This window comes from Gavia stellata, chromosome 13 (genome assembly GCF_030936135.1).
Source record: "Gavia stellata isolate bGavSte3 chromosome 13, bGavSte3.hap2, whole genome shotgun sequence".
NCBI classification, from domain to species: domain Eukaryota; kingdom Metazoa; phylum Chordata; class Aves; order Gaviiformes; family Gaviidae; genus Gavia; species Gavia stellata.
In genome coordinates, this window is record NC_082606.1 from 3,264,836 (window position 1) to 3,332,874 (window position 68,039).

Sequence of the window (68,039 nt, forward strand, 5' to 3'; positions counted from 1 at the left end):
GCAGGGAGAGTTTTGCACGTCCTCGCTCTCCTCCTCCCCAAAGCTGTGCGTAAAAGAAGGTCCCATGGCCTCCAGACAGGTCCTTAATTTCCCTCCCCAAAGGTGGAGCTAGGTGCTTGGCCAAGCACACTATAAGCTCTTATAAACTCTCTTGGAAGAGCACATTTACAGTTTGTTTCTTCCTTTTCCCCATAAAAGCAAAAAGAAATCACACAGGCCACCGCTACCCTATCAGTCAAACCAGTTTTTCCTTTATTAGGTCCAACTTCACATCACATACATTGTGTGACTCAATAAAGGAAGAAGTTATTTCAAATAAGGTAATATTTTAACATTTCTGTCTCCAGGCGACTGCGTACAATCAGGTAGCATCAGTAAAACGCTCGAGTAATGCACCTGGAACAGAAAAGACCAGAAAAGCCATTAAAAGAGCAGCCCAGTATCTCCACAAAGTTTCCACGGGGTCTCAAATGTGTTATTTTCATTGCTTGCTTTTACACTCAAAGCCCAATTTAACCACGCGCAGCTTCCAAATGCAATTACCGCATTCCCAACTTCATATCCCCGGGCAGGGAATTCAAGATCCAGAATTAAGTACTATTTGCAGCCTGACACCCGATAGCTCCAGCCTAAGCATGGTATTAAAAAAAGAAAAAGGCTGGAATATGGCACTGGCCATCTCCTGAAGGAACCGAGTTAAGAGATTGCCTTTACCTAACTTCACTTCCACAAGGATTTTTATTTAGGGTTTCATTTTAGGCTGGGATTATAGCACGTTAGGTCTTGCCTATACTTAATGACAGATCCTCATTAACTAGAGAAGCTGCTGCTTAATAACAACGCCTTCACACACCGCAGTTCATGCAAGAGCTCGGTATTTGTGATGTAGATCTAAACATCTTCGTTATAGCTGTTTTCAAGTTTAGAAAGTACTCAGAAGTTCAGCTCAAAGAAGACAGTAAAACAAGCGGCTTTCTGAGACCTGAGGCCACTGCAGTCAGGACAAAACAGTACACGCATTGCTCCTGGAGTTATCTACTGGGGCTCACGAGTGTTCTGCGCACAGAGCCGTTAAGCCCTGGCTATGCTACAGCTGATTGTTTAGTCTGTGAGCAAGGGCCCTACAAATTAGCATTTAATTCCAGAAAAAAAGATGCTATTTTAAGTGTAATGTGAAGAAACTTCCGTGTTGTTGGGTGACTACCGTCAATGGGGTCCATTTTCTAACGTAAGCGAGTAACTAGTGTCTCCCAGTTTTCTAAATTGGCTACACTGCGACAATAAAATGGAAGTTCGTGCATTTCCAGAGGAAATGATGCAGCTATTTGCTAAAAATGCTTCTGGGGGAAAAGCTGGAGGAGCAAAGGTCGACATGCCGCCAACAAAACGCTGCAATACTCGTCGTCCTGGCAACTGCTATCTTGGAATTTCTGAGAGGTTGGGTATGGTTGCCAACCACCCTATCCCTTCTCAAGCAACTGCACTGTTCTTTTTTTCAGCCTTCTTTGAAAAGGGTTACTACCTTTTCTAGGAGACCTGTAGTTACACAGATATTGTTACAGAGAATCATGTTACAAGCCTGAACTTGACAGCCTTTCACAGACCCACGAAGGCAGGGAAGAGGACTCCGTCTTTGCCAGGAGAGTTTTAGGGTACAGGAGTCCCATGCCAAGAGTCTCAGCAGTGACCGCATCCCTTACCGATAAGATTTATGCTTTGTCCAGGCCCAGTTCCTCTGGAGTGGAGATTCCCAGTTCACTCAAAGTTGGTCTAAGTTCCTGGATAACGTAAGGATAGATTTCCTTGTGAGGTCCTGCCTTGTCCTAAGGAAAAAGGAATGGCGTTATTTCAACAGCAAGCTGTTGGCAAGGTCCACCATACACCAGCCAGGTATGAATGAAAATAATATCCAGTCAGTAAACCAGGAAAAATAAAAAATCAGCTTTTGGGCAGACCTGGGAGAAAATTTAAGGCAGCAGGACATAGCGGTTTCCCTTTGCACCATTAACAGTAAGCCAAGAAAAAACCCTTCTGCCGCTGGGCTCTCAGCAACGCAAACACAGCAGTTACACCCTAGGCTGCCATCCCACTCACCTTTACAACTTCCAAGATGCGGACAGCACTGGCAAAGTCATTTAACCGTCTGCATGCCCTCAGAGCTGCATCGATGATTTTTGGTTCCGGAACCAGGTCATAACCCACAAGCGTGTTTATGCCTGTGAATATAAGGAAACACCAAGAGGAACTTGGCATCAGCTCATCACGCTACCAAAAGGAACCTGCCGAGCATTACTTTGCTCCACCTCATGAAAGAATTAAGTATTACCATTCCACCAGTCGCCGTTAGAAGATGATTACAGTTTTCACTGCTACTTTGGGGACACACGCACACAGCCAACCGTTTTCTTTTGCTCTCCTCCCTCTCACTGTTGCTCACTACTGTAGATTTTAAGATTTTAAGTGGATTTCATGACATCCCAGTGGGCTAGTTTCATCCATGCTCTCAAAAGGAATCACTGCCTGTACCATGGCACATCAGTTATGGAATCATCAAGAAACCCAAATTACTTCATTCCTACAAGTGTAATGAAACTAGAATTCGAGCTGCTGTCTACTCCCTTGCTTTCCTTTCCAAGGGAAGAGCCCAACACCTAGTCATCCAGGTGATGCTGGAATGATCCCTCTGGCTCTTATGCAAACACATTTTTAAGCCCTGATTGGGGTAGTTTAATAGGAGCTGGCAACTCCACAGCAAATAACAACAGGAGACAACCAGACAAAGACTACAGTGAGTTATGGCCAAGCCATTAAGTCAAAGTCCAAAGAAAAATGTGTGTGGTTATACACTAAGCAACAGTTCAGCTCAAATACACTTTCCACAGAGCAAACATTTCTCGCCCTCCCTCCCAGGTGTTAAAATACATATTCTGGGGCACTAAAATTTACAAAGCCTCGACTCCCACCGCCTTGTATCCCCAACTCTCTCTCATTCCGCATGCCGCGGTTCCTTCCAATCCGCTCATTTGGTTGGTGAGGTGCTGTCACTCCCCGCAACAGGCTCGGAGCTGAGCAAACAGCAGCACACCAACCACAGGCACACGCGCAGCAGCCAGCTGACTCGGAACAGATAAAGAAAGGCTCGCGTAGTGCCTTGCCCTGACTGGTTATTTACAGGATTGCTCTCCTACATCAAATTCCCAATTTTCACGGTTTGAAAGAACAGTGGGTTCTTGCCCGTATCACTTCTATAAATTGAACTATTTTTGCTGTCCAACGGAAAAGTAAAAATCAGTTGTTATTTCTGGTCACAAAACTAGTACAAAGCAGTTATATTCACTGCACGTTACTCTTCCCTCTTCATTCAACGTACCTTTCCTGAGCTCCCAGGCGTCAATATCTGGCTTGTTGAAATACGTCACCCAGCGAGCATCAAATTCTTCATCTGATTCTTGTGAGCCATGAGAGTAGCAGCGGGCATGCAGTACAGCTGGATGCAAAAAGAAAGGAAGGGACTTTGAGCAAACAGAAAATAACTGTACTTTAGTCATGACGAAGAGACCAAAAGCCATAACATATATATTTAACTCAATACAGTCAGTCTGTATCAGTCGTCAGCCTGCATAAGCACCGGATTAAGATAGCTTATTAGATACCAGTTGGTTGTTTTGTGGCAAAGTGTGTATCTTCTGTTCTACATCAGACTTCTAAAGTGTTCCCAGATCCTTTGGTCAGAACAGGATTGTTTAAAGAGAGGGGCAAATGCAAGAGAAAAACAATTCTGTATAACCAGTCCTTAAGACAAGTTTTTTGGGATCCCTGTTTCTGTAAGAAACAGGAATTCTTCCCTCTTTCCAGAGCCAAGCAAGCCAGAGAAACATAACATACGTGTACTTCATCAACAGGCACTCCAAAGTATCACAATTGTTCTGTTCCCCACATTCGACCCTTCTCAAAACCACAGGACTTGTCCGTGCAGTGAGTTTAGCCATGTGAAATCAGTTTTTCAGTGTCATTCCTTCCAGAAATAAAACCCTATACCCTATTAGTTATACCATTATCCACTTAAGATGAACACGCTGGTTTATTCTGGAGTAACTTCCCACTCCTGAAATTGCTCCATAACTGATTTTGTAATCCAGGAAAAGCAGATTTCCCAACCAACAGACTGACTTTGACGGATGACTCAATAGCAACGAGCTGCAGGTCTTTGATTCCACCATGAGTTCCGAGCAGATGAAGGCTTGTTTTAAACTGGTTTTAGGAATCTGTGCAAAATGACCTGAGCCCAACTATAAAGGCTCTCAAGAGCACAAGGGACAAGAGCTATTACAGGCTATGGAAGAGTTGAAGGAGAAAACAAAATTACTGCTGTCTCTGTATCTATCCAAGATAAAACTCCTGGATCTCAGGGTTGTAATTGCATTAATATCTGATAATTAATAAAGCACGACAGTGGATTGTACTCCAGTGGGCAAATAAGGCTGATATGATATATTGCTTTTTGTTGTTGGTCTCTTCTTTAATCCACAAAGGTTGGAAGAGTTCTCCAGAAGGATCTAAAACCTAGGGTACAGCCAGCTCCACCCGCATCAGAGCTCTGCTGGGTCCTCCCTGCAAAGTCTGAGCGCTCTGCAAGCTGCCTTACCCACAGCGCACAAGCCTGGCTAGGGACGGCTCCCTTTCCCCGCTGGTAATTTCACTCCACTAATATTTGCAGAGAGGTCGTACACCAGATATGACCTTGGCAGTCTGAAGCTCTGCTTCAGAGGAAGTCAGATAGAGCTAGTCACTTCTTTCTTAACCTAGCATGAACTATGCACGCCGACCCACTACGAAGTTTTATTTAGAAGAAACCCCCAAACTGGGTCGCATTTTTGCAACCTTCCCAGATATACTTTGACGATCACAGCGAGTAGCATGCTGCAAAGCAGCACCCTAATTCTACGTAAAATATGACGGAACAAACCACAACAATTTCAAGGAATATCTTTAGTCTCATTAAATGACAGCCCGATAGGAATGCAATCCAGAATTTAACGTGGTCCAACATTTCAGCTGCAATTCTGGTGCATGCAATGCTTCCCAAACCACGAAAATGTCTTCCCTTGTCTACATAATTAGGTAAGGGAAGAGTAAATGACAGGCCAAGCCAGAATCATAACGCCGTTCTGTAGGGAGATTCCCCACCCTCTCCCCAGCTCCAAAACAGATCTTTGACCCTGCTTTCTCCAACAAATCACACGTGCACCTGAGCTCAGGGCAAGAGCACTCCTCTATAAATGCTCCTGCACCCAGGCAGGGAGTGAGAGGACGCTGCTGAAAAGCCCTCAGGCGCTGGCTGTTTGGGGGAGAATACTTTTTTTTTTTCTAAACACAAAGCAAATCCTACAGAGGAACAGCAAATCTCAGTTTGAGAAAGGCCTGGATTGAAGTTCTCGAAAGCCATCTTTAAGACGAAAAACTAAAGTCTCTTTCCGCTGAGCGCTCAACAAAGCCATTAGCTTTATTCTTAAACAAAGGGACGACTAGGTTAGACTAAAAGGATCCTGAAGAAAAATAAAAAAGACCCCAAGAATTTAAACTCTGGATTTCCAGGATGCATTTTTCAATCGCTGCTACGGTTCTTTACCACCCTTTGTTTTCCAAACTAAGGCTTATCTCTATATATTGGAGACCAGACTCCGAGAGCCACTCTGGCAAAGCAGAAGCGCCGCAGGAGCCAGCCGGGTGCCTCGCATTTCCACGGGGTCCATCAAGGTCACCGTCACACACACGCCGCCTGTGTGACAGTCACACCACACCAACGCATCCGCGTGGAGATTCCCAACTCAAGGAAGAGGCAAAGGGCATGTATGTTTGCAGAAGCACGTTTTCAAGAGAACTTAACAAGCTTCAAGAAGTCCGAGAAGCCTAAAATCATCTAATACCACACAAATACGTGTTAAATCTTTCCCGAATGCCAGAGCTTGTCAGATTTCCCTGTTAATGAGTACAGAAAGAAAAACATGCATCAACAAGAGCATTAATTTACCAAAAAAGGCCAGAACGGCAACGAGAAGCCCAGGGTTGCATGTGCTTTACGTGCAGAGCATTTTGCAGTCTTATATACTGTAAACCTAAACCCACGGGCTGACGGGGGACGAACCCAAGGCCTTAGATTTGCCGAAACACAAACCCCCGAGGCCACCAGCAAAGGCGAATCGGGTCAGAAGTGTTAAGCGGGGCGTTTGTAATACAAGACCTTGGAAAAGAAGAACATGGAGGCTGCTTGTTAGCAAAGGCGTGGAGAAGCGAGGGCCGAGAGCAGCCGGGGTTCGGCAGGAGTACAAAGGAACTGCGAGCAAAGAATTTGAATGGGTATAAGAAAGAAAAAAAAGGGTTGTTAAGAAGTAGCCAAGAAATCCCAGCGTGGGAACAGAACCACCACTTATTACTTTGCATTTTTAAAAAATGCAGCGATCCACTCCCTACAGCAACTGTTTAATTCACATGTGCTACAGGAGAGGCAGGCGCATGTCTCGGGGCCTTTTAAAGACGATCACTCTCCGTTAATCAGCTATTAATTGAGATGCACCGGCACCGTCTTCTCCGTAGTCTCGGTATTTCTGCTCCGGTTCTGCATTCACGCCGCGCTCTCTGCAGCCGCTTTTCTTCCTTTTCCTATGAACTGGGGTGTTAAAAGGCAGAGCAAGAGAGCGGAGAGCAGGAGCGGGAGCAGGGCTGGCCCGCCCCGGTCGCCCCGGGGAGGCTCGGTGCCCGCCGGGGCCGGGGCTGAGCTGCCCGGCTGCGGAGGTCACCGCCGACCTCCGTCAATGTCACCTTCGCGGGAGGCCCGGGGAGGGCGCCGCCGGCCCCGCCCGCTACAGCCCCGGGAAGGGGACCGGCGCCCCCCCAGGAGGCGGCGGGGCCGGTAACAGCGGGGGGGGGGGGGGTGGTCACCGGGAGCGGGGCAGCGGCGGGGCCCGGCGGAGGCGGCGCGCACTAGGCCGCAGGCGCGGCCTGCCCTCGAGTGACGCCGGCGGGTCGTTACAAGGACACGGCGCCACCGGCCGGGCCCCGCCGCCGAGCGCCCGCCGGGGCCAGGCCCCTCGGGGCCGAGCCGGACCGGGGTGGGGTCGGGGCAGGCGGCGGCGGGAAAGGACGCGGGCGGCCGCTCACCTGCGGGGCCGGCGGGCCGGCGGACGGCGGCGCGGAGGCCGGAGACGGCGCAGCGGCGGAGGAGGGCGGCAGCGGCCAGCATGGCGGCGGGGAGGCAGCACCGGGCAGCGGGGGCGCGCGCCGCTCGCTCCTGGCACCGGACCGCGCGCGCTGCGGGCGGGGAGGGAGAGGGGGAGGAGAGGCCGGTGGCGGCTACGGCGGCGCCGCAGGGACACACCGCGCCGCCGCGTGACGGCGGGAAGGCCGCAAGGGGCGGGGCTTAGCGCGTCGCCTCCGGGGCGGTGCCGGCCGCCATTTTGTGGTGGGGACGGGGCGGGTGGCGTCCGGCCCTCGGCCTCTCCCGCTTCATAAAAGGCCGTGGCGGCGGCTCTGGGTGGGCGTTAGTGTTGGTTTGGTGGCTGTTCTGTTGCCCGTGTGTGGCTTGGCCCCAGTGTGGGCTCCCGTGCATGTCCCCTCACGGACTGGGGCCACAGCGAAGCGAGGGGGCCCTGTCCCTGACGACTGTGCGCTGCCGACTCTGGGAAGGGAGTGTTGGACAACTCCTCAGTGAGCATGGGGGAACTGGGAACTGGCTCTGGCTATGCTATCCCGCAGCTCCAAGGCTTTCTCTGGCTTTGCCCCCGTGCCAGCCCTGGCAGGGCAGCCGTTGTCACATCCTTGTCCCCAAACTCACAGCCCCTGGCTGCAGGGTGCTGCCCTCAGCCCCCATAGACCCAGCCACCAGCTCTCAGGGCTCCGTGGGGTTCACAAAGTCACCCCAAAAATTGTTCTTAGTGTGCACCTGGGGCTGTGCACAAGATTATCGTGGTAATTTTGCTCGCCGTGTCCCCTTAGGACCCTGCGGAGCCAGATGTCATCGTGCTGTTTTAAATGCTTCATGTTTTGGGTTGCAGTCATTTTTTTTAACCATTTTCTCATGCAGGAACTCCTTGGTCCACAGCCAACAAAGCAAGGAGTGCAAAATCCCCAGGCTCCTGTTGCCTCCAAGATTGGAAATTGCCTGCATATGAAATCAATTAAAAATAATTTTGCACATTAACAAAATAATAAGGAGAAATGACTGATTTTTTTTTTTTCCTTTCTTTCCCCTTGCCAGGAGCAATGCGAGACGCAGCAGCGGGGCAGAGTTGGGGAGGAGAAGGGCTGTTAGTTTTCAGCTGCGGGGATGTGAAAGACTTCAGGATCCGATCAGAGCGTTCACAGAGGGTTTTATTTATTAGCATGATTTGTAGTACATTTGGGGTAGGAGCCCATACACAGGTGCTCCCCTCGCATGCGGGGAGGAAGGTTGAACCTGTTCGGTGTCGGCACCGTGGCTGCGCCTGAGAGAGGAGGCTGGGTGGGATGGAGCCCAAAGCTTTCCCAGCCCCAAACCCAGCAGAAATAATCGTAAAAAAAATAACAATTGGAGATTAATATTCAACTACACTGTGGCAGAGAAGTGAAGTGAATCAATCTGTGGCAGGGCAGATAAGCACGAGCCTCCGGCCCGGAGGAGCAGCTGCCTGCTGAGGGAGATAACAAGGTCATCACCAAACAAAACAGCCCCCTGCTTCTTCCTCCTCCTCACTCCCCTTGTCTCCTTTCATTCCCGCTCCCAGCCAAGGAAAGCGCTTGCCAAGCAAGACCTTGACAAAAGGGGGATGCTCGCCATCCCCAGAGAGCGGGAGCGAGGTGGGGAGATAACACGGCTGCAGCCGGAGCATCCCTCCCGGATGGCTTTGGGGAAGGGTACGCTCATTAATACCGAGTGAATTCATCCTGCAGTGCCCCCGGGGGTGCCTGGGCTGGGTGGAGGGGAACCGGGTGGATTGGGGCTTGCTTGGCCTCCTATAACCTGTCCCCTGCCCTCGCCACATCACCCCGGTCCCCGCTGTGCCTGCCAGGGGGGCTGGCACGGGGGCTTTGCCAGGCTCTGCCGTGCCGGCGGGGACCAGGCTGCTGCCAGAGCACGTAGGAGAAACTGGCCCCGATCCCGTCCCCGGCTTGGGACAGGGGTTGGCCAGGATCCCCTTGGCTTGGCTTGGCGGCAGTGACAGTCCCACCCTCGCTGTGCCATGGTCCGTAGCCAAGATGATCCCCCCATTTTCCCATAGACATACTTCAACTATTTCTAAAGAGCTTTTATTATCCATTCATTTAATTTTACCTCTGGAAGAAGCGGCGATTTCACTCTGAAGGGCTTTCCCGGGGAGCCAGCCTGTGGTGAGGGCTCTGCAGCCAAGCCCGCAACCCCAAAACCTCCCCATCCTGTGCCGGGCACCACATCCAGCCACGACGACAACCCACCTAACGCTCCCACTGCCCCCAGATCCCGACGTCAGGGCTTCACCCTGGCTCCAGACCCTACAAACACCTCCGGGAGAGCAAAGACCTGAATATTTGATGCGGGAAGAAGAAGGGCTGTTTTATTTTCTTCTGCTGTCCCGCGGGCGGGCAGGCAGCGCAGCGCTCGGCTCTGTGGGCACGGGGAAGGAGCGACCCGTCTGCTTGTTTGTGTATTTTATTTGGGATGAATCACAGCGCCGCGGGGCGCTGAGCCTGGCATTAATAAACCTGACAGCTCCTCGCCGGGCGTAATTGTGGTGGGTTTGATAAGGTATTATTCCAAAGGTCTTGGGACAAAACCATCTCTCCCGATGACTGAGACAATCGCAATGGGGAGCGATGACGTGCAGCCGCCTTTCCCCGGTCCGGGCACCCCTCAGTGAAAGGCAATGGGTGCTCTGGCTCCGTGGGAGTCTGCAGAAATGTGGCTGGTGGTGGCATTGCCTCTGGGTGGCCAAATGCAGGGTCAGAAGCTCCCCCCAACAGTCCCCCCACGCTTCAGGCCATAACCAAGGGCTGGCAGGTTTAACCCTTTAATCCTCACCCCAAATCTGGGGACATGGGTACCCCCCCAGCAGCAATCCCCCATGCACAGGGGTCACCTGGAGCAGTCGGCAGCATGTCAGGGGGAGCCTGCAGCACACCGGTGACCCCAGAGCAAGCACGGCATTGCCTCTATCCACAACAAAGCAGCTAAAAACCCCGGAGTTTCTCCAGCGTACAATCTCCTGCCTATATAGAGGGCATATTCCTGCCTATAGACCCACCATACGGCTGATCGGGGCAGGAGGTGGTGGGGTCAGTGGTGGTGGTCCGGCTGGCGGTCCGTGGTCCCCGAGCCCCTTGGGCTGTCGGGTACCTGTACCTGCAGCTTCTTGGTCAGCAGCTCCTCGCGGGGAGGTGGCAGGGGCCGCTTCAGCCCCTTGGCGGAGGAGCTGGACGTGTCTTCTCCTGCTTCGCCAAGCTGCGTCCCCAGCCCGTGCTGGGGCTCCGGGGGCTGGTAGCCTGTCTGGTTGGGATCCAGGGGGTCTCGGGAGAGGAGGATGCAGATGGAGGGGACGTTTTTGTGGACGGTCAGGTTCTGTGCCGGGCCGTCAGGCAGCGGCTCCTGGTTCTCCCAGACCTCCAGCAAGGTTTTGTAGCGCACCTTGGTGACCTGGTGAAGACCTCCCAGCTTCCGCTTCATGATCTCCACGCAGGTGATGGTCTTGGTGACCGCCCTGCCGCAACCGCTGAAGACAATCTGCCGGCTGCCCTTCAGCTCCATCTGGGCCATGGCGAAGTTCATCAGGTTCCTGATCTTGCTGCCCTCCTTCACCTTCATCTCCACCACGTCTGGGGGCAGGTCAGGGAAGGGCAAGGGGCTCTCCTCCTCTGAGGTCCTCACCTTTCGGAAGTTCTCCATCCTGGACTGGGTGACGGGCTTGGCTCCCCCTCCTTCAGCAGCCATCCTTCGCCTCTTCCCGACGGATCCGCTTGGGCTCCTAGCCCCCCGGGACCATAGCAAGGCTGGCTCCGCTGCCCTCCAGCCCAGCCCGCAGGAGGGCTGAGTTTAACCCTGTGTCCCCAGGACCACCAGCCCCTTCCCCTCTCCTCGCTTCGGGCTGGCTGCGGAGGAGCTGGCAGCGGGCTTGGCAGCAGTGCCAGAGGCTGTCCCCCGGGGGGGCCCGGGCTGCAGGATCCCCTAGGTGCCCCCGGTTGCTCCCTGTGGGGACAACAACCGGCTCTGGCTCTCGGTGATGCTTGGGCTCCTCCGCTCCCACTGCAGCACTTGCTTCTGCTGCTCTTTGCTTCATTCTGGACTTCAGCAGCCCCCAGAGCTGTTCTGTGTAATTAGCAGATCCTCCCCCTCTCCCTCCCCTTCCTCCCCTCCTTCTCCTCCTCCCCTGGCTCAGCCTCCCATCCCAGCACCCAGCTCCTGCCCAGCACCGAGAGCCGGGAAAGGCGAAGGGGAGGGCAGGGAGCCCAGGTCCCTGTCTGGGAGCATGCAGGCAGGGAAGCAGCAGGCAGGGAAGGGAAGGGGAAGAGGGGAAGGTGGAAGGCAGAGGGAGAAGCTCACTCTTGCCTTCATGATGTTCCCAGAGTCCTGCCCCCTTAAAGAGAACCTGGTCCCTTCTCTCAGCTCTTGCTCTGCTCAAGGACGCTAAGTGCTAACTGCGAATGTCGGCAGAGTGCGGGCAGCCGGCCTGCCTGCCTGTCCTGCACCATTCCCAGAGGGATGAGGAGTCCCAGCCACGCAGCGCCCAGGGATGGCGCAGAGATGCGGGAGGTACTTTGGGAAAGCTGGCAGCCTGAGCTCAATCCTTAATAGCCATCAGAGAAGCTACTTCAGCCCTGGGAGACGCAGGCAGGAGAAATCCTGGCAGATGGCATTACGGCCGTGCCCGGCCGCCTGTCGACTGGCTGTGGGGCTGGGGCATGCACTGAGCGTGCCGGGGCTCTGCTGTCCCCGAGACCCTGCAGCCTCAGCCCTGGCTCTCCCTGCAGGAAAACCTCTCCGTCCCAAAAGCCCCGAGGAGCAGATGTCACGGCAGAGCCAGTTTTCACGGGTGATTTCTCTCCCTCCTCCTCCTTCCCCCTCTCTCCCTCTCCCCGCTGCTCTCCCAGACCCTGTCCCTTGCTCATCTCCATGTCCCCAACATGGAGCTGCCCACCGTAGGGTCACCATCGTATTTACTGCCGGAGCCCCTGGCAATACATCCCACGAGATACCTATCGCAGGCCAGAGGATCTCCCCGTTCTGCTCCCAATCCCTTCCCCAGGCAGAAGTGATGTCCCTGCCCCAGGCTGGCCCTCTGCCTGCCCCTGTCACCTGCCTGTCCCCTGCCTGTCCCCAGCACCCCCAGCCTCCCGCCCCGCAGGCTGGGGGATCGTTGCACAGTGGAAAGACATGCCGAGTATTGACTTGCAGTCAAATCTTATCGGCCTCTGGAGGCCCCTGGATTGTTTTCACTCCGAGCAGGGCTTGAAAAAATACATAAATAAATCAATCGATCCGATGCCCGCGGAGGTGAAGGCTGTGGCAAGGCAGGATGCGGCCATCCCCTCCCAGCCAGGGCAAAGCCCTGCCTCCCTGTGGTCCCCAAAGCAGCTTTCTGTGGGTACCGCTGCCCTAAATGGGGGGTGGGTATGGGACACCCCCTGATCTGACCCCCAGACTGGGGTCCAGGGTGGGTCTGCGGGTGCCAAGGGAGGACAGCCCCATGTGGGATGGGATGCTCCATCTAAGAGCGGTGTCCCGCTGTGCTGGAAAACCCAAGGGGATGGAGACCATCCTTTCCTGATCCAGCTAACACCCCATGAGGCCCCTTTGGCACAGAGGGGGAAACTGAGGCAGGGCACACAATGCTCCCAGGCTCACCCCCAGCACCCGGCGGCAGATTCAGGCTTTGAGCATCCCCCAAGTCCTGCCCGGCGCTCTGCGCTAGCGAGCATGCCTAGTCGCTACGCTTCCACCATGAATCCCTCACTCGTATGAGACAAAACAACATAATTTTTCCACCTTTCCACTTGATGATGCTTTGTGGCATCCTTGCAGAAAGCGCTTGGCTCCTTCCTTGGGCGGGCAGGGATGGATTAAGTCTCTCAGGGAAACTGCTGCCTTCAAAAGATGCTAAAACCCTAGGAAAATAATCGGGAGGGATTTTAGCAACCATTCGCAGAGCGTGTGTGGTCAAGGGAGCTGAGAAATCCCTCTGAGTCGTTATTCAGGTGTGGAAACAGCCGTCGGCAGCACGGGAGGGTTATGTAGCCACCAAGGGCCAGCAGCACCGGGGCTCCAGGCGAGCCAGGGCTGCTCGGTGCCGAGCCCACAGCCGGATGAATCCCTGGCGCTGGGTGAACCATCCAACCCTTCTTTCCTGACCCAGGACCAGCTTCTGCCTCCCGTGGCCCATTTTTCGTGGCGTCGGGGCGCCTTCCCCACCCATCGGATGATGGAAGCAGCAGCAGTTTCTCCTTCTCCATCCCCCGCCGCCACCTCTAATTGCTGCTTAACAAACTCTGCTTATTGCAGCCCCCGAAATGGAGGCAGACGAGGTGCAATCATAGCCAAGCCTTTCCGCATCCCTCAAAGGGCTGCGGAGGATGTGCTCCCCCCAAGGCAAAGGCTGCAGTGGGGGGGCATTAATGACAGGGTCTTGCTTCCCCCCTCCCCAGTGCTTAAAATGTAAATGAAATTCATTATTAGCAACTCCATTGCTAATTACCATCTGAAGCCATTCATTAGCCTGTCAGCTTATTTGTTAGAGGACAACAGAGTGGATCGGTTATTCCAAGCGAAGGAATAGCTGAAATGAGCTCAGCCGCAGCCAACAGTGGGGTAGGAGAGGGAGGGGAGCAGGGTTGGGGGGGGACACAAAGGCACAGACAGCCCCAGCCGTGGGAGGATCAGCAGAAAACCACTGGGAGAGAGGATGGGGAGTCATTTAAAATGGAGAAGAGGCAGATGGTAAAGGCAGCAATGGAGAAAAAAATACAGATAAAGCAATTACACCCTGCGTATCATCTGTCTCTCCTCCCTGAACATCCCCTCTTGTCACACTGGGACCCAGGGACTGGTTCCTTCCTCCCTTTCCCCATTGCACTTTCCACATCCCAGCGTCACGGGCTGCCAGGACCCTCCAGAGCTGGGGGTCCCATCCCAGGGGGGGGTCCCCATCCCTGCAGGACCCTCTTGCCTGGCTCCAACCCCACAGGAAGTGTGAGCTTGGAAGGGCCATTTGGCAGAGGAGCCGAGAGGGGAGGGCTGGCAGTGGCAGGGATGGAGAGGGCTGCAGGGGACAGCTAGAGCTGACAGTGGACCCGGCCAAGCCTGGGAAAAGGGGGAAAAAAAACCCAGAAACACATTCCTAATAGAGAGCAGGGCAGCTGGAGAGGAGCAGTAACCCAAGCCCCTGTCCTCTGCCTGCCCTCTCTATATTTTCTTTCATCCGAGGTGACCCTGCATGGGAGCAGGTCGGAAAGTCGAAGCACCCGATACAAGGAAAGTCTCGGCGCCACCGTCCATCTCTGCGTCACATCAGCCCAGCTCAGGTCTCAGGTGCTCATCACGTTGCACTCTGCAGCAGGGCGATGCCTGGGTTGATTGCAGCCCCGGGGAGGGGGACACAGACAGACCCCCGGGGTGCCACAGCTGCAGGGACCCCCTGCCCCAATCCTAACCAGGGTCTGGGAGCTGCTGCTTCCCAGGAGCAGCCCCCAGAGGATGCGACCCCAGGCTCCCCAGGGTGCAGGGGCTGTCTCAAGATGCCAGAGGAACCCTAGGAGCATCCTGGGGTGGCACCAGCTCCCCACTAACTGAGCTAGCAATAGAAGCCTCCTGCCCTTCCATAAGCAGAAAACAGCAGAGCTCAAAAATAATCCTCATCTTGAGGGGGCAGGCAGTAAAAGAAAGGGGGGAAAAAACCTTTTACAGGACAAGCACCCTTGCAAAGCTCCAGCACAATAAGCAGGGAGACATTGTAAGGGCCCTGAGGGCATTAAAAAACCCTAATGGTCCTGACCAGCCCCACCTGGGACCCCCACCCACATCCTGCCCATGGCCCAGGAACTCTATTTAAGCTCAGCCCAGGGGTCTTAGTCCTAATCTGATTTGTGTTATGGCTGGTCTCTAGGTCAGCTGTAGCCACCCTTATTCCTGGTCTCTGCTAGTCTGGACTCTGACCTGTGGATTGACTTCATGGCTTGGCTTTGAACCTGCCTGCTTGCTGTGACCTTGCTGGTTCTTCTAGACCCTCAGTTGAACCTGACCAGCCTGCCCTGCTCAGGTAGTGTGGGATGGGCACTGGGCAGTGAGGCTCTTACCCTGCCCCTGTGTTATCCCCTTGGCTCCTCAGGCATCCCCCGTGAGCAAGGGGAGCACGCATCCATTTGATTTCCGAATATCTCTTGTTGTAAAGCCTGCAGGCAGATGGAAACGTGGTGGTGCCAAGGGCAAGGAACGGCTCTGCAGTTGGCCATCACCAAAGTCTCAATGAGATGGGAAGGTGCTGCGGGACCCAAGGCAGACAAAGAAGCAGGTAGGGAGCAAATCTAGATGAGAGAAAGCTCAAGAGACAAGAAATACAGGACACAAAGCAGTTCCCATGGTCCTGGGCCCAAGGGTGGGATCTCAAAGCTGATCTGTGGTGAAATTCAGACTGAGCTGGGTCTGCCAGGAAATCCTCCCCAGGGAGCAGGGTGAGGTTTGTGGCCAGCCCCAAATCCCCGGGGTGCTCAGTGCCTGCGTGCAGGGCGGTGCAGGCAGAGCCAGCGCAGCACTCCAAGTCTCAGAGCACCACCGTGAGGTCTCACACGTGGGTGAGCAGCGGCGCTTGGCAAGAGTGGGGATCCACAACCACGTCCCCTTCTCCCCTTGCTGTTCGTGTTCCTCTCCTGCTGCCGTGCAGGGGATGGAGCTGGTTGCACGGCGCTCCTGCTCTCTGCAGGGAACAGCAGCTCAGGGTCCAAGGCCCAGAAGGTGCTTAGAGTGGACAGCTGGGTCCTCAGATATGGGGTCTTCTGTGGCACGCTTATTTTCCTGCTTCCCTCTATTTTACCATCTGTGAAATAGGTGTCTTCCCCATTTCTGCCAGGTTTCCTTCCTAGTATCCCCACAGAGCGATGCTGTTCATCTGCTGAGGGTGTTTGGTGGCCAGGGCTCGCTGGTTTAAAGAGATTTAGTTGTGTCCCTGCCCTGCTCTTCACGTCTTCCCATGGTGGGACGTTGTCCTTGCTGACCCCCGTGCCCCATAAAGCAAGCTAGTGTGCTGACGCTCGAGGTTGGACACCAGGAAGGGAGGACGACTTAGTTGTCAAATAAAGCCGGTTTCATGATGCTGCACCGACATGCTTGCAAGCACCGAGGCAGGAGGTCCAGGTGGTCTGCACAGGGCTCTTTGCGATGATGCTGAGGACAAGGGACACTGCCTACAGAGTCCTCATGTTGCTTGGAGTCCTCGGGCTGATTTGGGATTTATGTCCCCTTTAGGAGCTTTTTGTCCCCGTCCTAGCCCACCTGTGAGTCTCTCTTCCTCTGCCCTTTGCCTCCCAACCTCAACGTCGCTGGCAAAAGCAATCAGCTTATCCTCTGCCCTTTGTGCAAGCCATTAATTAATTACTGCATGGAGCAGCACTGGGTGTGAGGCAGGCCACCATGGGAACCTAGGCAGGGTGATGGGGACGGTGACTTCAGACCTGCCTGGGACAGTGGGGAAACTTCCTGCTCTTGAAAAAAGACCCTGCCCTGCCAGGGTCTGTCCCCCGCAGAACCCCTGCCCCACAGAGGGTCGTCCCTGCCCCATAGAGAGTCTCTTCCTATCCACGTGGAGCTTACCATACCAATGCCCTGTGGAGGGTCTGCCCTGCCCTGTAAAGACCCCACCACCCTATAGAGCCCTCTCCAACCCTATAGAGCCCTCTCCAACCCTATAGAGCCCTCTCCAACCCTATAGAGCCCTCTCCAACCCTATAGAGCCCTCTCCAACCCTATAGGGGCCCCGCCCCGTTTCGGCGGCCCCGCCCCTCCCCGCTGGCGGCAGCAGGACCCTGGACAGCGGCAGCGACCGCTCTCGCGAGATCTCGGGGCTGCCCATAGCCAGGCCGGCGGCGGCGCCGTAGTCTCGCGAGAACGCGGCCGCTGCGGCAGGAGCAGCGCCAGGCGGGCGGGCGGCCGCCGCCACCCGCCGCGGGACGGGTCGGGTCACGCCACGCCACGCGGGTGAGTCCCAGGGCCGTGGGGACGGGAGGGGGGGGGGCTGCCTCGGGGGGGGGAGCGGACGGGTGCTCCCCCCGAGGGGAGGGCGGGGGGGGCGACCGGCCTCTGCACCCCACCCCCTGGCTGCACCCCACTGCGGGGTGGTGCGCGGCGTGGAGGCGCCCACGGAGCCGCCCGCACCCGCGTGGGTGCCGTTCGCTGCCGCCGGGGACCGAGCGTGAGGCTAAGCCGCCGTTCTCCCTTCGCCAGGCCGCTGCTGGGAGGCCCGGGGGGGGGGGGGGGGGGGTGCGGGGGGGCACGCGGTCCTTCACCCGTGGAAACCCACGGGCAGCAATCCACGCCGGGGCCGAGCCCTGCTTGCCCTCCCCGAGCATCGCACCGCGGGGCTGGCACCCCAGGCACCCGTTGGGGATGGTGCGGTTTCTCCTTAGTGTTATCACCCGTGGGTGGCATTGCAAAAGCTCCCCCCCACCACCACCAATTTTGCAAGCCCCCCCCTGCCAATTTGCAAAAGCTCCCCCCCAATTTGCAAAGCTCCCCCTCAATTTGCAACCCCCCTTCCCCAATTTTGCACAAGTCCCTGGTTTTTGTAAAGCTCTTGCAGCACCAGGGTGGGCGTCGGGTCGGGGGGCACGCCCGGCCGCGTGTTCCCGCTCACGGCACATGTGCGTGGGGGCTGCGTCGCCGAGCCGCTGCTGGGGAGACGTCAGCCGCGCTGGCAGCTCGTATTTATAGCGCCAGAGGGATGGAGTCGGACGTCGGCGAGCCGTGGGGGTTTGCTTTGCCTGGCTGGCGTCTTTGGTGCTGGGTGATGGTTGTAGAGGGGGGGCTGCCCTGGCGGAGACCCCCAAATCGCCCGTAGAGCCAGAAGCACCGAATGCCGGGACCCCGTGTCACGAGGAAGGGGTTCACCGCCACCCGAGACAGCCTGGGAAAGGGCAAAACCTGCAGGCAGCACCCGGCAGAGCCGTGCAGGCAGGTGGGGATCCGCAGAGTGGCCGTCTTCATGCTCATATTTAAAACCTCAGCTCTTAATTTTTGCTTTAATTGTACTTAATTTTCGTTGCTGGGACAGGTCTGAGCATGGCATGGTCTGGGACTGTCCTGGCATACTGAGCTCCCACCTCTCCCACCTGCAAGATACCACACAAGGTGCCAAACAACATGAGTAATCATTAAGCCAGCACTCAAGTGACTCATTAGTGACAATCACCACTGATTTTTTTTTTTTTCCAGCTGATATTTAAAGCTGATTTCCCTGTTCCCTTTCGGCCTGGTTTCTGGCTTGGGCTTGCAGAGATGGGAGCTGTGATGCCATCAGCAGGCAGCCAGGTAGTTCCCTGTGCTGGAACTCTTTGCAAAAAGAAAAATTAAAGAAAATAAATAATGGTTTTGGGCCAGGTGATGAACTTGAGGATTTCAAACTGCCCACAGCTGCCTCTGGTGGGTCTGCATCCCTCCCATCCAGGCTGGCCCATCTCTCGGGGCTGGATATAGGTCAGTCAGGAGTGGGAGGTTAAGCCTGCGCCCTGCCCCACATTGCTGGATCTTCTCTTAATCTTCCGCCGTAACCGGTGCGTAAGCTTCGGGCCGTAGGAGCTGGGATTTATTCTGCTGCCAGCCAGGTGCCGGCGGTAAGCCTGGACATGTGAATACTGTAGAGTGTCTGTGTAAATAAAGCAAACCGCCCTGTTACAGTGCTGTCCTTGAGCTATTTTGGAGCAGTGGGAAGGCGAAGGCTCTTCAGGGAGGTACCTGACCACTTCACATCACTTTTTTTCTCTTGTTTTCCTCCAGCTTTGATAAAGCTCCCAGGTTTTTCCCCTATTATTCTTCTGGAACGGAGAGGCTGAGCGTGTGCCAGCATGGCAGGTATGGGGGGGTGTCTCTGGCGGGACTGCCCCTTGCCTCCGAAAGGGCCTGGGGCTGGGATGTCACCTCGTTAGGTCCTGGTGGGGGTCCAGGTGTCCACGCTCACAGGATCCATTTGTGGGCTGTTGGTGGCTGTGAAGGGAAATCCTTAATTCCTCCATCAATTCTTAGGCCTGAATGAGGCTAATTAGGAAGCCTCTTGATTTACATTCAGCTCTGTGCAGTGCCCAATGCTCACAAAACTTTTTATTGCAGAAAAAGTGAACAACTTCCCTCCCCTGCCGAGGTTCATCCCCTTGAAGCCATGTTTCTACCAGGACTTCGATGCGGAGATCCCGCCGCAGCACCGTACCATGGCCAAGCGGCTTTACTACCTCTGGATGCGTGAGTCGCTGGGCAGGGAAGGGCTCCGGCGGGTTTGCGTTTGCCTCTCGGAAGGCTGCGCCTCTGGAAGGCACCGGTTGAAAGAGCAGAGCAAGATCAGGGGAAGTCCTTCTGCCCCTCCAGGCCTTGGTGTCTCCTGTTAAAACCCCTTGGGGATGGGACGGGGACTGCAGCATCCCATGGGCTTCGGCCCTTCCAGCCTCCAGGATGGAGGTGTGGCGCTGGCTCAGCGTCCGAGGGCCATCGGTGACCTTGACGTCCCGCTGGAGCCCGCTGTGAGGAGGAGACGGCTCAGCACCCGTGCATCCTCCTGCACAAGTATTTACTCCCCTCTCCGTCTCGCTTGGCTGCCGGCCTTGCCCCCCAGGAGAGCTGCCAAGCTTCTGCTGGCTTTCTTTGGCAGCCGAGCTGGGGAAGGGCTTTCTCTGCCACCCCGAGCTCCTCGTGAGCCCTTTGGCAGCGGCCCGAGGCTGAGATGCCGCTTGCACTGGAGGGCCAGGGTGCCTGCTCCCCAAAACAGGGGAGCCCAGGGCTTCCCCCAAAGCCGGGTCTTGCCTGTTCCTCTTGCATGCCTCTGTGTGCCGTGCTGTGCTAACAGAGCTGTCACCGCCTTCTAACTCTTAAAACTAGCCCAGATCTCTCTTCCTTAGCGACCCCAGGCAGGGAGAAGAGCTGGAGGGACAGATCGCACCCTCACGTATGTGGAAACGTATGCGTGCAGCTCAGGGGGAGCTGGCACCATCGTTTTATTTGTTTTTAGAAGAACTTAATCAGGTGTTTTCCCTGAACTTTGGAAGCGTACCAGTGCCCAGGGAGTGCCCTGTGCTGTGGAGGCAGGTTATGAGGAGCTGAGCTGGCACCGGAGAGGTCGGGCGTTTCTGCTTTCAGCACGGCGCCAGGCTGGCACCCCCAGGGCAGTGTCTCGCTTCGGCTTTCGGGGACCGCGTCCCATTGGGAATGTGACCCTCGGGTAACTTCCCCCATCATGTCAGGAGGGTTAGTGCAGCTTTTCTATCACGGGGGAGGAAAAAAAAGTTGTCTTTCCCTGGAGAAGCTGCCTTGGGGGTGATAAACCCCCTCCCCGTCTCAATCTGGCTCTTCTTCCTCTGCTTAATTTAATAGAGCTCGGTTCTTGCTCCAGCCTCTCCCACAGCACAAGCACCAGCTCTCTGAGCCAGTCGCCTGTCTCTTGGTTTCTGTCTCCGGAGCTCCTCTCTGGATCGTTTTCTCCCCAACTCCCCCGCAAACACCCAGCCAGACGCAAGCGCAGAGAGGCTGAAGGATCCCCGCGGTGTCCTTGGGGGGCTTTAGGGAGCAGCGAGCGCCCGGTCAGTCCGGCCAACTGAGCTCCCTTTCTTGCCAGCTGTAGCTCTCTTGCAGGAGGCGGTGGGAGGGTTTTAATTCTCGTCGAAATAATGAATCATTCTCAAAAATCGGAGGCGTCAGAATGCAGATGAGCCTTCTCTGCTTTGTCCTGTGTCTGCTAAGCTGGGCTTCATAGTAATGGCCCTTGTATCGCTTAATTCCGAGCAGGGGTGGGAGAAGCAAACGTGCCAACCCCCTGAACTGGCGAGGCGGGGGCTGGGAGTTCAGGACTTCAGCTGTCAGCAATGCTTGGGGGGTGTTAGCTCAGGGAACTCTTGCACAAGCTCCTTCAGTGAAACTGTAGCTGGAGGCTTTGCTTTGATTCCTCTGGTTTCCTTCTGTTGGTGGAAACGTGCCCTGGCTCACTGGCAGCAGGGGCATACAGCCCCTCCCTGTCCTCTGGAGCCCCATGAGCCCTGGACCTGCTTAAGACATTGCAACTCCAAGTGATAATTTTTTTTTTTCCTCCTGTTCCTCAGCTGAGGTTAGACCCCCTTTGGCCTTGGGATGCTCCCTGGCCTCAGCCAGCTTAATTTAATTTGAGGGAAATCCGGCTAGAGTAACACATCGCTGTCCAAACACGCTGGAGGTCAGCCCCGCATGGGCATCCGTGGGATCGGGGTCTCTCGTATCGCACTGACGTCCTTGCGTACGCGCTACTGTGCTCCCTCTGTGTGTGTGTGTGTGTGTGTTTGCAGTGAACAGCATCACCTTGGCGGTGAATCTCGTTGGCTGCCTCGCATGGCTGATTGGAGGCGGTGGAGCTGTTAATTTTGGACTGGCAATTCTCTGGCTCATTCTCTTTACGCCCTGCTCCTATGTCTGCTGGTTTAGACCTATTTACAAAGCTTTCAAGTAAGTGGTCACACCTGAGCCCGGCTTCTCATGGTCCTTTTTTTTTGTTTTCCTTCCTAAATGGTCAATGCTTAGCTTGGGGCATTGCCTGAATATTTGGGGGAATTCCTGTTCTTTCTGTCCAGCCCTTTACCTTTACTTTCTAACCTTCAAAGCAAGGGTGTTTGGGATTTCCCGAGGGCCAAAACCCCAACTGTGCGATATAAAGACACCCTACGTGTGCCTCTGCGCAGCGTCAGAGGGAGTGATGAGGGTGCAGTTGAGGTGCCAACTTTCTCTCCCCTCCTGCCCATCCTTGAGGCTTCTTTTATATTTTTGACACAAGTCCTCGAGGTGCTTATATTGATTATCCGTGCTGCTGAGGTCAATCCCCAGTGCACTATCCCCACATCTAGAAAACTGGGGGTGTATTTCTTCCCCATGCGGGAAGGTTGAGTCCAATGGCAGGGCTGTGCGAGCCGAGAGCCGTGTCTGAACACGGATGCCCCCTTGCCTGATGCGCAGAGCTGGCCGAGCCGTGGGGAGGGTCTGATGCCCCATGGCTTTCCCAGGTGCCTCTTCACCACCTTCAGCCTCTCACAGTTTCTCCCTTGCCTATAGTTTTCCTCCGGTGCCTGCTCTCTGCAGGCAGCTCCGCTTCTCACCACCCTCTTGCTAAACCACAGCTGCTTCTGCCCCGAAAGGGTCTGAGATGTGGGAGCGTCTCCCTTCCCTTGCAATGCAGCAGGGATGGAGGTGTAGGGAGTGACTGAGCCTTCTCTTGCAGGACAGACAGTTCTTTCAGCTTCATGGCCTTCTTCTTCACCTTCATGGCCCAGCTGGTGATCAGCATTATCCAGGCAGTGGGAATCCCTGGCTGGGGCGTCTGGTAAGGAAGATGCTGCTCTTGTGTTGGGTGCAAGGATGGTCATTGTTGAGCTGGTGCTGCGTCCTCTCAGTGTTTTAACATCCTTGGTGCTTCAGTAGCTTCTCTCCTTGGGGAAGATGGTTTGAGGAGCTGGGAGGGTTGGCGGGGGGGGGGTGTTGGCAGGCTGGGGTGTGCAGAGCCAGCCGGGAAAGCCCCAGGCTGCTGAATGGACCGGTTGTTTTCGTCTCCTTGCAGTGGCTGGATTGCAGCGATTTCCTTCTTCGGGACCAACGTGGGGTCGGCTGTGGTGATGCTGATCCCCACTGTCCTGTTCACGGGGATGGCAGTCTTCTCTTTCATCGCTCTCACCATGGTATGGGAGGAGAGGGGGGGTGCCATGTTTTTAGGTGCCGTGTTGCTTCAGGGAGCCCTTGCCGCTACCCTGGAGATCAGTGTGAGCTGCAGTCGCTCAGCGCCTCTGGATCTTCTCTTTCCAACCTGCTACAGGTGCATAAGTTTTACCGGGGGAGCGGGGGGAGCTTCAGCAAAGCCCAGGAGGAGTGGACCACCGGGGCGTGGAAGAACCCCCACGTCCAGCAGGCAGCACAGAGCGCGGCGATGGGGGCAGCGCAGGGGGCCATGACGCAGCACGAGACGCAGTACTCGGCCACCCCGAACTACACCTACTCCAACGAGATGTGAGCAGCAGGACCTTGTCCTCGGGCGAAAGATCTGGGGGGGAAGGGAGGAGGAGGATGGCTGAGCCGAGTTTCTGCAGCTATTTCAGAAAGTCAGAGTGTACCATAAGTTCTTCTTTTCCTGTTCTTTCTAACAAGAGCGTTTGGGATTTTTTTTTTCTTCCATTACTGTCTTGAGCTCTTCTTTTCTCTATTATTTTTCGTTTTGAAGAGGCCATGAGTTGACCTGCAGGGCTGTTGTTGTGCGTGGTAGTAAGTGTACGTTCACATGTCTTCTTTTTCCCTGTGAAATAATGTGTGGTGGTGGTTTTTTAATTACTGTGGTGATAGGTGTATGTTAGAACTACATCAGCCAAAAGCCCGCCCCCCCACCCCAAAAGGGAAAGATAAAAATAGCAACCAGCACCCATCTCCCCTCTTGGAATAAGCCCTGAACCCCACAGGTTTCCAACGTGTGTGAGTTTTCTCTTTCACTTGGTAGTGTCCAGCCACTTGCCACTGTCTCAGCAAGGGCAAGCAATCCTGGGAATTCTCCTTTTCTTTTGCTTTTTAACTAGCAGGTGGCTGGCTGAGTTAGCATATAAAGAAAACCCACAAAACCACCTAAATCCTGCTGTTGATATGCTGGAAGCCAAGAGATTCCTAATCTACACCCTGGCTCAGGATCTACAACTTCTCTCAGTGTGTGGTGTTGTAAATGAGTAGTTCACATTTTGATGTGGCAGACCAGAATTTCGTGCGTGACCACGGGCAGGAGCCCTGGTGCACTGTGTGCGTGCGTGCGTGTGCGTATGTTGTGGAGCGAGGACAGGTTTTCCCATCCCGTTCCAGATTCTGCATCCTGAGTCTGTTTTGTAAAGGCTTCTGTTTTGAAAAGCGGTTATAAAATTGGCAGAGTGTTTCTCAGAGGATCTATTCTTGGGTAAGGCTCCGGGTCAAATCTTGCCACCCCGTATGCAAGCACGTACGACCAGTCTCACTGACAATGTAAATAGCGAGGCCAAGATTTGTCCTGATGGCTTTAGAGGCGCGCACTAATTTAAGGCTCTTTAGGAAACCTCCAGGCTGGCAAGAAGGATTCCTGCTCACTTGCGCTTCTAAAAAGCGCAGTGAAACGTGGCCATCTATTTTCCTGGTGCAGAAATCCCTGCTCCCGTCAGCCCTGAATCCCTGCCCAGTTGGGGGAGGTCGGGCTTTAATTATCTTGCACCTTAGCGGGAGGCAGCTGAGCTCAGTCTAACACCTCTTGGGCTGCAGCAGCTGGGGAAGGTGACTGGCAGACCCTTGAAAAGATCAGTTCGTAAACGGGAGCTGATAGATGCTGCAGGGTAGGAGCAGGGAAAGCTCCTTCTCAGAGATGCTTTTCAGACTCTAAATGCACTTTAAATACGCCAAATTTTTCTCCAAGTCCTAGAAAAGCAGCCCAAACAGAATCCGATCTGGCCCCTTGGCTCAAATATCTCCTGCCTGCAGCAGGCAGCCGCTAGCGCTGCAGGCAGCGAGCTCAGCGTGCCACCGCTCATGCCCACAGCTCGCCAGAGCTGTGCGAGTCCCTGACCCCTCGCCCCCCGACCCCTCTGGCTGTCCGGTGATGCTCGTCTCTGACTCTTACCCACGAGAATCACCCCAAAGAGAACCTTCTCTTTTCCAGCAAAGCACACCAAGAATAGTTTCCTTTTTAAGGGTAGCACTTCAGTCACTCTGCAGTAGGCAGTCGCCTCTTGACAAGACTAAAATGCAGCTAATGATAAAATGCCTGTCTCTGTGTGTATGTGTGTGTATATATATATATGTATAAAATGTAAGGAGAAAAGTAATCCTTTGCTGAGCCTATTATGTACTTAATCAGGTTTAAATATTGTGCAATTCATTTTTAGCTAGCCTAATACTTACTATGCCAAATCACGTGCTCTGTCATCCGTGTCTGAGAAATGATGAATTAAGTGACTTCACCTTTTGCATTTACAGTAAGATGCATAAATAATAACTGTAACAAGCTATAGCTAACAGACATTGCTTCAGCATCTAACCCTCCTCTCCGGCGTGTCTCCTAAACATGTGTGTGTGAGTGCTGACCACTGAAACGTGATGCTATGACTCCAGCCTTCCTGCCCTGCCAGCGGAAGCCAGGCAGGACACCGTACCCCTGCTCACACCGTAGTTATTTTTAATCTGCGACCGCTTTAGGTGGGGACCGACCGCCTTGGCTGTGAGACCCGCAGGGTGGGAGAGCTGATGCTGGGTGTTTCCACAGCTGGGTGAGGAGGCGGCTCCCAGCTAGAGCATGCTTGATGTTTTACCGATGGCCTCTGCTGCTTTAGTGAGGTCCTGCTGTGGCTGTTTGTGTCCCAGAGTCGGCCAGGCAGAGCCCTCTGCCTCTTGCCTTTCTTGCGGCTTATTTGTAGCTGCCAACATTTGGGGGATGCCTGGAGAGCGTCCTGGGAAGGGTTGGGGACCACCTGCCACGCGCTGCTGCCCTGGATCTGTCGTGATCCTGCTTCAGACAATAAACAAGCAGTCCTTTAACCCCCGTTTCCCCCTGCCAGCTCTCCGCGGCTGCCCTGACCCTGTAGGAAAGGTTTCACTCCTGGTCTGTAAGGCCTCCCCGGGCTCATCTGCCAGCAGGGGCAACCCCCCTGCCTCTTGTGGGGACCCAGGAGTAGCGGATGGCCCTGCGCCCGTTGGACACCCTCCTCTTCTCTACGCTGTTCCCCACACGCACTTTTTTTCCTAGCAGTGAGTTTTCTGTTGCCCTCTGAAATACCTAAAACCGTGCTATGCGCTAGGATCCTCCCTGAAACAGCTTTCTGAGGAGCTTGAAACCGCCTGCCTGCCCTTGCAGGGCTCCCTTGCATGTGCTTTTTCTCCCCGCCGCTGTGGAGCGGCTCTTACGGGGGTGCCAAGGGGAGCACGCACCCACGGTGCAAGGCCTGCAAGTCCCTCTTGGGCTGCCTGGGAGGGCTTCAGGCGCCGGCAGCGAAGCCGGAGCCGGCCAAACGCAGCGCTCCGGGGGCTGGCGGTGCCTGAGGGGCAGGGCGAGGTAGCGAGAAGGGCCCCGGGACGGGGAGGGGGTGGCCGGGCCGGGAGGAGGGCACAGAGGGCCGCCGCCGCCGCCATACCACCCCACCGCCTCAGGGCCGCCGCCTTTGCCGCCCGCCGCGGCGCGCATGCGCAACCAGCACCAATCAGCGCTGGCGGCGGCACTTCCCAGAGTGCCCTTCGCCTTCCGGGACGCGGAGGGGTCGCGCCTCCGTTGCTGGGCGACGGCGGGTGGTGAGGACTCCGCGGGAGCAGGCCGCTGCCCGGCCTCTGCCGTCGCCGAAGCTTAAGCTCAGGGGGTGATCGCTCTGCCGACCGGGCTCCGTTGTGCCTCTACCGGTATATAAACATTGCTTGTTTACGTTTTGGAAATCCCCGGGGTTTGTCGGTTCTGCTCTCTGCCTCAGCGGCCTTTTGAAGCTGCTTTCAGCGTAACTGCGGAGTTAAAAAGCTAATAAAATAACTAAGTAGGCCTATAAACTGCTTGCTTTCTAATGGCTTCTTTAGCTGATTCCCCAGAGCTGCGTTTGGGTAAGAGGAAAGCGTGGCCCAGAACATTGCGCTTTTGTTTTATCACTAATAGCCCTTTTTGAAAGCTGCCTATTAAAAAATTATGTCTTATTCCCCCGGCTTCAAGATGTGGATGTTCCCGGTGAATTAATTGTCATTTAGTAATCACAAGGGAAGTGGGTGTTTTCCTTGCTGTGATGGCGTTAACTTAATTTTAATTAGATGCAGATAAACATGTAAAACATTGCAGTAGCGTTGAAATCACCCAGCCAATATGCGTGCTGGATTTCCTTGCCTCTAATTACTCTCGCTAATCAGCACATAGAAGCTCAAGCTGATAACATGCTCCTATCCTAGCAATTTGTTAAAAACACACTTGAGAAACCTCACGGGCCGAGTTAAACGTATTCATTCCAAGCAGAGCGTGGAAAAAGAACCTGTTACTGCCGCTGTGTCGCAGCTGATGGGCACGAGGAGGTTGGAAAGGGTGTTTTTTGGCGTCTCGGTGGCTGGGTGCGGAGGTCAGGCTTCCACCTAACTGCGGTGCAAGTGTGATCTGCTGGAAATGCGTAGCGATACAATAGGAAGTATGACAATAATGCTTGTCAGACCCCCCAAATTTTTAATTGTTAAAATGTTTCCCTGCATTTATTACTCACCAGAGAGCGCAAAGGGAGACCGGCTCAGCTGGGGGTTGCGTGTCTTCCCAGCAGTCAGTGTGAAAGGTACATTTATTGTAAATTCTGCACTGTGTTCAGCGCATGAGAGCGTATCTTTGTTTTGGGGGCTGTGGGCTTTACCAGAACACTTTTGTGGCCTCCCTGGGCAGGTCTTAGCCTTCTGTTTACCAGGATCCGAGAGAAAATTGTAATTAAACGGGACGAGTAGGCTACTGCTAAGCTTAAAGGTCTGCTGATGCTTGAAAGCGTTGCGGATCAGAGTCTGAGGGTTCATCCTCGGACTGAATTACTCTGGGTCCTGCATAGTCCAGGCTTAAATCCGTGCCCTCGGGAATACTTTGGCGTTGGAGCCCTGCTGTGCTGGCCTGGGTCGGCAGCACCGTTAGTGGCTTTGTTTTTCTGTGCTTGTAGACTTTGCTCAGAGCATGGAGCCCTCCTCACCACCAGAACCAGGGTTTTCTGCAGAAAAGAGCTCATCTGTGCCGCAGAAAATATCCCGTCTCCTGGTGGGTGTGACTGGAAGCGTGGCTGCGCTGAAGCTGCCTCTTCTCATTGCTGAATTGCTGAAAATCCCTGGGGTGAGTAAATCTATTGGTAGAAGTCTCGTAAAGTTGGTGTTATCCTGTTTCTCATTCCGAGAAGAGATTACATGGCTTCTGTTGAAATGAAAAGTTCCTTCTGGCTTTGAGCCCTTTAGTTTGAAAATTTGTTGGAGGAGGGATCCTCCTGTTTTTTAAAATCGATTAATACTTTTTCCTATCATTTCATACTTCTTCATACTCAAGAGTTAGCTTTAAATCAGGTTTTAAGGGCAGTAACTGTTCCTGAATATTTCCATAGACAGACATTTAGATTCTGGAATATGAAAGTAGCATTGTTCAGTTCAGCTTGCTTCAGTCTCTCAAAAATGATTGAAGAGGTCTTTGTTTTGGGTTTTTTTTCTGGAACACATCCTTGTCAGTCAAATTATCAGATCAGGCTACAGACACAGGTGGATGCTTTCTGGAACTTGAAATCTCTAATTAGGACCTCGCAGTTTTCCGTAGGTGAGGTGTGGAGTTTGTAAAGATGGACACGGCTCTCTGAGCAACAAAGGGGAACAGATCATGTAAAAACAGAAATAGAAAATACAAGCCGCTATATGTGTCTTTGCATTTTGGGGTTTTTTTTACTAGCTTTTATTGTCTGGAGTAACAGAGGTGCCCGGCAGAGGCCACTAGTGACTAGAATCAGAGAGGGAAATGTGCTAACTTTCGCTGTAGAATAAAGTTAGAGGAAAACGTAGAAAACCTTTAGCTTTTAAGAAATGAAGCAAACGTTTTGGAGCAGTGAAATAAGAGAGTGGCAGGAGCAAGAGTGTGCATTTACATATTCAGATATATTTGTTAGATTGCTTAACGAATAACCTTTTGGATGATTTAGGAGGCTTTACCTGTAGATGCATCAACACGGAGTCAGAAGAGGTGCAGTCCTCAAGTAACTCTGAAGTATTTGGTGGATCACAGAATCACAGAAGATGTTGATATCCAAGCTGGAAAGGGTACCGAAGATGCGGCGAGCTGTGGGGCACCTGTTCTGCCTGTTGGGCTGGCATTGTGGCTTGCAAAGAGGGGCCTCAGTTAATTTATTACTTGACCTGAAACGATTAGTGAGGCCAAAGGTCCTAGCCTGGATTAAGAAGGCCAGAGACGAATGATGCCAAGGAAGGGGGGTGACCAGACCAGGGCCAGCTCCAGCAGTTGTGTTCTTGTTAGTGAGGGATGCAGGATACGCGTCTTCTAATCCTCCGTCTCTCGGAGAGACTTCGCTGTTGTCTCTTTTCCTTCGCTCTTGGTGCTTGGAACATCCTTCTCTGCAGGTGACAGGAAGAATGCAAGCGATCCCCTGTAGGAATCTAGGTCAAACGCGTTCCTTCTCTCTGAGCGTTTGATTCGTAATTAAAAACTGCAGACGGCTGGACCTGGATTCTCTGGGAAGGCCCATAGGTTCTGTGACATCTGTTGCTTTAGGCTTTTGTTGCATAAGAAGTGAAAGTGAAGTATCCAGTCCAGGGGCTTCTGGTACTTAATTTGTTAGTTAAAATTATTTATTTACTCATTTCTGATGTGATTTCAAGGCCTGATCTAAAGCCTGCTGAGTCAGTGTAACTTTTCCATTGAGTTTAAGTCCTGCGCAAGCCTGTTGCATCAATTTCTTTACTGATGGAACGGAACTTTAAAAAGCCATCAGTGGAAGCGGGGCAGGAGCAGAGGAAGGCTTTGATACCAAACGAGATGTGGTCAGAGCCTTGAAACCAGGCTGGTTAGTTTAAATTGACGTTTTGGCTAAAATGATCCTCGGTGAAGAATTTGGCAGTGTGATTTTGCACTCATTACACTTTAAGATCTCCTTGAGGGTGGTAATGGATGTGACTACATCTTACTGCCTTTTGTTTAACCTCTTTGAAGAGCTAGGAAATTTATACGGCCTTTCAGGTTATTACCCTCACACCTGGCATTGTGGGGAGACAGCACATAGTGTCTCGTCAGGACACTGTGGGTAACTCTCGTGGTTGTGCTAGACTCACACACGTTGCCTCAGACTGATTCCTAGGATTTTTGAATGGCCTGGCAGGAATACAATGACAAAAATCATATTGGCAGGGTACTGGGTAGCCATAAAGAAAGGAAACGACAAACTTCTCTGTGGCTGAAACGTATTGCTCTTGAAGCTACAGGATGTCATCTGGACTTCAAGGTTTAAATCACATTGTCGTGTCATTTCATTGTGCTCCTGCCAGGTAGCCCCTGTGTCAGCTTGTAGGTGCCATTTAACAGAGGAGCTACTCATTCTCTTCTGCAGCAGTTGTTACCGAAACTCGGTCTGCGTGTAAAGATTTTGCTGTCAAAACCGGGAAAGTATGAAAAAAACGCCCATACACACGCCCTTACCCCAAACAGAAGCAGCTGTGACAGCAGAATCCTCTAACAGAGACCAACAATATTGCGTGAATGCAGGAGAGCAGTTTTGCAGTAAAGTTTATTCTGGAGAATTGACTGAAATGGTCCAAGTGAAAGAACTCTAACTAGTCTAAACTGTCTCCAGTAAAGGACTTTGAGTGTGGCTAGACTGACTTTACTGTTTAAGCAGAGATATAACCGCAGGCAAACAGAGGGTGTGCCAGGTAAATACAGAGAAAAAACTATGTAGGCTAAAGTGATCTTGAGAACACTGATCTCTTTCCAACATAGCTGGAGGGACTTGAAGGACTTGCTCAGAACAAGGGATCCAGGAGCCCACCCCAGCAGAAAGCCTTAATTAGGGAGAATATTTAACTAATAGAGTTCTAACTAACAGAGTTTCCTGGGGGAGTGGTGGAGTCACCACCACTTGGAGTCCTTGAACACATCCTCTGGTATGCTCTAGCTTGTAGTGGGTTGGATGCAGTACTCGATAGCCAGCTATTCCCTGTTCCTGGGCTTATGCTTTGAAGAACTAAGTATTTTTTTAAGACCGGAGATGGTTTTGAAACTATCTTAAAAAAAAAATCCCAAACCCCAGAGTGTCTTTTGGGGATTTTTGTGTATCATCTAGCCTTGTATTTCTTGTCTAGATTAGAAAATTTTGAATAATGACACAATTGAAGTAGCAAGTGACAAAATATGTCATGAGGTAGGTAGAGTTGTATCACCTAAAAATCCTTACACCGTTATGGCTAACTGTAAAATGAGAATACCACTAACAAACATTACTGCTGAAAACTTTTAGTGCAGACCTGGCCTACTGGTACCATTTCAGGGAGCAGCCATGCCCCTTTAGACTGCACGTTGCTCTTTAAAATCACCAGATAAATAGTATCATGCAGACTGCGGGGTTAACACCTCACTGAAGCCCCTGGCGTAGCAGAGAGCAGTGTTAGCACCTTTGTGGGTGTCGCTGCTTGGCTCCAAACAGCTTCCTGTGAGGTGAGGGTAATATGGAAACAATACGGTTGATTGCCGTGAATATGACCTTCGCACTTGAAAGCACCAGAAATGCAGCTGTGATTCCAAGGTAGGGTCGCTTGAAACAGAGCAGACATTTAGAAGAGGCAAAGAACCAGACATACAGTACCAAATACTGGTGTTATGTGCAGCTATATTTTCCATTACTTTTTCTTCAGGAAATGGGAAAAGTTACCAAAGACAATGACATACTGGGATTTTCCACTGCTCCGAACTGTTATTCTAGTCATGTAGGGTGCAGATAACTGTCACTGCACTATTCCCAGTCGAATAGATAGTGTTGCGGAGATAGGTTAACACGTTTTGTCACTTCAACCGCTGCTGTTGAAGATAGCTTCTTGGAGGTTGGAGGTGTTTGGCAGTCTGTCTTAGCAAGAGTGCGCAGACCGACTGCTTCATCAGTTTTGTACCTCAGGCCATGGTTTTCTAGCAGGAAGGAGTTGTTGGTGAGGCTGGGTTTCCCCATCTCTCTGTTGGGCTAATAGAACCACGCAGTGGGTTGCACTGTGAACTGCTTGAAGGAGCAGACTGTGGTCAGAAGCGGCCTATAACAAGGAAAGGGGTTATTATTATTATCGGTGGTCTGAGGTCCACAATACCAGTCTTTTTGGAGCACTCCCTCCGTGTGTTGGCCCGTCTATTGGCCATTTTTAAGGTATGTCCTTGGGAGGAATTGCAGATGGAAATATGGTTGCATGTGCTGCACGGGTGATCAGTGCTTGCAGAGCTGATCCGACGCCGGCTCTGCTTTGCCGCTGATCCCGGTGTGTGCAGAGCACCTCTGGTTCACTGCACATGGCAAGCAGCTCTTTGTCCCATTTGTCAGAGCTACAGCTTTGAGCAGGTCATGAGACGTGTAGAAACCAGGGAAACCCCCCTTTTTCCACTTGTTAAGATTTCTGCAGGAGGAAATGAAAGCGTCTCATGTCTTAGGGCATCTTAGCACCTCATTAGCATGCATGTCAAATAAACGTCCAAGGGACATGATAGCATTTCCCCAGTATATACCATATACCTGAAAGTTCTGCTGGGTTTCAACAAGGCAGGCAGGTTTATCTAAGATTTCAGAGAGAACCTTCGTATACTTTCACCCAGTCTCTCTCTCCTTTGTGGTAGCCACTGGTTTACTGTTTTGGCTGCACAGAAACCCTGTGCTATGAGCATACCTACACAGAGGTTTTCCTCTTTCCAATGTCTTACCTTGATAGGAAGTATAGCTGGAAGACACAAACCCAACTTGCTTCTGGTATTTTTACCGCTGGCTGGAGCAAGTCTGATAAACACGGTTGTAAAAAGTAGTATCCAGTAGTCTGTAGCTACCTCCCTATCTTTGTCACCAGGAGATCATTGAGAGAGAGAGGCAGGGGCAGAAAGAGACAGAGAGATGCGCACAACATGGTCCATTCAACTAAGAAATCGTACTCTGTCTTCTAAAGCCAATCTTTCTCGTGAAGCCTTGGGCAGCAGAGGTGGGCTTGCTTTGCACTGGTGGTGCTGAGCCCCAGCTAGCCAGCTTGTCCTTCAGCAGGACTTTCGATCACTCAGCACTGTGCTTTCTCTTGGCAGAGAGCTTCCTCTTGGCTCTGAGTGTGGGAAGGGTGATCCTGCAAGTGCCGTGTAGGCATGCCACTCCTCGTCACTCCTCTGTGCTGTGATTAAGGGAATCCACTGAAGCAAGATGCGTTCCTACTCCCTTTGGCAGGCGTCTTTTGAGATTAAAGGGCATCTTTCCCAGAGCTTTGGTTTGCTACTTCTTACTGTCTCTTTGAAGTTCTGCACAGAACTGCATCTCATTCTGACCTGCTGTGTCCTCACTGCTGTCCCCGCTGTGAACTGGCCATGTGAACACGTTTGGCAGGCGATGACTAATCACCTGCCCCTTTTAGGGTGGCAGTGAAACGAGTCTTTGGCTCCCGTGAACACCTGCAGCAGCCTGGCCTTTCAGCTGTGAATAGGTGCAGTTATGCACATGTGCGCAGTGGGGAAAAGTCCTCTGAGAATCCACACAGCTTTCAAAATCTTAGTCGCTCCAGCCCTCCTCCTCTACCCAGCTCTACAGTATTGTCCTCAAGTCTAACGATTGGTCTGTCTTTCTCTTTCTTTTCTGATTAGCTCGAAGTGAAGGTGGTCACTACTGAGAGAGCAAAGCATTTCTACAATGCCCAGGAGATTCCTGTCACCCTCTACAGTGATGAAGATGAATGGCAGGTGAGTTGTTCTTCCTTTGGAGACTGCAAGGGCTTCCCTCCTGTCCCTACTAGCCACATGTTTTGTAATTCAAGCAGTTCTGTCATGCTCTCGTGCCTTTTACTTCCAGAAGGCTAATGGGTCATGCTTCAGAAAAAAAGCAGGCTCCCTGGGAGATTCACTTAGTTGTTCAAGTGCTGAACAGCCAACAGAAGTGTTCCTCTAAGTTTCTTTGCAAGAGACCACATTTATTTATTCACTTCTTTGTTCTAGTAATGTATGCTTTGGAATATGGCTTTCAAAGAATGTGGTTCCAACTGTGCTGTAAATGAGGATGAAAAGAAAGGCTGCCCTGACTGGGCCAGACGATTTTGTACCTCCCTAGCAGACTTGCAGCAGGCAATGAGGGTAAAAGTGGTCTCTCCCCACCCTGGGCTGAGCCGCTATCCGCAGCTCTCAGAGGAGTATCAGGAAATGTCAAGAAAGCCACTGCAGAGTCGCGGTGAGGGTGTTTGGTGCTTGTCATGAGTCATACTTGTCACAAAGGCAACAGCTTAATTCTCCTTAACGCTACGTATTCTGAATGTACAGGCATCGCTGACGTTTACAAAACTACCCACACTGCTTTAAAACTCAGCCTGGTGTCTGACTGGGTAACCTTGGCCACCGCCTGGTGCGTATTACGGCTTCTTGATCTGCGTTTTCGGAGTCTGCCTGTACCTCGAGAGAAAAACAAAGCTGATGTGTGATATTTCTGATCTGGCTGCAGGATTGGGTCTCTTTGGAGAGCTTTGTGCTGGTAGGGCCACCCTGATGTAGCGCTGCAGAGGAATGCCGGTGCCTGGACGTGTCATGCACCAGTGTGACTGGCGGCTGGAAGTTAGAGAGGTTCTCCTGGCGGAAGTGGTGTTTATCTCAGAGGTGTCTGCATCTGTGCTCGTGCACATACATTGAAGAACCATTCCAGTAAGGGATAGCTCAGTTGTCAGGGCTGTGAACATCTCTAGACCCTGTAAAATGGCTGCTTCTCTTGACTACAGTTTTGTTGACGTGCTTTGAGAGTCCCTGAGTATGAAGATGTTCATTGTATAAACATCAACATCTGTTCTTCTATACATTTTATCTCTACTTTGCCGTACTGATCTGAGTACAGGGTGATCTACTCTTTACCAGTACTCTTGCCAATGGAGTCACACGCGAGCATCGCTTTTGTATGGAGAGAGGCATGCTAATGGCAATGGCCAGGAAGCTTTCGGGCTGGTCTAGGAGATTGGTGGAGATCTGCTGCGTCCCAGGGTGCTACAGCTCCAGGCAAAGTTATTTCTGAGGAACCCTCGGTGGGGTGATAGAAGAGAAACGGGTCAGGCTTTGAGGTCTGCTGGCACACTGGAAGGCAGGCATGGAGCCTGTATAACATGCCGTTCTGACCGAAGGGTGGGAAGTAAGTCTGCTCAACATCTGTTTGTGAGAGATTTTATTCTGAAAATAAAACTACAGTTTTCAGTGCTTCTAGAAAAAAATAGAAGTGAGTGGAGGAGCTGGGAAATGTGTCAGGAAGCACCAGCTTTCCGGACGCTGTCTTTTTGTTGTGGTTTCCAGTGACTCAGAGAAGGAACAGTTTGTGGCCCTCATGCGCCTCTTGCTGGCCTGTGGTTGTGTGTGTCCTCTGGGGATTAAGCACCTGATGCTGTTTGCTGCTTCTCTTGACACTTTCCCAGTTAACTGAGCTCTTAAGAAAAGACCAGGACTCTCTTGAGCAGCTCAGAGCTTTAGTGAAAATAGAAATATTCACTTAAGAGCCAAGAGAGGAAGGAAGTACCCAGATGGCTAAACCTCATCCATCCTAGAGAAAACCAACAGGACTGTTCCTCACCGTAGTTACGAGGGTTTACTTTGCTGCTGTGAGTACATGTAGGGGTATGCATCCTGACTGAAGAGTGACTTGTGCAGTTAGGGATCTATACCTCATTAAAAGCCAGTGGACAGCTTCACTTTGAAGAAATGTGAGGCTTCTAAATCGCATGGGTTCCTCAGGACATGTAACCCCGGGTTTGGTCCTCTCTGGCTTTGGTGGGCTGATAGCATGGAGCTCTTTTCCCCGCTCAGATATGCTACATATTGAGGGAGCTCTTAGGAACATTTCTGAAGCTGAGGGATGATGTGGATGGGGAAAGCTCTTTTCTGTGAGTTGAAATCTGTGGTTGTTGGATGTGTGAATTGTTGTCTTTGTGGGGAAAGGATACCCATTTGTAGAGCACCAAGCAGATACGTGCCATCTGTTAAATGTGCTTCCTAAACGTAGCTGCAGGAGGAGGGAAGTCAGAAGCGTGAGCGTTGTGGCTGCAGTCCCTGATTCCCCACGCTGTCAGATCTTGCTTGATGTGAGAGTAATTCTTTCCCCTTAAGTTTACATGGTGGTTACTAATGTGGGATTGATAAAGCGCCTGTTGTTCACAGCGTTCGTTGTGAGGGTTCGGTAAGCTGCATCTTGTGTCATCCACAGCTGTGGAAAGGCCGTTCAGACCCAGTCCTGCACATCGAGCTCAGACGGTGGGCTGACCTCATGTTGGTGGCACCTCTTGATGCAAACACGCTGGCAAAGCTCGCGAACGGCATCTGTGACAACCTGCTGGTGAGTAACTGGAGCTCTGCCTGAGTGTCTCTCACCTCTCAGCATTAGACTGTCTGACCTTTCTTTCATGGAAACCCTTGTGCTTCTACAGCATCGAGAACAGTGAGATTTGCATGTTCTGCTCCCACTTCGTACGCTTGTCTCTCTCTTCCTCCAGCATGGTTCCCCTATTGCTTCTCAAACAGTTGTTCTTTCCTTCCCTGACCTACATCCCTTTCCACTCCTCGGCTCTGTCAGTCTCTCCCGTTATTTCCCAGTCCCTGCTTTGTGCCTTTCCTGCTTTTTCTGATGGATGGTATTTCTCTCTTCCTAGCTCCACCCTCTCTCTGTCATGCATGTACACACACACACACGTGTGCTCATACACACTTGTACTCACTTTTGAGTTCCTCTCTGCATTTTTTAGATGCAATCTGGAAAGACACCTGTGAGATCAGATAAAATTGTTTACTTCCTGCTACCTCACCTCCTCCCTCACCTAACTGCATAGCACAGAAATTCAAACATGCTCACACTTACTTACCTTCCAGTTTCAGCTACAGGGGATTTTGCTTGTTCAGGCTTGTTTTTCTGCTATTAAAAGTGCTCTGGCTGATCAGAAAAGTGTATTAAAAGAGAGTGTGCTTCTCCATTGGGTGATGAGGACCTTCAGCAGGGCTGAGTGGTCTGTGTCCAGGCAGTAGGTCTTTATTAGGAGATGTCAGAAGCATTAACCACCCAAAAGATCTGCCAGGAAGCTGCAGATCTGCAAACGTTGCTGTGGTGCATCACCCTTCAGTAATGCAAGGAGGCTAGAACTAGGAATGGAGGGCAGCGCCTCAGCCCTGGCCGGGGAGCCTTGCACGACCAGTGTAGTCGTTCAGGCAAGAGGGAGTGCATATAAATGAACAAAGTACACCCAGAGCAGCAGCCCTCATTTGTGTGAGCAGGTCACTGGAGATCTTAGAGAAGCCAGAAAGAGCTGTGGGAGCAACAAGCAGTGTCTTGTCCTTCTGGGTCCCCTTGGTACTACAGATGTGATGGCAGTAGCAGAGGGAAGAGCTCAGGAAGGATAAAGGATGGCTTCACAAACGCATGGCTTCACAAACTCCTGCCAGTCTTTTCGGAGAGCCTTGTGGAGGTAAGAGGTAGCTCCAGCAAAGGGAAGCAAGTGCTGGAGGTACTGGCTGGCAAGTTAAAACAGATTCTCGTAGACTTCCCTGTGCTGGGAAGGGTTCAAATCACAGGGCATAAAAAAGGATGGGCAGGGTTCTCATAAGTACTCTATGATCTGAGCAGAAACCCTGCACCAGGGACTTTTGCTACCTGGGAAGCTCCTTTGCGTGATTTAAATGCTGCTAGGCCTAGGGAAACTGGTGGATGTTGTATTAAGAGTAACCAGCATTTATCTTTTTAAGGAGATGAGGTGATACTGAGTTATCTGGAAGATCTGTATTACTGAGGAGTCAGATACGATTCCCTGTAGCACGCAGGAGCTGCTAGATGGTTTGTAATCTGCCAGCATCTTCTGCAACAGCCCAGATGTGTTCGTGTTATCCTCTGTTTATATCCTGGAAGCAGTAGTGCTTCCCTTGTGAGGAGTTATGGATCCAGTTGGCATATCATTTAAAAAAGACTCACTTGCCAACTTTTTGTGTTTAGCTCTACAGCTGGCTTATCTGAAGTGTTGCCTGGGGATTTCTCTGTAGCTGATATGATCTGTGGCCACCCCTCAGCTTCTCTCAGTCTCCCACATGGGCTGGCAGTCTGCATGCATCCTGTTCCAGCTTGGTTTGCTCCAGCAATCGGGCTGCTTGCTTGGCCCTGAGCCGGAGTAGGATGGGATCTATCCTCTTTGTAGCCTCCCTCATCTTTCTTGCCTGTCAGAGATGAGCTTTGCTGGAATGTAATGCGAATCAGTAGCAGTCCTGTGGATCTGCCTGTGGGTTAGTCGAGCTGCGCTGACAGATTGAGGCTTTTGGCCCTCTAATGACACCTGAGGCTGGGAAAGCGCTTCTGTGCAGCAAAGTGATGAGAAGGAATGAGGAAAGACAACCCATCTCAGAGCTGAACCTCTTGGCTTCTGTTGCAGACTTGTGTCATCCGGGCTTGGGATCTGAGCAAACCTCTGCTCTTCTGCCCAGCTATGAACACGGCCATGTGGGAACATCCCATCACAGCTCAGCAAGTGGAGCAGCTGAAAGGCTTTGGCTACACAGAGGTCCCCTGTGTGGTGAAGAAACTAGTGTGTGGAGATGAAGGTCAGTCCTTTTGCATGTCTTCTGATTGGTTTCCTGCACGAGTGCTGCTCTGATCCTGAAGGGATGTGCATTCTTCTGCCGTGTGGCCTTCAAGATGTTGGGACTGCGGGGAGCAGGTGCTCACTGCCAGGGTTCATACAAACGAACTGAAGCTTTGCCCTGTGCTAGCTGATATCTGTTATTCTTGTTCATTAATTTTTAAGTAGTCTTATGGACCATCCAAGCCAGGCTTTAAATGAGCCGTTAGATAGGCCTGATATTTAAAAGAAATAGTCATTCAAGAAGAGAGTAGATCAAAGAGAAGGAAGGCTTTGCGGTGAGCGCTATCAGCCTGGGATTTGGGTGTCCTGACCTTGCCCTCTACTGTGACTGTGGGCTGTTTTCATCATGCCTCAGTTCCTCATCTCTAACACAGGGATAGTATCTTATCCCTGAGAGCAGACGGTGAGAATAAGCACTTTGCAGACGTGGCCGAGGGTGTAGCTGGATGTGCATTTAACATTTGTTGTTGTTTGTTGCCTGGGTTACTTTTCAGCTTCCCAATCGAGTTTTGATTTGGGGTTTTGACATCAGACTTATCTGTGAAGTGAAGAGGGGGGTAGGGACAGTTGTCACGCTCAGTTTCAAAAGACTTAACTTGCAGTGCTAAGAACTGCTACTAAAATGGTCTCATTTGTATTTTAGGAGCTGCTTTAAATGGAGGTATTTTGACTTGTGGGAGGTTTTGAGAAGGGTTTTTATACAAGCAATTTGGATGAATGGATTTGCTTTAAATCAAAATTTTCTTGGACAAATGGTCTGTAAAATGTCACCCAGTTCTAGCCATAATAGCAAATGTGCTATTACTTGCACAGTCGTGTACTCATACTTTTGTTTAACAACCTCAATTCTAACAGGATTTTAACTGCTCTGTCAGATAGTTCAATCAACAGTCTGTAGCGAAGACAGGATGTTAAAATGTTCTTCATGGTTAAATTCTAGGGCTAGCTTAGTTTCTGAATTCTTAGGTAGATGCAGTGCTTCTAGAGAATGTTTTTTTGGAGCTGAAGACTAAGAAATATTTACAGTTAGGTAAGTGTAGTCAAGTAACTCAGGCATCAGTTGAAATATCCTGGACAGTTATGCTTCCGCTGGGATTTTAGACCTGATTACATCAAATTTCTTACGTACTTTTAATAACGTTAAGGGAAAACGCCCAAAAGAGGTCGTTCTGCGCAGACATTTTGGCAGAAGTGGAAAGACTATCTGGCATAGCTTCTTTGTCCTTTACTTTTTCCCTTCATCTTTTGCAATACATATGTAGGACCTCTATTTCCGTAGTAAGCAGCTGAGTGCCTCCTAATGGGTAATGTGCTTATTCTTGCAGGTTCCTGCACCTGAGGTAGAGCTGTGTTGTTGTCATCCCTGTTTCACAGATGGGGATCTGAGATGCAAAAGGGCCACGTGAGTTGACTCACCAGCACAAATGGATTAGAGTTGGATGGTGAACGTGATTTCTACCTTCTGCCGCTCTGCCCTGCCCCTTTCCTGGGGGTTGCCACCCTTGCGACGGGGATGCGTGAGCCACATGAGAAGCAGCATGTGAATTGCTGTGGTTTGTAGCTCAGAATGGCAAAGTAAACCAGCGTTGATCAGGAGTTACCTCATTACACCAACAGTCATTTGGGAGCTGCTTCATATTCAGTTCAGCTGTCTCTATTGTGAGAACAAACTCCTGAAGGAGCTTGTAGGAGAGGGATGGTACGGTCAGCTGGGGCAGTAGTAGCCACATCTGACTCGACTCCGCTTGTGTTTGTGAGTCAATTCACAACAAGATTTTCCTGTTGGCAAACGCCAGGGTTTTCCTGGCAGTATGTAGGGAAATTATGGCAAAGCAGTTGTCGTGGTTTAACCCCAGCCAGCATCTAAGCACTTCACAGCCTCTTGCTCACTCCCCCTCAGCCAGATGGGGGAGAGAATTGGAAGGGTGGAAGTGAGAAAACCTGTGAGTTGAGATAAAGACAGTTTAATAGTTGAAATAAAATAAAAATAATAAATTGTAAGGAAAAGGAAAATAACAAAGAGAGAGAAATAAACCCCAAGAAAGACAAGTGATGCAAATGAAAACAACTGCTCACCACCAACCAACTGATGCCCAGCCAGTCCCCGAGCAGCGGTCCCCCCGCCAACCTCGCCCCTAGTTTTATTGCTGAACATGACATCGTATGGTATGGAATGTCCCTTTGGTCAGTTGGGGTCAGCTGTCCCAGCTGCGTCCCCTCCCAACTTCTTGTGCACCCTCAGCCTACTCTCTGGTGGGGTGGGGTGAGAAGCAGAGAAGGCCTTGACTCCGTGTAAGCCCTGCTCAGTAGTAACTAAAACATCCCTGTGTTATCAACGGTTTCCAGCACAAATCCCAAACGCAGCCCCGTACCAGCTACTGTGAAGAAAATTAACTCTACCCCAGCCAAAACCAGCACAGCAGTATTGGATTCCAGGTCTCTGAAGACCCAAGACAGTCTCCACCACTAACTTTTTCCTCTCTTCCCCTCTTTTATTTCAGGCCTTTCACCCCAAGGCCTCTTCTTCCACACTAATTTCGGTTTTGTGGGTTTCATCCACAAAGGGGTTTGCCCAGCTTCCACCCAAGCAGCAGGTAGCAACGCTCACACATCTGGTGCAGTAGAAAAGAGATTCAGTTTGCCCCACTTTTGTCTGTTGATATTGTGGTTTGTCTTGCTGTAAAAGAGGTTTGTCTTCCTCAACTCATGTGGCTGGTCTCACCTGAAATGGGCCAGATCCTGACTGCCACCGAGTTTCTGCATTGCAAGCTTTACCTGACTAATTTTTCTTCCTTAGTAAATGGGTGGTTTTAGCCATAGAGTCCAGCTAAAAGAGAGTTAAAAAAACAAATTAAATAGAATTGACAATTAAAATGTTTCCTTGATTGGATAGTTAAATGTAAGCTATCAGCTGTTGGCCTTGATGATATCCATGTGCCACGATATAAAGAGAGCTTTGAGAGGTGCTGTACCACAAATGGCCCTGCAGCAATTTGGCTTTGCAAAAATGTTTCCGAACTGCTAGTATCTTCATCATCATCCTTGGCTGGATTTCTAGAGCCTGGCACACTGGAAGACTTCTACCTGTAGGCATGAGCTGTCCTGTAAGACAGGCTGCTTGGCAAGATTTTGCTCTGCTAAACCTAAAAATCCAGCTATGAATTGCCAAAGATGTTGAGGAAGTGGGTGGTGGAGGACAAAGGCAGGCCTTGGAAATGTTCTCGAAGGGTGTAGCTCTGCCAAACCGTGCAGAGGCAGTCAGGGAATTTCTCTTGTTTAGCAGGACCTGTCAGCTGCAGCTCCTCTCCTCGAGGTTAGGAGATCAGAAGAGCCCAGATCTGCCTGCAGCTTGTCCACAGGATGCTTCAGACCTCCTGGGATTTACAGGTCTGAAAAAGGCGTAGTGGAGAATGAGTCTGTCTTTGCAGGGAAACCCAATTTTCTTGACCTTCCAAAAGCAGCATTCTTCATCGCAAATCCTCAGTTATATCCAATTACACCTTCTGTCCCAGACAAGGCTCGGGTGGCTCATCTGTCCTGGAAGACTGAGGGTCCGGGCAGGTTCAGGGCTGTGATCTGCCCGCAGGAGAGCACCTCTCCCTGCCGGTCAGGACAGCCTTTCCCCTTCCCCTCCACCTCTTGCCTGCCCTCAGGTTGTTACTGTTCTTTGGAGGCTGCTGGTTTAGCTGTTCATTTGTGTGCCCGCTAACCCAGCTGTGGAAGCAGACCAGAAAAAAAGAGGAAAACAAAACCTCGCAGAACTCATTTCTGATGACCAATAAAGCAAGTATTTTAAATTATTACAGCAATTAGCCAGCAGGACAAAAGATCAATAGAGACTCCGTCTTTTCTATCTTCCAATGGAGACAAATGCTGGTGGGAGAAGTATCTTTCCTCAGTCCCCAGCAAATTACAGGAGTGAATGGACTGAGTTACAAGCGCTGAGTTCAGTACACGAGGTTGGACAAGATGATTTAATGATCTTAAAATTCTGAGCCTAATTTTAAAAAGCATTTCAGAGGGAAGCAACAGCACAGTGTAGATCAGATGTTCATCTGGCAACTAACCAGTCCAAAAGGAAAAGCTTTTACATTTTGTTCTGTCCAGCACTCAGTCTTCTCCAAGAATTACTCCCAAGATTCAGGCTGGTGCGAATCCAGGACAGCTTTCTCTAATGTGGGTCTAACTGCAGAGTCATGGGAATGGTATGAATTCAGCACGTCTTTTTTATAGGCAAAGGGCATTTCAAAAAGATACCGAACGTACACAATGTTTACACTGGAGAAAGGAGGTGAAACAGGGTATTTTGCTGCCCACGCGCTTTTTTGGGGCACTTTTGCACACTTGCCCCCAGGGCAGTGTGAGCTAAGATAGTAACTCCCTGTGTGGTCAGGGGTTAGATGCAGACACTTCTGGAGATGATTCAGAACATGAGGTACTTATTAAGGTCATATGAGCTGCCTTTTGAGGTTTCCTGCCTCTCTCCATTGACTGTCTGAGGAGCTTATGCTCCTGCTTAGACTTCTGAGTTACGAGCCAAACTAAGCACGAATGCTCTTCTCGCTCTCCTCCCCTGATGGCATTCAACCGTACCACAAAAGCCCTGCAGAACCAGGTGGACCGAGCAGACCCTCTGGTCTCCACAGTTGCTTTCTGTCGGGCGAGTCGTGAGGAAACGCGTGGGGATGCTTGATGAGTTTTGCTGTGCCGTGTCACCATTGCGCATCTGATTTTGCGCGGCAGTGCGGCGTGTGGAGAAGAGAGGTGGTGGGATGGGGGAAGGACGTGCCTTGTGCTGTCTCTGTGGGACCTGGATTTCACCGTGTGGTTTTGCTCTTACCCTGCAGGTCGAGGTGCCATGGCAGAAGTGTGGACCATTGTGGAGAGCGTGAAAAGGATCCTTGAAGAACGGGACTTGCCAACGCAGAGCTGATGGTTTGGCGCGTAAATTGTATTTGTGTGCCTCCCTGATGATTTGAAGATAAAACCAACAGGAAGCTGAGTCGAGATGGCGTGCATACCTATAGCGTGCTCTTCAACCGAAGGAGTGAAACGGTTGTCTTCCAGCTGGTGCCAAACTGAAATGTGGTACATCACTGCGGACTTTCAGAAACCAAAGCCAAGAACGTGCTTCTTTAGTGTGGGAAAACTCTGTGGTATGTGGCAGAGAGGGAGTAACGTTCCGCTAGGCCAGTTGGCCCCCAGTATTTCACACGCGCTCCTTTCTGAGGAGGCTGCAGAAGGAATTGCCAATGTATTTCAGGTCCGGTGGTTGCCCTGAGAGCTGCTGGAGAGGAAAGTGCTGGGCAAGTCCTGGTGATGGGGATAATGCCAGCCCCTTCCAGCATGTCGGTGTGGGGATGTCCCTGCTCTCCAGTCTGGTCCGTGGCTGTGCTGGCGTCACCTTTCCAGCAGGAGTCACTGTCCAAAAACCATTTCTCCTCCGGGAACTTAATAAAAGAGCGCTTTTAATTCTGGCCCTGAAGAATTGGCTCTTGTAGCTGGTCTGGGGGGTGTTTGCACCTAACATCATTGCTAAATAGTTGCGTTTGCGTGTGGTTTTTATCGGAGATGGGGGAAAAAATTGACTGAAAGAAGCTGTCTAGCTCCCGAATGAGCCTTTGCCCTTTTGTATCTGTTGACTGGATAGGGATGCAGACGTCAGCTGTGAACCAAAATGACACCTGCCCATCTAGGTGCTCGAGTCAGGAAATGAACAGGCTGGGCCCTTGTGGAAAGCCAGGGTGGGTGTTTCCCAAGGGAGTGAAGGCAAACTTTGCCTGTGACAATCCTTTTCGGCTTGAAAATTAACTGAGTGGCATGAAAAAATTGGGAAATCCTGTGACCCCGTGGGCCAGACCAGCCAGGGCTCCTCCAGTCCAGCCTTTCATTGGAAACGTGATCCTGCTCCTGAGGGGAATGGGAGCAAAGTGGGGCTGTCGAACACGTTGCTGTAGCAGAGCACTGCTGACCCAGAGAGTTTATTTTTAACTAGACCCAGTCAAATTTAAGGCCTTTGGTACAGAATGTGCATCCTGCCTATGGGGGCAACCTTCAGACTTCTGTGCACGAGGGAAGGGGTTATCAGGGTATGTTTGCGTTCCTTATCTATTCCACACAAATAAAAACCCCTGAACTTTCCCATTTTTGCCTCTTCCACTGACAGAGGTGTGGGGATTCAGAGCTTCTGGGGATCAAGTCAGAAGGATCCTCGTGTGAGCAGAGCTTGTGGCTCACGCGAAGGCCATAGTGGTACCGTGGTCATGAACTTTGCATTTTGCCAGTGAAGTCTTTGTGGTGTGACCTGCATCGTTTGCTCACGTTCGTAGCACGGTGAAAGCTCTCCACCTGTCAGAGGATCTCACTTTAGGCTTGTTGAAGGCAGTGGAAGAGGTGCTTCTTGGTTTCCATGAGTTTTGTAGTGAACATTGTTTCTCCTACTTACAGAGAAATACGTGTTCTGGCAGTTGCAACCGTAACTCGACCTTGGGGCTCTGCTCTGGCTCTGCCGTGGATATCTTGTGTGGTTGGAGTTGCTTATCTTTCCTCCTCGTCCATGACTTGGCAATGCAGAAAATCCGACAGTAAGGTTCCTCATACCAGGTCAAAACACCGTGCCCTTGATAAGAGTGTTCATCTGGTACAACTCTGGTTTGCTGGCTTAAGCTGCTCCAGAAATGTTGACAGGTATCATCTAGCTTCTCCTGGCACCGGAGAGTGGGCAAGAAGGTGTACAGCACATGCTGCAGAGCGCAAGCTCTGGTCATTCAGCAGAAAGGGGGTAACGTGGCATTTTTAGATCCAGAACTTACGCCGGGTCGCCTGATAGCACACGGAGCCGACACCAGTCTTAGTGGGCTGATCTGCAAGGCAGAAAGAAACTGCTAAGACTACAGGGTTGCCTCTCAGGCTTGTTGAGAGGCTTAAATTAAGGTTTGCAAAGAACTTACAGATCCCTGAATAAAAGGAGCTAATGCTTTGTCCTGCAAATATATAGGGCAGCAATAGAAATGTGTAGCTGAGCAGAGCCTGAGGGAATGAGGAGAGCACTTCAGAGCGGCCGAAAAACCCACAAAGAAAACTCCTCCTCTGTAGAGGACACCGTTCCCGGCCTGTCTCATCTCTGCTGCAGAAACAGATACTAATTGTGCCGCCAAATGATCCTCTGCGTAATTGCTGTGATTTCTAATTGGAGACAGGTCGTGATAGTGTTACGGGTCGGGATAAACCCGTGCCCAAACCACCTTTCCTTCGGGGCAAATAGAAGAAACAGTGAAGTTCCTTTTCGGAGGCAGAGGGCTGAAGCAAGAGCAGCTTCCACGCTGAGTGCAGGCACGCGTCCCCACCCATGGTGAGGTAGGTGCAGGCAGCCTGCGGGCAGGAACGCTTCGCTGGCTGCTTGCTGTGGAAAAGCGGCAGACAGAGAAGCCGGGGGAAGCCCTGTCCGCCGTCACACGAGTCGTTCGGCTTTAGAGGGGACTTTGGGACAATGCCTTTCTAGGACAAGGCTTGGGGCGACGAGTGAAGGACCCGATTCCTGTCGTGTTCAAAACCAGGCCTTTGTGCAGGCTCGGTAAATAGGCGCTGCCAGCCTCGCCGCCGCCCAAGCGGGGCGGCCGGGCTCTGGCTAGCCACCGGGGTCAAAAGAGGTGTTGAGTGATGACTTCCTCAAGGCAGACAGACTGACATCTCTATCCCTTGCAGTTTTGTGTGTGTTTCAGGTTCGCAGAGGAGGCCCGAGATGCTGCCTGCGTGCTTTTTCTTTTCCTTCAGCATTTCTTTTTAAGCCATACACTGATTTTTTGTTTCCCTTTCCCGTGAAAATCTCTGATGACCAAGGCAGCATCCCCATGAAACCTGCTGCGTTGCAATTTCATTCATGCTGTTTAAAACTGTTTCTCTCAGCACTGGCTTGGGAGTGATAAAAAGCTGGGACAAAAGCTCGGCTAAGGCAGCAGCCCTCCTCCTTTATTGCGCTTAGACCCAGCTTCGCCTGGGCTCGGACGTGACTGAGCGTCCATTTCTCCGGCTGCTTCCCCCCATCCCCAACTTGATGCGATTCCTTTGCTACTTGGCTTCGTGGGGTCCTGGAGGAGGAGGGAGATGCCGCGGTGCCGCTTTGCGTCCAGATGGTCTGACTCCGAGTGTGGTGTTTTGGTCAGGAGTTGGCTCCCCAGACGTCAAGTCCCTCCGCTGTCACTTGGGATGGGAAGTGCATCATCCCGCGTGCCTGTCCCATCCCACGCCTTTGTCCTGGGAGCCTGCAGCAGGAGTAAAGGCACCTGAACAGATTGCAGGAAACCTCAAGTTTAAAAAGAAATCAAGTGCTAAAACCTCCCCGCTTTTAGACTTTAAGCAGTCACGTCTCTGCGACGCTGGCGAGAGCTGGCGTGCAGCAGCTTCACACCCCGGGGCTCCGGATTTGACACCTGCCTGCAGCGAGCCGGGCGGCGGGGTTCGCACCTCTGCTGCGCTGCCGGCCACCATGCCCGCCCGGTGAGCGGGGACGCTGCCTGCTTCGTATCTTCGAAAGCACGGGGCGGCAGGAAGCATTTTTTCTTCCCCGACCGCAGCGGGGCCGGGTGCTGGGAGAGGGCGGCGGCTGCCGGAGGGTGATGAATTGGTGGTGGCAAGTGAGAATGTGGGGGTGCTCATACAGGTGGGCTTTCCCTGCTCTGGCAGAATTAAAAATACCCAAATAAAGCCCTGAGAAGCGACTTTTCCTTCTGAAAGGTTTGCATGGTGATTGCAAGGCTAGTTATTGATTATGTAGAGATTACGAGGCTATGGCAGTGGGGGGATTACTGGTACACTCTTGCAAAGCTGGACCCCGGTGAGCTTGGCGAGCTGCAGCCCCCAGCCCTGCCTCGATCCCCGTCCTCAGCCCAGCGACTTGCAACCTCTCTTTGAGTGATGGGCAAGTACTTTTTTAGCGGAAAAGGGAGGTGGTTCCTAGGTCTCAGGCTCCAAACCATTGCTGTTAGCAAAGGATCCACCAATTTGTAACCTGTTACGTTAGAGAAAGCTGGTTTGGGGGTTTATCCTGTCCACCCCGAGCTCGTAGCGTGTCCCGTTTAAAGCCACCCTGTGGCAGAGCCGGGGGGCTGAGAAAGATGCAGGGTGAGCACCAGGCGTGGGAGAGAGGTCATTATAAAATCATATATACTTGATTTTAACCTGCCCATCGGTGAGTCGGGGCCTTTACAGAGCCTTTCACGGCCACCGTCTTACTTCCCCGTTAACGATCCCTTGATTCAGGCGTACGGCAGCGCTGTCTCACCCCGACAGGAGGGTATCGCATGGACAACTGCTTGCATCGAACAGGGGGATGATGCCTCCACCTCCCCAACATCTCTTCCTAGACTAAACCCAGGGTAGCTGCAGGTCCTGCTCCCTGCGAGCCTCTGGTCACATTCAGCAGGTCCTGTAGCCCGGCGGGTGCCGTCGGCAGCCCCGAGGATCTCCTGGGCTCTCCGAAGGTTCAGTGCTGTATCTCTGCTGGGGAGATGGTTTGAGGTTTTTCAGATTCAGTCTCCTTTTTGCTGGCTCATCGAGGCTCCTGCTCCGCTTCCTCTTGGGTGTCGGGTGTTTCTGCTGCAAGCAGAGCCAGAGGAAGGGATCCGAAGGGATTGCGGGGGTCCCAGCCTCAGCCCTCATGGTTTTGCTTTCCATCTGTTTTTTTGCCTCTCCAGCCCTCCCGAGTTGGGAGACGTTAGAAAGCAGCCGAGCCGCCCCAGCCTTCGATAAGAATGGTGCCGAAGGACGCGGCACTACTCGGCACAGACTCCTTGGCACCAACCACACCGATAGCTTGGCTTTGGCGGTGACAACTTTGCAATTAAAACTTGCAGGTGCAGTGTTCTTGCCCTGGCCAGCAGCCTCGGTGGATAGTTTAAAAATTGTTTCCAGGAGTAATTGAGCTTAATTAGAAGCTTGAATTCCTTAGGGCTCTGCTGGTCAGGGTTTCTGTACTTCTCAGGAGTCGTGCAGGGGCTGAAGATGCTCGAAGATGCATGGAGAGGGGGAGAGAAATAATCCGATCGGGGCAGTTGTTCCCTGCTAGGTCTCACCCTATTTGGCTTTTTGTTCGTGGGATGTCATGTTGTCCTTCAGGTGGAGACTGGGATTTGTTTCTCTGGGAATCCTGGCTTTGGCGTTGTACTTTTCCGACTCTCTGGGGAGAAAAGAGGGGATAAAGGGGGCAGACCCACCAGCAAGCCTTCATGCCGGCGGGGAAGAGGAAGGATAAAGGTGCCTTTTAGGCATGTAGTCATGGCAGTTAAGGTGATCATTCTGTGATTCTCTGAAGATCAGTCTGCTCCTGGCCGCAGGCTCCTGGAGGCAGCACAGAGAGATGGGCTCTGCTGTGGAGACTCAGAAAATCAGGCTCCGTCAAGGGCGATTGCAAAGACACCCCGGTCTGAACGCCGGGAGAGCCTGGCGTGCTTCTAGCCCCCGGTCCGATGGCAGGCAGCCTCCGGCAAGTCACCGACGGCCGGTGCCACCTCCAGGCTGCCCGCACGGGGCTGCGGAGGGTTGAGCATCAGCCCCACTGGCACCAGCCCGGCAGTTGGCAGAGGTAGCCAGAAAATCCCCCCACATCCTCCCTCCCGCCGACACGGCGGGCGAGCGTGCCAGGGCAGGCAGCGTGCCGCCCCGTCTTCCCACCGCCGAAACAAGGGAAGGCAGAATTTGTGGCCCTGGGGGGACCAAGTGCAGCAAGAAAAGCTTTATAAAAGGGATTTCTTTTTGCAGGGCTCCTTGCACAGCTGGAAGAGCCTTTCCCCGGGAGAGCCGTGCCCCCGGAGCGGCCCAAACCCCTGTGCCTGGCTCTGCTTTCTGTCTCGCTTGATTTACACCGGTTGCTTGGGTGGTTTATAACTTTGGAGAAATATGATTCACGAACTCGAGCGTGATAAGGATGGGGGAAGAAAGAAAAGCCACGTCAGCCCTAAGGAATGTGACTGGTAGAGAGCCCAGCCCACGGCTGGCAGAAGCCGCAGGAGGGGGGATCAGGTTAAAAATGGGGCAAAATGGTAATGTGCCCAAAAAAATAGCTGGAAACCGCCCGTCCCTGCTGCAGGAAAGCACAGCTCGCTTCGCCTGGGCTCCCGTCCCCCAAATCTGCTGCAGTTCTGAGGCCATGGGACAGCTCCAGGCAAACTCCATGGGTCAGCCGAGCGGGGGGATGCTTCCTAACTGGAAATAATTTATGACCCGAGCTGCCGTTGTGTTTGCACGGTGCCGACTGTGCTCCGCAGAATCCCTCCCCGGGGCTGCAGCCGCCCTCCAGACCACCGCACCGCTTCCCTGAGGATAAGGAGCCAGCGTGGGGTCTGGGAGCAATCTTGCATGAGTGGCAAGCGAGAGAAGCATCGTCCCTTCGTCCCCTCGCCCTGCCGGGCGGTGCCATGTGCCTGCCGGACGCGTGGATGGAGAAGCCGCCGCTGTGCCGAGGCTTCCTTCGACGGTGGCGGGGGGGGCGGCGGGGAAAGCCCTGACCCGGCGGCTGCCTGCAGGCAGGTTCCCGCTGCCCTCGGGAACGTTGACCCCGGTGCAACCGCGTCTCGACCCGGCAAACGCGGCCCCTTTATAAAGGCAGCAAAATTTGGCTGCTCACCGCTGCCAAGGGAGATGGCGGCTGATAAAGCCCTGGGCTTGCGGAGTGGGTTTGTGTGGAGGAGAGACCTTCCGCTCCGGGATAGAGGTGCCGAGGCGCCGGCAGACCTCTGCCCACGCTCCGCTCGGGGATAACCTCTTGGCCCCCGCATCCTCCGCATCCCCGGGGCAGGTTTGGCTCCCAGATGCCCTGCGGCGGCGGGACGACTCGTTATTTATGGCAGCATTTTTGCATCGATACGAAATCGCTTTTACGTAGAAAGGTTTTCACAGCAAAGGCAAAAGCTCCTGCCGTGCGGGCAGGGTGCGGGCAGGGTGCGGGCAGGGTGCGGCCCGCAGCGAGGTTGGCGCAGCTGGAGCGCCCGTACTCCTCCAGTCAATGAACCCTGCCGGTTGCTTCAGCGGAAAGTCAATATTGACCCTTCGCCCGCGTTTGCATGCGTTGGCACTAAAATTACCGAAAGCAGAACAAAGCCCCATGTTTCCCTCCAGCGCCGGCTTTGTTCGCTGATTCTTTAAAATAATAATAATAATAATAATAATAATAATAATAATAATAATAATAATAATAATAATAGTTGTATTTATTGGGGCTTTATTGGAAGTGGAAGATGTGGGAAAAGCCATGGAGAAGCAGAGTTCCACTTTCTGCTCTGCTTATTTCTCACCCCTCTCCTCCTCCCCTTACCCAGCACCCGTCCTCCCCACCCCGAGCATCCACCCGAGCCAGCCCTCCGCAGCGGGAGCGATCCCGGCACGGCCGCAGCATCGTCCCCCATCCCCGCCGTGGCCGCAGCTCCTCAGAGGGGACCGCAGGCTCAGAGGCCGGCGCGGGACATGGGAACCGGCGGCACCCCTGCGGTTTAGAAACTGGAAATAAAGCTGAAGCGGTTTGAAGGTTCAGCCTCAAAAGGGGGAAGGTGGCGGGGGAGCGGAGAGGAACCAAAACCCACCGGTGGAGGAACAGGCGGAGGGGCGAAGGAGAAGTGAAAGCAGCTGTGATTACTGAAAACCCCGATGTGAAAGAGTGGGAGCGCTATCTTTGGGGCTTTCACTTCCCTGTCTGGGCAAGTTTTCTTGGCTTCAGTCTATTTTTCCCCCTACCCTGCTCTCTGCTCATAAATTCCTCTCCGGGGCGGGTGGGGTTGGTGCCGCCGGAGGTGGGTGCCCCATCCGTCGCGGGGGCTCGGAGAGGACTGAAGCTGGGGGCCGCCGAGCATCCCTGCCATGGTGGGGTTTGGGGGTACCGCTGAGCATCCCTGTCACGGTGGGATTTGGGGGGTACCGCCGAGCATCCCTGCTGCAGCGGGGTTTGGGGGGTACCGCCGAGCATCCCTGCTGCGGTGGGGTTTGGGGGTACCGCCGAGCACCCCTGCTGCAGTGGGGTTTGGGGGGTACCACCGAGCATCCCTGCTGCGGTGGGGTTTGGGGGTACCGCCGAGCATCCCTGCTGCGGTGGGGTTTGGGGGTACCGCCGAGCACCCCTGCCATGGTGGGGTTTGGGGGTACCGCTGATCATCCCTGCTGCGGTGGGGTTTGGGTGTACCACTGAGCATCCCTGTCACGGTGGGATTTGGGGGGTACCGCCAAGCATCCCTGCTGCAGCGGGGTTTGGGGGGTACCGCTGAGCATCCCTGCTGCAGTGGGGTTTGGGGGTACCGCTGAGCATCCCTGCCGTGGTGGGGTTTGGGGGTACCGCTGATCATCCCTGCTGCAGCGGGGTTTGGGGGGTACCGCCGAGCATCCCTGCCATGGTGGGATTTGGGGGGTACCGCCGATCATCCCTGCCACGATGGGGTTTGGGGGGGACCGCCAATCATCCCTGCCACGATGGGGTTTGGGGGGGACCACCGATCATCCCTGCCACAATGGGGTTTGGGGGGGACCGCCGATCATCCCTGCCATGATGGGGTATGGGGGGGACCGCTGATCATCCCTGCCATGGTGGGATTTGGGGGGGACCGCCGATCATCCCTGCTGCGGTGGGGTTTGGGGGGTACCACTGATTATCCCTGCTGCAGTGGGATTTGGGGGGTACCTGCTCCCTGCTGGAGATGCGGACATGTCCAAGCTGCATCACCCCCCTCCATCCCTTCTCTGGAGGGCGACAGCTGCCGGTCCCTGGTGCACGGGCTGGGTCTGTGTGTTTGGCCTCTAAATCAGGAGATATTTTTAATCTTTTAAGCAGACAGCATCTCCCATTGGTCCCTGCCCCCAAATATTTCGTGCAGGAGCAGGGGGGCCTGGTAGTGGGGCAGAGCGGGATGCTTTGGTACCTGCCGCGGTTTACACCCTGCACCTCAAACAAAGCCGTTTTTATTCAAGACGAAATGCTGTCACTAAGGGTTGAAAGAGTTTCCAGCCTGGTGTCGAGCAAGTGTTTTCTTTCTCCAAAACTAAAAAGAGGTGAGGGACGGCCGAGACCCGATGGGCTGGCGGCGTGGAGAGGCGCTGGCATCGGGCTGACGTGGAAAAGAAGCATTCAGCCAGAAAAGCAGCGATGCTCCCCAGCTCCCCCTTAGCCATCCTTAACGCCACAGCCTCCTCACTTAGTTTTGGGCAATGAAAGCCTGCAGGTGCGTGGATTTAAGCTCAATTAGCAACCCTAATTAAAACAGTGCATTCCCCCCACTCTGGAAAGGGTCAGCGTAACTTGGCCGTGACCTCGGCTGGGGCGTTCGACTGCTTTCTGCCCAGGGTGAAGCCTGCTGTCCTCTGCGGGACCCCAGCCTGGGCTTAAAGTTAAGCCTGGGATGAGAGGCTGTGCTGAAGCTGGCCGGGGCGAGTTCCCCCGCTATCCTGAATCAGCAGAGCGGCTGCACGGGGAAGATCGAGAGCGGATGAGGGGGTCTGGCAGCTCGGGGGGAGCATGGTGTTGGGTGCTGAAAGGAGGGAGCCGGCCGCGGGGCTCAATGACCAGCCGTGAGCTGGTCCCCCGCATCCGTCAGCTGAGTTGTAGGGGACAGAAAGCACGGTAAAATCTTTAGGGTAAATCTTTAGGGTGGTGTCACCGTTCCCAGGGGGCTGGACTGAGTCCGTGGTGATGGAGGATGCAGCCCTCCGGACGGTCAGGTTTGTTTTCTCTCCTGGGTGCTGGGTTATTATTAAGTATTTATTATTAAATACCCCTGCAAGCATCAGCACAAGCACCTTGGAGGGGGTCAGAAGCCCCAAGCCTGGATTCTAACCCTCACCTCCCTAGCACGTGGCTACCAAGCATCACCCTTCGCTACCAACTAAGTGAACGATGCTTATCCGGTCCGGCTGCGATGGGAACTGTTTGCCGGCTGCTCGCACCGACCCCGTCGTTATAGATGGGGACGCGGTGAGGGGTGAGCCGCTCTGGTGAGGTGCTCCAGGACGGCACAGCCGTGAAGCTGTGCTCCCAGCTTGCTCTGCCTAAAGGTGAGTTTTACAAAATGCACTGTTTTCCCTTGGTGTTTTTCCTGGCTCCTGTTTTAGACAATGGCTCCTTGCTCGCTCTGTCCCGGTAGCGTAAGGCGTGAAGGCCATACCACCCCGGATCTTTAAGGCTAAAATAAGTATTCCCCAAACGCAGGGCTTGGGGGGAAAAAAACCCCAACATCTCTCCCATAGACACCCATCATTTTTTGCCTGCTTCAGGATTTTTGACTTTAAAACGCCCAGGGCCTGACCTGCTGTTGAAGGAGCATCCTCATCCCTGCAAAACCTCGTGCTGCGCTCTCCCCAGGGATGTCTGCCCTCCATTTAAAGCCTTGCTTTTCTCTTCTCACTCCTCCATTAAGGCCGCTGGGTTAATTTGGCCCCTGTGTTTCCTATATACTAGCCTTAAATTCCATAATTAACAAGTCAACGCAGTCAATCCTATTCCATAGACAAAGGAACCGAGCCGGGGAGGGAGGCAGCGACTTGCCGGGTCCTGCCCCGCATGGGGAAGGGGATGCAGAAGGAAAGGGGCTGGGGGCTTTCCCTCCGAATTAAACCAACGCGAGAAAGAAAGAATAATATAATTAGGGGGGGGAAAGTTAAAGCCACTCCCTGAAACTCAACCGCTTTCATCCCGCGGGAGCTCGGCACATAGATCACAGGCGTCGCTGGGTCAGATGCTCTGGAGCTCTTCCAGGCCTGGCCGGTGTTTAAATAGAAAGGTTATGTACCTGGGAGATTTATTTCATCTTTTAATTGGTTGTTTGTTTACATGACTCGGGAGCTCTTTGCTAATGTTTGCTTTGCCGGCTCACTCAGCCGCTGAAAATCCCGGCCGGCCGCGTCCCAGCCTTCGGCCGGCGTGCCGAGGGAAGCTGCCTTTCGGCTCCGGCTCCTCGGCTTCGCCCGCTGAGTCCCGATGCTTCCCTGTGAGCCCTTCCCAGCCCCGCTCTGCAGGCATCACCAAATCCCCCCCCAGAGCCGGCATCCCTCCCATCACACGCTCGCGGGTGTGTGGGTGGGATGGTCCAGGTGAGGGTCCACCACCCCAACATCTCCCCTTCCCTCCCCTGATGGGCAGGCTGATGGAGAAGAGGAGCAGGGTCCCTCCTGGCCAGGGAGGTGGTAGAGGTGGATCCCCCCTCACTGGGTTTTGGGGTTCCCCCTCTCCCCGGCATCCCGCCAGGCCCAGCAGAGGAAGAGATGCAAAACACCGTGGTTATGCGTTTGGGTTTTCCCAAGCATGTGGTAAGGTCTCGGTTCTCCACTGGTCTCAATCTGCGCAAAGCTTTGGAGAAAAATCCCTTTTCTTCCGCTGCAGCTCTAGAAAAAAGGGCTTTGGGAAGGACTGGTGAGGTGCAACGCTCCTCCCGCACCTCCTCCTTTGGTTTTATCTCATTTTATGTTAATTTTTCGCCTCTCCATGAGCCGTGGGACTGCCTTCGCAGGCATGCCCGGGCGATGGGCGCCCGACAGCCACGTAGGCGATGGCTGCGGCACGAGGTGCCCTCGGGCTCTCTGGCAGAGCGGGTGTCTGATGGCAGATGGTCTCCTCCAACTCATCCTTGGGGGTCACTCCCATGCTTTGGGGGGGGGCCTCTTCCCCTCCCTGCCCCAGCGCTGGAGCCGGTGGATCCTTATCTCACCCGGCATGCCTCCCCGGAGGGGAGAAGGGAAGCGATGCTCCCCGGCCCGTGCCGATAAGGAGCAGCCACCCAGCCGGATCAGTGGGGTGAGCTTGGAAGGAGCAGCCTCGGGGCTGATGGGGAAGCCGCAGATAAAGGGGGGGGATTATGCCCAAGATGAGCTGGCGTTGGCAAGAGCCCCCTGAAATGAGGAAGGCAAAGGCGGGTGTTTCCAAGGCGGGCAGGTTGGCTCCAAAAAACCTCCCAGCTTCTGCGGCTGATGGCCATCTTCCCGGCGGGGCGGCTTGCCCGCTCCTCTGCCAGCTCCTGCCCGTGCTCACTGAACCCATGTCAACAGCGGCCACGTGTATTTGGGAGGAGCTGATGGGTGTCACTGCAGGAATGTGGGGTTTGGGGGTTTTTTTCATGTTTTTTGGGTTACAAATGTGTTAACGTCTGTTTTGCGCAATCAATCTGTTTCTCAATCTTTGCTCTCTGCAAACAACTGGAGACGAATCCGCGTTGCTTAACCGGGTAAATCAGAGCTACCTCTGCTCCCCCAGCCTCGCCAGCCGCACGTGGCCAGCTCTTCTTCTCTCCTTCCTCCCACCAAAGTCTGCATTAATCATGATAATTAAAACTGTGTTCGGCAGCGGTTTATCGATTTATCCTCTGGGATTTCTTTTTTTCTCCTGGACTTCCGAACTGCTTCTCCCAGGTGGTACCAAGATGCGTTTCCAGGTGCCTTGGAGGAGGAGCTCCCCGGGCGCTGCCCACAATTTTGTGGGGAGGAGGAAGATGATGGAGATATTGGGGATGGCACCATCTTATGACCATCCCATGCTTAGCGTGGAGGCCATGATGGTGTCTCCAAGCTTTGGTCCGTACGGCCATGGAGTTGGCTATGGGGCATCCTGTGCTGCCTCCCCAGCCCGTCCCCAATCCCTCGGGGGCAAAGCCAGCAGGGCACGGCTGGGTAATGGAGCTTTCTCCAAAAAAAATCATCATTGCTCAGGGATGAAAGGTCCCATTGGGGCTAAAATGTCCTGTAGAGGCCAAGGTGGGCTCCTGAGATGGGAATTACCTTCTGGAGGACAGATGGGACCACGCACTGAGCATAGCTCTTCTACTGGCACTGGGCTTTGATGGGAAAGTGCCGGGTTTTGTGACTGTGGACAACAGGGAGAGCTCAACCAGGATTTCCCTGAGCTGGGATTTACATACGCCACCGGCCAACTGATGAAAGGTCTGGAAAACCCAGGACCTGCCCTGCCTGGCAGAGCTTCTCCAAGCAGCATTAGCAAAGCCCAGCACACTAATTGCCTGCCTGAGGACAAAGCTTGTGCGTTTGGGTTTTGTTAGCATGCGGGCCGTGAAGGTCCCCATCCCAGGTGGCATCATGGTACCCAAGAGTGCCCCGGGGAGACCTGGTGGCCTTCGGGTGGCAGAGAGGGGTTCTGCTTTATGTTTTAGCAGCCAGAGACCAGGGGCTGGGTGTACACCACCTCTGCATGGCTTCTGACCCCATTTCTTAACTCAAAGGCACTTCCGTAGCCGTATTATCAACGTCCCCCAGCAGCTTTCAAACCACCAGCCAGGCTGACCAAGCCCCCAGGGACTTGGGGATGAAGGTCCTGGTGTTGATGGCTGCTGTCGGTCAACCGTGGGTGAGAGCAGAGGCGGCTGCTCCTCCACTGCCGGAGCTTGGTGCATCTCCCATGGCTTTGCCTGGGTGCTCGCTGGGGTGCCCGCGACGTGCCCCGACACCCTTGTGGGGCATCAAAGCAGCAGCCCTTCCAGCCAGCCGTGGTCCCACGTTCTTTGGTCCTAGGTGACATCTCGCCAGGACCTGCACGCAGCTCCTTACCAAGGCTGCAGTTAATTCCGGAGCACCCACCTCCTGCCCGCCCGGTGTGACGGGGACGTGGGGATGACCACCGGGCGTGCACGGGGACACGGAGCACGCCATCAGCGTGTCAGGAATATAATGGCAGAAATGAAGAGCGAAGCAAGGGCTGGCCAAAACTTGCCCTCTCCAGGAGTGGTTACATCTCTCCAGCAGCTTCTCAATACCAATAATCACTGGGATGGTGCAACCGAAGTACTTGACCAAGAAAATAGCTGGTAAGTGAGTTTGTATTGCAGCAAAAATCAAAGGAAATGTGTAACTGCGTGTGATTGGTGATGGCAAAGAAGGAGAACAAATAAATAGAGGAGGTGATTAGAGATTGGGGCTCTTGAGCGCTTTTACCACGTGAATCTCACCTTGGTGGGGGGAACACCACAGGCAGGCTCCAGATTTTACAGGTGCAATCACGCCGCTTGCCCTGCTGCAGGGCTGGCTTAGCTGCAGCTTGGAGAACACGGATTTGGGATGGTCCCCACATTTCTGGGGTGCTGAACGGGGCTAAAGGAGACCAGGCGAAGCAGAAAAAGCTCATAAGGAAGCAAGAGAAGGAGGAGGAGATCCCATCGGGGCAGCTTCTCCAAGCCTGGCCGGTGCAGCGTGAGCCCTTTCGAAGGCTGCCCAGCCCCAGCTGGCTGCTCTCACTCGGCCCCGATGCCGGCAGGGCTGGGAGCAGCCGGACCAGCCCTGGGAAGTCCCCGGGAACTTTGGTGGCATCGAGGCCGGCTGCCAGCTGGGGCCGGGGAGTCCCCCAGCCTGGGGGGAGATGCTGAGCCCAGGCCAAGCTGTGGTTCCCTGAAGGCATCGGGTGGGAAGGGCTAATCCAGACGCTGGAAATCAGACGGCAGCAGGTATCCCCGAGAGAGGGATCAGCCGGGGGTAAGCCTCCTTGTAACCGGTTTCCATGACCTGTAAGGTGATGAGGACGTGGGTACCGGGAGGGGGAGATGCAGGGCAGAGGGTCATTTCAGCCCTAAGCCCTGACCAGCCGTCTGTCTCCACTACCTGGGGTGGAAAAAAGCATCCTGGCACTGGGAGCATGGCTTACCCCACCACCACCTCCTTTCTATCCACCTTCCCTGAGGGTTTTCACAAGAAAAGCTCTGCTGAGGGAACCTGGGGACCAGGAGGGGAGCCCTAAAGTCCCCATCCCAGTAACAGAGGGATGGAGAAGAAGAGCTTGAACTTCAAAGCAGTTGGCTGGTGGGACCTCCTCTCCCATACCAGCCTGGAGAAGGCTCCGCAGCCCAAGCTTTGAGCCTGCATCCAAAAATGCAGGTACAGCCAAGAACTTCACTCATTTATTACTATCTTTTTTCCTTTCCAGGCACTGAAAATTGCTGCGTGGGAAGAAGGGGATTTGGAGGTGACGAATGGCTTTGCCGTGTTTGCCAAACAGATGTTTTCTTTTTATGGGCACCCAACACCTGGGTTTGCCCTTCCTGGCTGGAAGAGCAAAAACTGTTCACAAATACCAGCAAAAATCGGTCGTTTCAGACGAAAACTGGGAAGGCTGGAGGTGCAGAGCCAGGGGAGCGGAGGGGAGAGGCTGAGCTCGGCCCTCCGAGGTATGCGGTGTCCACATGCCGCTTCTGTCCCAGCCAAGGGGATTTTCCAGTGACCTGGATGTAAGCGGGGCATGCTCCATCCCTCTCGCTGGTCCTGGCTCAGCCGCCCCGGAGCCCTGCGGCATGGGAACCAGGTCAGGCGAGCATCCCTGAGCCCAGAGGCATCCACTCAGCCCTTGTAAAGAGCCCAAGGGGGTCCCACACCTTCCCTGCTGCACCTTCTAATGAGGAGAGGCATTGGGAGGCATGACATGGGTGCAAGTCCCGCGGGCAACCACACTGGGATGGATGCTCCTGGGTCACGGGGAGGCTGCAGCTGAGCTGAGAGCAGCGCCCAGGTCTCGACTCCTCGGTTTGCATGTTGAAATCAGGGGTTTCCCGTAACAAGAGGATTGTGACGTTCCCCTCTGCGTCCTTAGAGGAGCAGCGTCTCGGCTGGCCGGCCTTGCTGTCCATGAATCACACCCTGGTTAGCAGAAAGGAGATCTTCAGGGCTTGCTCCCTGCTCCTGGAGCAACCCATCCATCCGTCCACCCATCCATCCGTCCACCCATCCATCCATCCACCCATCCATCCATCCCCGGGTCGTTGGACCAAACCCGGGCAGCCCCTGTCACCCCGAGCTCTCTGCCGATGCTGCCGTCCTCCCTCTGAACGGGGTATTTGCTTTTATTTCCCAGCACATATTCCCCCTTCCCTATAGCAACACCAGCCCTGCGCTCGCTCGGAAAGCCTCTTGCAAAACCTGAGATCGCAGGTTGAAACTTGACGGCTTGTTTGCTCCTCGGCGTCGAAGCGTTTCTTCACCGTTGCTATTTGCAAGGCCCTTGGTTGGGTTTTCGGGCTTTTGGCGTTGATGCGCATCGTTTATCTCGATTTGTCTTGGTTCATCTGTTGCTTTGTGCCATTTGGGATATATTTGTGGTTTCTTGTGCTATCTCGGAGGAGCAAGCCCCAGGCTGCACAAACCCCTCTCCCGTGGGCTGCGACATATGGATCTCTCCAGAGAAGCGTTTCTAATCAAAAATACATATATTTGGTTTTAATAGCCTTCTGTTTCTTTTCCTAAATGATCTAGCTGCTTCTTCAAGGCATTTCAGCCCCAGCAGCATCCCGTGGCAAGGAGTTCCCCAGCTGAACGCGCAGCCTTAGCTCACCTCTGCCGGGGCAGGGACCTGGCACCGGAGCATCGCCGGTAATTTTCCACCCAACTCTGCACTGTGGAAATACACCCAGGCACGGAAAAAGCCTGGAAGGGAATAAAGAAGACACTTGGCCAACACAACTTGGCCGGCTCCCAAGTCAAGGAATGGCTTCAGGTTCATCTCCAGCTCGCCGGCAGCTTGGCAGACTCGGCTGCCTCGGCTCCGCGTGGGCTGCGGGCTCCCCGGGGCCGGATCCTGCGGCACCCCCGGCGCTATATATGGGACGGGCCAACTGCATTTTGCCGGGCGGCCGCCGTGCCAAAACCCCGAGCGCTCCTGCTCCGGCAGCTCCCTGTGCCCGTGGGTTCGGTGCAAAACAAAAAGGGGGAAAAATAAATGGCCTTTTTGTGGGGTTTTCGGGTTTTTTTCTTCCTTCTCACTGCAGAGCAAATGGGCTCGGAGGCCGCCTTGGGAAGGAGAAGGAAAAAACCTGGCTCTTTTTGCAGCCAAGCCCCACCAAAGGCCGCGGTGAGGGCAGAGCATGCAGAAGGCTTAGGGGCAGCAGGGATGTGGCGGTGGGAGGGAGGTGGCGAGCGGTCCCTTTATGAGACTGTAATTGCCCTGGCTAAAAAACCGCATTAGCCCGATGAGTGAAACGAGGTTTTTACGAGGGCAATAAGGCGTTCCGGCGCACCAGGGCGGTAATTGCCTGCCTGTGGCCCCAGGGTGCTGCGAGAAGCTGCTCGTGCTCCTGCTGCAATACGGCCCCAGTCCGGGCAAGAGGGTCCGGACCCTTTCCCAACCTCCCTGCGCTAATCCAGCTTACCTCACCCGTACGGCAATAACCTTCGGGAGCCATCCCCACCTCCCGTTGCCAGCAGCTGGAGAGCACGAGATGTTCCCAGACAAGCCTCCCCGCACCCTGCATGGCCCCAGCGAACGGGAGCCTTCCCAAATCCCACGAACGTCCTTCCCCCGGTAGCTCCCCAGGGCAAACGCCCTCGGAGAGCCACAGCCCCCTGCCCGCCTCCGTGAAAACTCGGGCTCCTGTGCGATGGGTGGTGAAACAGGCTGGGAAAGACGTGACCGAGGTCTGTAATATCACAACGAGTCCAGAGAAGATAAATGAGGGGGTGATTACTCACTGCCTCTTGTTGTGTAAAAACCAGAGCCATCAAACGCATCCAGCAGCCGGCGGGTTCAAAGCAGCCCAAAGGAGATGCTTCTCCGTACAATTAAGCTGCAAAGCCCTTTGCCGGAGGGCAGCGTGATGCAGAAGGCTGAGGAGGGCTTCCAAAAGCAATTCCTGGAAAAGAAAGCCGCCCAGGACACAACGAGCATCGCCGGCTCCGTCCGCTGCCCTGAGAGGGGTGGGGAGCAGGGGTGGGTTATTTGCTGCTGGTGGGGATGAGGGCAAGAGGCTCTCCCCATTCCCAAGGTGGCCGGAGGGAGCTGGAGCCGCCGGGATTTTGGCCCGGCAGGAGGAATGACTCAGTAGGAGCTAGTCACAGGAGCAACCACAAGGATGGGTTATCGGCGGAAAATCTGTCTCGTGAGGGCATCAAAGCAGCTCCTTGTATGCCAAAACGAAGGGGGAGGGAGGGGAAAAGAGAAGAGAGAGCTGCTGTGCCGGGCAAGAAGGGTTTTGTGGCCACCAGCCCCCAGCTGGGACGGTGCAGGAGGGGTTTGAAATCCCCACGTCCTTCCACTTCAGAGCTTCTCCTGCCCATCCTGATAACCCAAGGGCTGGGTGAGCCGGGAGGGGAAGGGCTCGCTCTCTGACAGCCCCACCGAAGTCAAGCTGGAGCCAGGCTACGTGTGTGTTATTCACGCTAAAACTATGTGAGTAAACAGAGAAGTCTCCTCTTCCTGGTCCCACCTCGGCAATTAAGCCGCGTTTCTGCAGGCTGGAGGAGACGAGCCCTAATCCACCCCGGCAGATAAAGGGGATGGTCCTGCTCTCTCCTCTGGTGAGACCTCAAGCCAAACCACCCAGGAGAGGAAAAACGTGTAGCTCCAGTTAGTCTCCCGTGACATCCCCTCCTGCGTGGAGCTCCTTGAAGACGTCCCACCGGGAGGAAGGCAGCCCTCCCCCACGAGCTCTGATGTTTTTATCACCTGTACCACACACAGTTTGGGTTGCTCAGGACCAGCGATGCTCACAACTTGCTCCGTGGCGGCGGGGAGCGGAGCAAACTGGTAAGACGCCGGCCGAGAGACCCAGCACCAGCCGGGAGGAAGAAGAAGAGATGATCTTTGCAAGAGAGGGACCTGTCTGCAAGCACAGCAAAAGCCTCTGAGCTCCGGGGACTTGGTGGCCACCACCGCAGCCGTGAGTCCTGTGGGAGGCTGCACCCTGACACCTTCCACCCCTGTCCTTGGGGTTCCCACAGGAGCTCTCGGGAGGCCTTCAGGTCTGTGGCTCAGTGTTGCTGGCAGTAGCCAAGCTTGGCCCTTCTCTAGAAAACCTTCATCCCTCTTGGTGTCCTCCTCCCCATCAGTGCCATGTGCTGAGGATTCCCAGTGGAAGAGGAGAAACCACCCTGGACCTTCCTATAGGAAAGAGAGCAACCTCCAGAGCGGGACCGAAGCCAGCCCAGAGCTGGGAAGACTTGCAGAAGACTTTGGAGGGTTTCCAGCTCTCCTGAGACAGCGGTTTCTGCAGGCAGAAAGGGAGAATGACCGAACTCACCACGAAGCCGCGCGGCCGCCCGTCCTCCCACACCGGGTAAAGGAGGGTCAGAGACACCGCAGCAATGCCATGCGAACACCCTGGAGAGGTGAACCCCCCTCTGACCCCGGTCAGGGGGGGACAAAAAATGGTTTAAAGACTTTGGGAGCATCTCGGTGTGTCCATGGGAGGCCTGTGCGGGCTGGTGGAAGGCAGCTCATGGGTTGATAGCTGTGGGCCGGCCCCAGTGAGCACCCAAGCACACAGATATCGGAGATAACTGGCGGAGAACAGAGTCCAGGGGTTACAGGGTCTCCTAGGCATTCCCACACTGGGAACCACATAGAAATAAATCAATAAACCACTCCTGGGCTTTAGGTATACGCAGCAGCACATGTGCCACCCCCCCGGCACAGACACAACTCAGCATCCTCGGCATTCACTGCTGGAAACCGCTTCCAAACCAAAGCCAACCCAGCGAACAAGTCCCACCTTGTGGGTCTCTGCGCCAGCTGTGGACTGCACCGGAGTTGGAAACTGTGCAGGATTGGAAATCAGCCCCTTTTTTTCCCCCTCTTGCCCGCTGATCTTTCAGCCGGATCCGTTCCTGGGCGTCTTCACCCCCTCATCCCACCCATTACTGCCGGTGGAAGGGAAAGGGCAGGAGCAGCCTGGGCAAGGGCAGGTTGGAGGTGGGAACGGGTCAGATGGGACTGGGATGGTCTGGAGCTACTGGGGAGCAGCTCCTGGGCTGGGGAGCGTAACACCCAGGCTGTTGGTCAGCCCCAGGGGCTGTATTCTGCCTGATCGACTTCTGCCTCCGTCCCCGTCTCCCCTGATTCCCGTCCGGTGGCTCCGCGTGAGGTGCCGTCCCCTGTTTGGCCCGGCCGCCTGAGCCGGGCTGCTGGGGCGCAGGAGGCACCCGTGATCCTGCTGCTGGTTGGGAAGTGCCAGAGGTGCTCCCACCTTCTCCGTGCTCACGTCCTCTCCCAGCAACTTCGATGGGAAAAAACGCTCAGGGGCCGTGCAAGCCAGAGCTGCATCCTTAGTCATCGCATCAAGTACGTTTGTGGCTATAGGTGGCATTTCTGAGGCAACCAAACCACAAGTTTAGCGAGAAATGCAACCCCCGTTTGCTCTTGAGAGTGCGGAAAGTGTCAGAGAGGTTGAGGGTTTCTCTTTGGGAGCGAGCCGGGCGGGCATGCTGTGGCCAGGGGTGGGAGGAGAAGGGGAGGAAGGTCCACGTGTTACTGAGGTTCAAACCGGGTGACCTCAGCCAGAGCGGGAAAAAAAAAAGAAGAAAGAAAAAAAAAAAAAAAAAAGAGGTAAACATATCCGACAAAGAAACTGCAACTTCCTCAGGCTGATCTCTTGCAAGGCTTACCCAAGGTTACATCATGGTGCTCATTAGGCGCCGGCAGTGGGAGCCCACAGCCCCAGCCCAGCCGGCACCCGGCTCCGGCATTGCCCTCCCGGGACCCCTCCAGCCTCCTGGGGTGCTTCCCCGGCTGCCTCTCCTGCTGCCCCCGCCCGGGGGGCCGCAGCCGCAGCCGACTTGCGCAGGGGATCCCATAGGTCCCAGTCCTCACCCCATCCCTTGGGTATCCCATGGAGAGACACCCCCTTCCCCCAGCTCCGTTGCCCCAGGGAGGCAAAGTGGGTCCCTGGGGATGGGTGTTGCTGCGGGGGGATGCGGCAGACCCCCGCACCGCTCTCTCTGGTGCAGAGCCTGGCACGGGGCAGCTCCCGAGCATCGCCGTCACCCCAAACTGCCGACATGGAGAGTGCTGTGGGGTCAGGGACGGCGGCTGGAAGCACTTTCGAAGGTCTGCACCTTCAAAGGATGCAGTTTCTTAGCTCGCTGTCGGCTCCCCTGGCACCGTCCCCGGGGACGTGGGGACCCCCTGGCCAGCAAGAGATGGCACCCCAATCTCAGCAGGCTTCTCCAAGCCAACAGCCATCACAGCCATGCCAGGGAGGCCAGCATCCCAAAAAGCTGGAAAACCTGCAACCCCTTGTAAGTCTGCAACCCCTTGTAAGTCTGCAACCCCTTGTCCCTGCCCAGGAGGGGCAGGGTGACGGACTGAGCTCTGCGGTGGCTCTTGCCCCATGGCTGGGGGCTCATCCCCCTTGGCTGGGGGCTCGGGGCTTTGGGAGCAGGCTGCTCCCTGCTACGGGAGGAGGAGGGCGGTCTCCTGCTCTCCGGGGGGCTTTGGGAGCCAAGCTCTGGTGCCATCCCCAGAGGAACGCCGTGCTGGTGCGTGGGAGAGCGGTGGGACCCGGTCCCGCAGAGGGACCTGGCTTGATTTTGGAGCCCAGGCAGGTGTGGGGTGCTGGGGCATGGGCCTGGCTTCTACATGTGGGTGCTCATCCCGGTGCTCCCGCGTCCGGGAGCTGCACGGCCGCTGCTAGCCGGAGCAGAGGGCAACTTGCCAGCTTCCCTGGGCTTGCTTGTTGCCACATCCAAGCCTTTTTCAAGACCACAGATCTATTCCTCACCACGGAGCACTGAGCAAGGTAGTTTCCCTGCCCTGCCTGCTCCCCTCTTCTTCCTCCAAAACAGCCTTTGGGGAATGCTGGGGGTGTCCCCGGAGGTGATGGGAGCTGGGTGCCCAGGGAACAAACCCGGGGCAGGGGGCTGAGCCTCCGGGCTGGAAGGGCAGGATGAGGAGGTGGCGAAGAAGGGGAAGCTCACAGAGGAACCCCGACCCAGGGATCTCTGCTCCTGGGTGTGGGATTCCTGCGAAAGCCCTTTTCTCATGGTCCGGGAAGCTCCTCCGCTTCCACGCGTGCCCTGGTGCTCGGGAGAAGCCGTGCCGTGGGGGCTGCCTTGGATACGCAGTGGGTCGCTGGGTTTGGGGTTGTCTCCTTCCCGCAGGCAGGGAGTGGGTGAGCCACCCCAGCACCCTCCGAAAGAGCAGTGAGTGTGTCTGGAGCGTCCCCGAGGCTGCCCCAGCCCCAGGACTTCCCGTGGTTGGAGCATCCAAATATGCCGAGGCCAAGCCAGACCGGCCGCCGGGCTTCAGCGCCGGAGCCACGGGCTTTCAAGCCCACGGCATCATGCTAGAGCGATTTTCCTCGGCTCCTGCCGAGGCTTTGGATGGGTTTCATGAGCCCGTGAGCCACTCCGAGGGGCGAGCCGGTGGCTCGGCTGCTCCGGCTGCCTCCCAGGACTTGCCTGGGAAGATCCCAGCAGGAGGATTTTGGGCACGGCCTCGAAGCAAACCTCTTGGCAGCCTCACCCCATCACGGATGCAGCCGGGCTCCTGCCAGTCCCGCTCCAGGAAACCTTCCCTCCGCCGAGGGTGCGGGGAGCTGTCAAGAGCCCTAATTCATGGCCTCCCCAACCGCCAAATGGTGGCTTTGTTTTTGCACTCGAGAAAGAAAAGAATAAAGCAGGGGAGAGGCTGCATTTTGCAGGACTATAAACGAATCCCACCGCAAGCTCCGTCACCCCGGGAAAGGTGGCAGCGGCCGGAGCGGGTGCCCCGGGGGCCGCTCGGCTTCTCCCTCCCTGTGCCCCCCCGGGGGTTGCGCCGGGCGAAACCTCCCACGCTGGGAAACAGAAGCAGAAAGAAACACCAGGGTTTGGTTTGTGTGTGTTTTTTTTTTTAGTGGAGGAACGGCGTGTGAATGCAGAAGCAATAATTCAACCAGGGACACGGAGCTGGAGAGCTTTCAGCTCCCAAACTGTACCCGAGCCTCAGCAGTTTGCTTTGTGCTGCTCATTCATCCGCGGGGTTATTTTTGTTTTCCTCCCCCTGGGAGAACAGGATTCGTTTTGTTTTCAGAGTCCCTTTGAGAGCGGCTTGCTGAGGGTATGGTTTAGCAGAGGAAAAACCTCTCGGCCGGCTGCGTTTGCTCCCACCCTGTCTGGGGCAGGGAAGCAAGGGCAATTCCACTGCCATCACCTCGGTGTTACTCGTCTTCTGGGTGGGAAGGTGATGCTTTATGTCCCTTGGGAATTTATACCCACTCCGCTGTTGCTGGGGTTTGGATATCTCATTATCTACGGATAATTATCTAGAGATAATGAGATACCTACATCTATGGTTTACTGGGTCTCGTCTTCATTGCTTTCCTGGGGCAGTGAGTTGTGCAGGTTGTTTTATTTTATTTACAAATAACTGGAGGCCCTGATGTGATGTAAATCCGAGTTTCGAAGGAGACGAAGCTGACACGATGCTGGGTGAGCAACCGGACCTGCCTGTGCCTTCGTTTCTCCTTAAATCCTCCGAAAAAATCATCTCACCCTGGGTGGAAGGAGCTCCAGAACAAGGAGGGGTGGGAGAGGCTGTAAAACTGTCCCCTGTCACCAAACAACCCCCTCCTGGGGCATTTCCAAAAAGTCCCAGCCCTCAGAGCATGGGGTCTGACTTCCAGAATCTGGGAGAGATGCAGGAGCGGGCGCCTCAGAGGATGCTCGGGTCTCCTCCCCGCACAGCCAGCGCTCACTGGGGGCTTGGGGAGAGCCGGCAGCTCTCAAAGCCTCCAGCCCCATCGTGGCACCGAAAGAAATGTGGAGGAGGAAGAAACCCTGACCTTCCTCTCTTCTCCGTAAGCCTATTTTAAACTCCAACGCCCTGGAAGCTGTTGGGAGCCCTCGCTCATAACCCTCCATCCTCCTCCCTCCGGCTCCCCCGGCCACCGCTCCGTCCCTTCATCCCTGTTTTCCGCCGCTCGCCAGCGTGATGCGAGACCCAGCCCCTCGCTCCGGCCGGGCTGAGCGTGGGGAACAGGTGAAGTGTAAATTAAGACCGTCTGTACAGCTCTCTTACTCCAATTAGCTCAATAATTAGAGCCTCATCAAGGACGTTGCTGCCTCCAAGGATGTTTCCGAGGCGAGAGCTGCTAACGAGGCTGGGAAGTCCCCGGCGGGAGCCCTGGGTGCGGTGGGACAGGGTTAAAGCCACCTCTTGTCTACTTGGACAAAGCGGTGGGTGCCGGTGTCCCAAATTCCCCACGGCACCCAGGGGACTGGCCTTGATCCCCTACGGGACGCGGTCCGGATGCAGAAGAGGACCCTGTCAACCTCTCCCCTCCGAAACGGCTCCGGAGCCAAAAAAGCCATTGCATCCCGCGGCGGGGGGGAGGTCCTGCAGGTGCCCAAACCCAAACGTCACCCCGCAGCCTCCCATGCCGCTGCAGCCCCGCTCCCGGCCGCGCGCCGCCTTCCCACTCTGGCTTCGCTTGACGCCGAGTAGAAGTCAAAGAAGTTTCCAGGAAACCTCCTCGGGCTCTCGAGGAGACGGGGGACAACTGCTGCTGAGACCCTAAAACGGTGGCGAACTCCTCTGGAGACCCAACGGCCGCTTCCCGGCGTCCCCCGTGAAAGGATCCGTGGGGACACCAACCCGGTGGGCATCTCTCGTTATCCTCTTAGGGCTTCGTTCGGATAGTTTGGGGGTCGCTAGACGATTTGAGGAGGCGAGGGGGATTTTCTCCTCACCGCCTAAGCGGCCGGTCCCGTTCCAAAGGCTGGCCGGGTACCGGGAGCAAACCCGAAGACTTTTCGGAAGGATGCTGTGTTTAAAAACTTGGTAGTTGCGGTGTTCGTGGGCGGCGGACGACCTTTAAATCTC

The 68,039-nt window shown here is 54.0% G+C and overlaps 4 protein-coding genes across 4 annotated transcripts; 2 read left to right on the forward strand and 2 right to left on the reverse strand.

The window, feature by feature from the left end:
- Nucleotides 1-229: 229 nt before the first annotated feature.
- LOC104250320 (cytochrome c oxidase subunit 5A, mitochondrial) lies at nucleotides 230-7,246 on the reverse strand. Its single transcript, XM_059823852.1, has 5 exons — nucleotides 7,159-7,246; nucleotides 3,371-3,487; nucleotides 2,095-2,216; nucleotides 1,701-1,823; nucleotides 230-396 (listed from the first exon to the last, which is right to left on the reverse strand). Exons 1-4 carry the CDS (start codon nucleotides 7,238-7,240, stop codon nucleotides 1,710-1,712), a joined length of 435 nt encoding a protein of 144 aa, XP_059679835.1. The 5' UTR covers nucleotides 7,241-7,246; the 3' UTR covers nucleotides 230-396; nucleotides 1,701-1,709.
- A 3,039-nt stretch (nucleotides 7,247-10,285) lies between these two features.
- Nucleotides 10,286-10,936, reverse strand: RPP25 (ribonuclease P and MRP subunit p25). The gene has a single exon (XM_059824164.1). The coding sequence runs from the start codon at nucleotides 10,934-10,936 to the stop codon at nucleotides 10,286-10,288; it is 651 nt and encodes a 216-aa protein (XP_059680147.1).
- An 8,348-nt stretch (nucleotides 10,937-19,284) lies between these two features.
- SCAMP5 (secretory carrier membrane protein 5) lies at nucleotides 19,285-23,208 on the forward strand. The gene is made up of 5 exons (XM_009819092.2): nucleotides 19,285-19,438; nucleotides 21,502-21,658; nucleotides 22,425-22,526; nucleotides 22,761-22,878; nucleotides 23,013-23,208. The coding sequence occupies exons 1-5, from the start codon at nucleotides 19,285-19,287 to the stop codon at nucleotides 23,205-23,207; spliced, it is 726 nt and encodes a 241-aa protein (XP_009817394.1). The 3' UTR covers nucleotide 23,208.
- Nucleotides 23,209-26,563: 3,355 nt separating this feature from the next.
- PPCDC (phosphopantothenoylcysteine decarboxylase) lies at nucleotides 26,564-43,807 on the forward strand. Its single transcript, XM_059824054.1, has 6 exons — nucleotides 26,564-26,581; nucleotides 27,844-28,010; nucleotides 33,528-33,623; nucleotides 36,106-36,234; nucleotides 38,306-38,474; nucleotides 43,363-43,807. The coding sequence occupies exons 2-6, from the start codon at nucleotides 27,858-27,860 to the stop codon at nucleotides 43,446-43,448; spliced, it is 633 nt and encodes a 210-aa protein (XP_059680037.1). The 5' UTR covers nucleotides 26,564-26,581; nucleotides 27,844-27,857; the 3' UTR covers nucleotides 43,449-43,807.
- Nucleotides 43,808-68,039: the final 24,232 nt, after the last annotated feature.

What these genes read in the sequence shown, in the direction of transcription:
- SCAMP5 (XM_009819092.2), top strand. Translation starts at nt 19,285, where the DNA reads ATGCTCACAAAACTTTTTATTGCAGAAAAAGTGAACAACTTCCCTCCC. An exon ending in GCTTTACTACCTCTGGATGC is followed by an intron (nt 19,439 to 21,501) that starts GTGAGTCGCTGG and finishes GTGTGTTTGCAG; the next exon opens with TGAACAGCATCACCTTGGCG. An exon ending in ATCCCTGGCTGGGGCGTCTG is followed by an intron (nt 22,527 to 22,760) that starts GTAAGGAAGATG and finishes GTCTCCTTGCAG; the next exon opens with TGGCTGGATTGCAGCGATTT.
- PPCDC (XM_059824054.1), top strand. Translation starts at nt 27,858, where the DNA reads ATGGAGCCCTCCTCACCACCAGAACCAGGGTTTTCTGCAGAAAAGAGC. An exon ending in AATTGCTGAAAATCCCTGGG is followed by an intron (nt 28,011 to 33,527) that starts GTGAGTAAATCT and finishes TTTTCTGATTAG; the next exon opens with CTCGAAGTGAAGGTGGTCAC. An exon ending in ACTAGTGTGTGGAGATGAAG is followed by an intron (nt 38,475 to 43,362) that starts GTCAGTCCTTTT and finishes CTTACCCTGCAG; the next exon opens with GTCGAGGTGCCATGGCAGAA.
- RPP25 (XM_059824164.1), bottom strand. Translation starts at nt 10,936, where the DNA reads ATGGCTGCTGAAGGAGGGGGAGCCAAGCCCGTCACCCAGTCCAGGATG.
- LOC104250320 (XM_059823852.1), bottom strand. Translation starts at nt 7,240, where the DNA reads ATGCTGGCCGCTGCCGCCCTCCTCCGCCGCTGCGCCGTCTCCGGCCTC. An exon ending in CGCCTGGGAGCTCAGGAAAG is followed by an intron (nt 2,217 to 3,370) that starts GTACGTTGAATG and finishes TTATATTCACAG; the next exon opens with GCATAAACACGCTTGTGGGT. An exon ending in GCATCTTGGAAGTTGTAAAG is followed by an intron (nt 1,824 to 2,094) that starts GTGAGTGGGATG and finishes CTTTTTCCTTAG; the next exon opens with GACAAGGCAGGACCTCACAA.